The following is a 72,089-nucleotide window of genomic DNA, read 5'->3' as shown; positions in this document are numbered from 1 at the left end:
GTATAGTTTTATACATTTCTTACATATACAAAATATTAGCTATAGCAACATACATTTAAACTGTTATACCACATGGCATACATAAACAAGGAATCTACGGCTACAATATCTATGCAGATATAATATATATATATATATATATATATATATATATATATATATATATATATATATATATTAATATATATATATATATATATATATATAACAACATTTTAAATGAATCACTGTACTTACCCTAGCTAAGTTTATAAGCTGTGTGAACAGCAATACTTTGGCGTAAAGGGAATCCTTTGCTGCATTGGAAACAATGTAATTCAGAGGTTTTCTGTGGGAAAACAAGCTCTGGGCCTGTCTATATTTTTTTTAATGAACTACACAATGAGTTATTATATATATATATATATATATATATATATATATATATATTATTTTTAATGTCACATATTCCATCACTGTGAAAATAGTGTAGATATTTATATAGCATGTTAAACTTTAAAGAGGCTACCAAATCTATATTTCTCTTTGGATCTATCGGATCCATGGTACCCAACCAATTAATCCAGTATGTCTCTCTTTTACGTAAATCCAAAAGTGGGCTGTACTCCTTGCTATCTGTTCTATAGCTTTTACTTTTCGGCATGGAAAATTTGTTTTTAAAAAGAGCAATGATATCTTATTCGGAACTGCTGTTCATTTCTAGATGGAAGAAAGAAAAAGGAAAAAAAAAAAACATTGAACAAGATGTCCCTTTAATCAATCGGAAATAAAGTGTACTGTCTATTTATTGAGATTTGTAACTGACATTACATAAATCTTGTTCTGCATGAGGTATTAAAAAAGCACAGAAAGAGACTTTGCTATAAATCCTTGCTGTAATATGATGATTAGCATAAGACAGTAATAAAAAAATGTGATTTATTACAGCAAAACGCTACATATTGGAAATTCACCATTTCATTCCCCAGACAGAATGTCCTCATGAGAATACGCTTTGTACAATGTAATGTAATATTAAAATGTGTTGTTTTGTTTTCTTTATTTGCCAGGGTAGATTTCCTGTAGCACATCAAGCAAGTTTGCCTATAAATAATCATATACTACAAAAATAAATACCATTTTTTTTTAATCTTATGGTAGGGGAGACATGATCCTGTCTACTCATAGGATATTGGCTATTACTCATAACAATTTTTCCCTGAATATAATTTGGCCACAATGTTAATTACCAGATACTTCTAATTAGGGTGACCATATTGCCGCTTTAAAATGGGACACATATGAAAAAGACATATGTCAGGATTCTTATACAAAACATTTTTTTAAACAGCCCTGAATAAGCACTGACATATGTATTTTTCATATGTGTCCCTTTTAAAAGCGGCAATATGGTCACCCTACGTCTTATATTAGTTTCAACTCTATGGGGCCGATTTATTCATGCTGTGAATGCAGTTGTTTCTGTGCAAGCTTTCAAGCTCGCTGGAAACATAAATTAAGAAGCAGCGGTCGTAAGATACGATCGGGATGATTGACACCCCCTGCTAGCAGCTGATTGGCTGCAAATGTTCAGGGGAAGGCATTGCACAAGCATTTCACTACAAATGCTTGTGCAATGTTAAATGCCAACAGTGTATGCTACAGCAGATTATGTCCACCCGACAGTTAATAAATCTACCCCTATAACTCTACCTTTTCATGAAGAAAAAAAAAAATCATGTTTACTCGCTTTTTTATGTATTGGATAAAATTTTTGCTTTTAATATCCATTTAATTACTGAGGGCATGAATGCAGTATTTTTTTAAGATTTTTTATTTTTTTCCCCCTACTATATATGATTAAAGGGACAGTAAAGTCAAAATTAAACTTTCATGATTCAGAAAAAGCATGCAATTTTAAGCAACTTTCCCATTTTCTTGTTATCAAATTTGCTTTGATCTCTTGGTATCTTTTATTGAAGAGTAAGACTAGGTAGGCTCATAACAGCTCAGGAGTGTGCTTGTGTCTTTAGTACTCTATAGCAGCAGTGTTTTGCTAAATTGTATAACAGAGCTATATACTGTTGTATTGTGATGGTTCATACATGTGACTATATGCTAGGGAATGAATAAATAAATACATAAATACATGATTTTAAAAAAACCAGGACAATATCATTAGGAGTCAGCCAACCTTCTACTAAACTGCAGGACTTGCTAAAGATACATGAAATGTTCTCTTACCTCATATGTGGCAACGGATTCAATAAAACCTGTTTGTAAAACTTTCACTGAAAAAATAACAGCAACCTCACAATCACAACTCCAAAACTGCAGAATTTGTACCTTGTCCTTGTCATATTCCTGATTATAATTAATTGAGCAGCATCTATCTTGTAACTGTTCACCTCTTTACACATAGATCGAATCCAACTATGAAGAATACTTGCAACATAAAAAATAAAACCTTCAAAATGGTACAGAGCAAATTAAAATAAAAAATAAAATAAAAACTTCTATAGAATAGTCCATGCTAACATATGCAAAAAAATTGTCAAAAAAAGAGAACTTGAAAACAGGCAAAGAGAAATAAAACAATGATAAAAACTAGATAGCTAGTTCACTTGAAATAATGAGACAAGATTATTCACAAGCGCAATAGACTCTTTATAAAATAAATGACATTTGGGCCTAGGTGTAGGTGAAAAATCCCATCCTTACCTACAGAATGCCCCCCAAACGCTCACCTTTTAAACTATCCAGCAAGACTGTTTTACCTTAAAGGGACACTGAACCCAAATTTTTTCTTTTGTGATTCAAATAGAGCATGAAGTTTTAAGCAACTTTCTAATTTACTCCTATTATCAAATTTTCTTTATTCTCTTGGTATCTTTATTTGAAATGCAAGAAAGTAAGTTTAGATGCCGGTCCATTTTTGGTGAACAACCTGGGTAGTCCTTGCTGATTGGTGGATAAATTCATCCACAAATAAAAAAAGTGCTGTCCTGAGTCCTAAATAAAAAAAAAAGCTTAGATGCCTTCTTTTTCAAATAAAGATAGCAAGAGCACAAAGAAAAATTGATAATAGGAGTAAATTAGAAAGTTGCTTACAATTGCATGCTCTATCTGAATCACGAAAGAAAACATTTGGGTTTAGTGTCCCTTTAAAGCTGTGTTTCCCAAACCCACTCCTCAGGAGTCAGGACCCTTACTTCGGACAGATATTCATTATATCTTAACTAGAGCACAGGTGAAACAATCAGCTCACCCATCAGCTAATTATTTCACCTGTGCTCTAGTTAAGATATAATAAATATCTGCCCTGAGTAAGGGTCCTGAGGACTGGGTTTGGGAAACACTACCTTAAAGGGACATGAAACACAAATTTCTTTCTTTCATGATTCAGATAGAGCATTCAATTTTAACCCCTTAAGGACCAGCGACGTACCCTGTATGTCACTGGCCTTTTTTTGCGACTTGATTGTTTCATAGCACGGTCTTGCCACCAGCGTTGAGACTGCTTTATTCCACAAAGCCTGCTGGAGGGAGGGCATTAATAGTGTGTTCTTGCTAGACTTGTGCTATTATATCCTGAAAAAACCATTAACGACCAGTGACATACAGGGTACATTGTGGTCATTAAGGGGTTAAACCATTTTCTAATTTACTTCTATTATCTCATTTGCTTTATTCTCTTGGTATCTTTTGTTTAAGGAGTATCAATGCACTACTGGGAACTAGCTTAAAGCATTGGATGAGCCAATAACATGAGGCAAATAGGTGCAACCACCAATTGTGAGCTCCTGAGCCTACCTAGGTATCCTTTTCAACAAAGGATACCAAGAGAACAAAAAAAATGAGATAATAGAAGTAAATTGGAACGTTGTTTAAAATCACATGCTCTATCTGAATTATGAAAGTAGTAATTATTGTTTGTTTTTTTACTAGCCAATGATGTGTGAGATATCATGCACATAACTCACATAACTATAAATGTAAATGACAGGACTGTGAGAAATATAGATGAAGAAATGCTGAATACATTTTGAAGAGGAATAGGAACAAAATTAAACTTACATAGATTGGATAGTTTACTTCTTTTATCAGTTTTGCTTAGTTCTCTTGGTATCCTTTGCTAGAAAGTGGAGAATAATCCTAGATGAACTCAGGAGCGTGCATGTGTCTTTAGCCATCTGGCAGTATTCTTTGCAACAATGTTTAAAGGGATATTAAACAGTCTGTTTCATTGTTGTAATAAAAAAAGCACTAAGCTGTGTCTTATAGTTAATAGAAATAATTGCCATATGTATTATTCATCTATTTAAATGGGTTTTACCTTTTATTTATTTTGTGCAGTGTCCTTTCCTTGCGGTCACAGCTTTACTAGTAGGGGGCTCTGCAGGAAGTTTTATCTTAGCCTGATGTCATAAAACTTCTAGGCTGGTTACTATTAAAGGGATAGGAAATTCAAATATAAACTAACACAATTTAGATAGAGCATGTCATTTTAAGACACTTTTAAATTAATTTCTGTTTTCGAAGGTGCGTCATTCTCTTGGTATCCCTTGTTGAAAAAGAATATGCACATATCCTACACTAGTAGGAGTTAGCTGCTGATTGGTGCTTGCACAAATTTGTCTCTTGTGATAGGCTAACTAGATGTGTTCAGCTAGCTGCCAGTAGTGCATTGCTGTTCCTTCAGCAAAGGATAACAAGACAATAAGGCAAATTCGATAATAGAAGTAAATTGGAAAGTTGTTTAAAATTGTATGTTCTATCCAGATTATGAAAGAACATTTGGGGTTTCCTGTCCCTTTAAGTGAATGGACTAGATAACAGGGAGTCAGATTTGCTCATGTCTAGATCTGTCCGAATGTAACCTATGTTACAACACATTATTTGTAGCTTTGTTATACAACGCTGCAAAACACTACTGCCATAGACAACTAAAGACATATGCACACTCCTGAGCTCTTATGAGCCTGCCTAGTTTTACTCTTCAATAAAAGATATCTAGAGAACAAAGCAAATTTGATAACAGAAATAAATTGGAAAGTTGTTTAAAACTGCTTGCTCTATCTGAATTATGAAAGCTTAATTTGGACTACATACTTTTAGTTGTAGTTAAAGAAAGATAAATAAATGTAAAAAAAAATACATTTATTTATCTTTATTTCAAGGCTGGATTGGTCTACCAGGATACCAGGAGATTTCCTGGTGGGCTGCAGCAGCTGGGGCTGGAAAGCTACAATTTAAAGAGGTGATTAATGGATGCTATTGGGTTGTAGGGTTTCTATATAACAACAATCTGGCTTTTTGTAATACAATATTAATATAATGTCATTTTTACCAAAAAAGCCATCCCATTTTTGGTTTAGCACCCTGGGTAGTACTTGCTGATTGGTGGATACATTTAGCCACCAATCAGAAAACACTACCTAGATGCTAAACCAAAAATGGAACGGTCCCTAAGCTTATATTCCTGCTTTTCAAATAAAGATACCAAGAGAACGAAGGAAAATTGATAATAGCAGTAAATTAAAATCGCATGCTCTATCTTAATCATCAAAGAACAAAAATTTGGGTTTCATATTCCTTTTAGCTCTTGAGACAGAGGGGCCCATTTATCAAGCTCCTTACTCGCCAGAAAAAACAGTTATGAAGCAGCAGTCTAAACACCGCTGCTTCATAACCTGCCCCCTGCTCTGAGCAGGTGGACAGAGATTGCGTGAAATCAACCCGATCGAATACGATCAGGTTGATTGACACCCCCTGCTAGCGGCCGATTAGCCGCAAATCTGCAGGGGGTGGCGTTGCACCAGCATTTCACAAGAGCTGCTGGTGCAATGCTGAATACGGAGAGCGTATTGCTCTCCGCATTCAGCGATGTCTGTCGGACATGATCAGCTGATCGGATCATGTCGGACAGACATTTTATAAATAGGCCCCAAAAAGTGATTCCTGAGTATATTTTTTATTTTTAGAGTTTTCAAAAAGTTCTATATGATAGTTAATTTTGTAGAAACCTGTATTGTTATCAGGCTTAAAATGTCTAATTAAACAGTTGGGCGTAAAATGTATAGAGAACCTTCAGGAGTCAGCATAATAAAAGGGAAAACAAATATTTTTCAAGGCTCTTATGCTTAGTTAGCCATAAATAAATACAGTGTCAATTATTTCCTTGTAAAGGCAGGGTCATTGCTGCAAGGACGATCAATCTCAATGTAGGGGTATATTAAAAAAAAAAAAAAAAAACTGTTTCTTTGCCTTAAAGAGCTAAATGCTTACTAATAATGTATAGCAAGCTTGTACTATACCTAAGGCACATTTATCAACACAAAGCAGGAAGGTCTTGATAAAGGTTCCTTAAGGGACCACAATGTTTTGGCATTTAATAATAAACTCCACAGCTTGGAAATTGCCCTGTGAGTACCAACCATTATTTTTGCCTTGCAAAGAAACAAGACAATTGACCCTTGTCAGTATGCATGCAGTACCTCATCAACCTTAAAGTGCCTGACTTCATAAACATGTATGTAGGTGCATACTAGTCTCAGAGGTCTTCTATATGGTAGCAGTGTACACAGCAATTTGCTGTAAAAGTGCTGGCTATGTAAAAAATGCAATAGCAGTCAAATTATTATTATTATTTTTTTAATAAGTGGTAAAGCTTACCTACTTTTTGGCCTAAGTAAGGCCACATCAATATGAACACATGAATATGAACTGAATTTAATGAAGATGTTTTCTTTAATTTGCTGAACTGAGAAAACATGGAAAATTGATTCATGATTTATCCTTGTAATTCCATACACATTTCATAAATTTGTTGCTAAAATATATACAATACAACATTTGTACAAAATGATGTAGTTACGATATAGTCACTGATTTTATTATATATATATATATATATATATATATATATATATATATATATATATATATATATATATATATATACAGTGAGGCCCCGGTTTACGCACGACTCGGTATACGAAATTTCGGTTTACGAAATCGAAATTTGAAGAAAAATTGACTCGGTTTACGAATTTTTTTCGCAATACGAAACAAAATGCCGGTTTGCCCCCCTCGGTTTACGAATATTTTTCGCAATACGAAACCAGTGGCCCCTGTGCCCCCTGCATACTCAAGTATGATTGAATTAATGAAGTTTGGGTACCAGTGTGGAGGTGTTGGAGAGGTTTTGGAGCCATTTTGCAGCAAGTTTTTGAGCCTTTTGGAGTCATTTGCAGCTAGTTGTTAAGCCTTTTGGAGCCATTTGCAGCAAGTTGTGGAGCCTTTTGGAGACATTGGAGCCATTTGCAGCAAGTTGTTAAGCCTTTTGGAGCCTTTTGGAGCATTTTTTGGACACTTTATTTGAATTTTTTCGGACCTCCGGAACGCATTAATTGATTTTCAATGCATTCCTATGGGAAAACGTGTTTCGGTTTACGAATTTTTCGCAATACGAAACGACCCGGAGAACGAATTAAATTCGTAAACCGAGGCCTCACTGTATATATATATATATATATATATATATATATATATATACAGTCCAGACAGGACAGCACAATCTTACCCCATCCGTTTGTAACTGCCAAGGTGCACTGAAATAAAGTGTATAGAATGTCCCAAGAAGAAGCAGGCACTCACTGGGCTTTATCCAATTTCCTTTTATTCCAGTATTAAACAAACATATATATATGCTGGTATTGTAATTTTAGCAAATATCATGACATTTTATTTAAAGGGACACTGAACCCAATTTTTTTCTTTTGTGATTCAGATAGAGCATGAAATTTTAAGCAACTTTCTAATTTACTCCTATTATCAAATTTGATTCATTCTCTTGGTATCTTTATTTGAAATGCAAGAATGTAAGTTTAGATGCCGGCCCATTTTTGGTGAACAACCTGGGTTGTTCTTGCTGATTGGTGGATAAATTCATCTACCAATAAAAAAAAGCTGTCCAGAGTTCTGAACTAATAAAAAAGCTTAGATGCCTTCTATATCAAATAAAGATAGCAAGAGATAACGAAGAAAATGTTATAATAGGAGTAAATTAAAAAGTTGCTTAAAATCGCATGCTCTATCTGAATCACAAAAGAAAAAAATTGGGTTCAGTGTCCCTTTAATATGACCATGACCATTTATATGTAGATTCCCTTTTTACAGTTTAAAGGGACATCAAGTTAAAATTAAACTTTAATGATTTAGTCAGAGCATGCGATTTTAACAGACTTATAATTAATTTACTTCCATTATCATATAGACTTCATCCTCTTGGTATTCGTTGTTTAAAAACATGCTAAGCTCAAGATAACTGTATTCTCCTATTAATAGAAATATGAATATATATTCCACGTTACATTGAATAGCACTATTATGTTGCATTAATATTGTTCCTAATTTCTTGTACAGGCACTTTGTAAAGTTTGACCTAGGCTTACTACATTTGTGCTTAAAGGGAAATTAAGCACTTTAAGATTATAATATAAAATGATAAATTGTATATATAAACAAAACTCTGCAATATACTTTCATTATTTATTTTGTCCCCTTTTCCTGTTATTCCATTCTGAAATTGTGAGCTTTATAGTTCCTGTTAGAAATGGAAGTGCAGAACACTGTTATATTCCACACAGCCATTGGCTGCACACCCTAGTGACCTATTTATAACTGTCTCTAATTGGCCACAGCAGAGAAGGTAACCTAAGTTACAACATGGCAGTTCCCATTGTTTTATAGACACTAAAACTTTACACTTATTTTGTCACTATTTAAACAACTAATGAAACTTTAAAAAATACATCTACATGTTATTCTAAAACTAATCTTTTCTTTGAATGCATTATTATTATTATTCTTTATTTATAAAGCGCCAACAGATTCCGCAGCGCTGTTCATATGTAACAAAGATAAAAGGACAGTACAATATGAGACACCAGACAAAATTTAACAAACAAATACAGGAGGAATTGGGAGCCCTGTCCCCGTGGGAACTTACAATCTAAATGGGTAGGAGGGTGAGAAACAGGAGGTGGGGACTGCAAAGGTGGGAGTGATGTTAGTGTGAAGTTAGATGAGGGCAACTAGATGAGGGCAAATATTAGGCAAGTGGAATTCATTAGTTACTGATTTGGTTATAGGCTTCCCTGAACAAGAAGGTCTTTAGGGAGCGTTTAAAGGAGGAGAGGTTGGGGGAAAGCCTGACAGCATGAGGAAGTGCGTTCCAGAGGGTTGGTGCCGCACGAGAGAAGTCCTGTAGTCTAGCATGAGAGGAGGTGATGGTAGAAGAGGCAAGGAGTAGATCGTTATTGGATCTTAGGGGACGGGCTGGAGTATATTTGTTGATGAGTGAGGACAGGTATGGGGGGGCTGCATTGGTAAGGGCTTTGTAGGTCAAAGTGAGAATTTTGAATTTAATTCTGCTGTGAATGGGGAGCCAGTGAAGGGACTCACAGAGGGGTGCGGCAGATACAGAGCGTCGGGAGAGGTGGATTAGCCTAGCAGAGGAATTTAGGATGGATTGAAGGGGGGAGAGGCGGGAGAGAGGAAGGCCAGTTAGTAGGTTGTTACAGTAGTCAAGCCGGGAAATTACTAGGGAATGGATTAGCTGTTTAGTAGTTTCAGCGCTCAGAAAAGGACGGATTTTGGAGATATTGCGTAGGTGTTTGCGACAGGATGAAGAGAGCGATTGGATGTGGGGTATGAAGGACAGATTGGAGTCGAGTGTAACTCCAAGGCAGTGGACTTGGGGTGATGGGGAGATAGTGGTGTCACCGACAGTGATAGTAAAGTTAGAAACTGGAGTAGAATTAGTTGGGGGGATTAGAAGAAGCTCAGTCTTGGACATGTTGATTTTTAGGTGGTGAGAGGCCATCCAGGAAGAAATGCCAGATAAGCAGCTGCTGATGTGGGAAAGGACAGACGGAGAGAGTGCAGGGGTGGATAGGTAAATCTGAGTATCATCAGCATAGAGGTGATAGTTGAAGCCATAGCTACTAATAAGTTGACCCAGTGAGGAAGTATAAATAGAGAAGAGTAGAGGGCCTAGAACAGAGCCTTGAGGTACTCCAACAGACAAAGGCAGTGGAGAGGATGAGTCACCAGCAAATGAGACATTCTATCTAGCATTTATTTAGTGTTCAATGTCCCTTTAAAGCATTATTATTTTAGCAAATGTAAATGGGCAGCAAAGTTTGAAAAATAGTTATTGGTTTCATGATATCTGCAGCTCATATGTTCACTAAGGAGATAGAAATAGTTTATACCTGGTCTAAAGTTGGTTTACAGAAGGGAACAATACATTTTGCAAGTGTGTCTAACAGGAATAAGTGAATAATTAAAGGGACACTGACCTCAAATTTTTTCTTTTGTGATTCAGATAGAGCATGCAATTTTAAGCAACTTTCTAATTTACTCCTATTATCTATTTTTATTCGTTCTATTGCTATCTTTATTTGAAAAAGAAGGCATCTGAGCTATTTTTTGGGTTCAGTACTCTGGACAGCACTTTTTTATTGGTGGATGAATTTATCCACCAATCAGCAAGGACAACCCAGGTTGCTTACTAAAAATGGGCCGGCATCTAAACTTACAGTCTTGCATTTCAAATAAAGATGCCAAAAGAATGAAGAAAATTTGATAATAGGAGTAAATTAGAAAGTTGCTCAAAATTTCATGCTCTATCTGAATCACGAAAGAAAAAATTTGGGTTCAGTGTCCCTTTAACTGTTTTGTTCTTTGCAATAAAAAAATAAAAAATATATGAGGAAAATATGAGCTAAAACAGGTGAATGGGGGAATTAGGGAAAGTAGCAGGTTTCTCTGTGCCTAGTTCTCTGTGCCTAGGGCTAAATCTAAATATGCCCCTAAATGTAGTGGTTAAGGGGTTAAGGATATTAAAGTATAAATGCATGTTAATCCCTTGCTATCCTTGTTTGACAGTTAAAGGGGTCATTCAAACCTTTACCCTTTACATAAAAAGCCATACAAAATATAGGGTACTGTGATGCTGACAGTATTAAAGGAGTAGAAAATAAGTGCCCTTCTAGACACATGTATATATTCTATGACCCAGTTTAATCAAAGGGTCAAAGTGATGTCAGCTGCAGGTTTGCATGAGCGAACCTTCAGCAGAGATTTAAGAAGCAGCAATCATTAGATCACTGCTTCTTAAAGGGACAGTCTACACCAGAATTTTTATTGTTTTAAAAGATAGATAATCCCTTTAGTACCCATTCCCCAGTTTTGCATAACCAATACAGTTATAATAATATACTTTTAACCTCTGTGATTGTCTTGTAGCTAAGCCTCTGCAAACTGCCCCTTTATTTCAGTTCTTTTGACAGACTTTAGCCAATCAGTGCCTGCTCCCAGATAACTTCACGTGTACAAGCACCGTGTTATCTATATGAAATACGTGAACTAACACCCTCTAGTGGTGAAAAACTGTTAAAATGCATTCTGAAAAGAGGTGGCCTTCAAGGTCTAAGAAATTAGCAGCATATCTCAATCCCCCCTGGAATTTTCTGACCACAAAGATTGACAGCCACTGCTTGCACGAGATTGGCGGAATGCGAGCAGGGGGCGGCATTGCACACTAGTCATAGGGTGCAGTGATAAGTGTGGGCAGCGTATTGCTGTCTGCTAGACACAAGTGAGAAGATATAAACCCCTGTACACCTGATTTTCTTAAATCTGGCCCTATGTGTGTTTATTATTGCACGTGATATGTTCATACAATTGAGGGTTGGAGAATCAGTTTATACGAAAAGTATTTAACACAAAATCTTCTCATGATTTGTAATGATTTCCTATTATAAAGATGTTTAAACTGATATGTTTTATCTGTGAAAATATGTAGCAAGTATTATATCCCTTTAACAAATAAATATAATTAATTCACCTTTGCACTGCGATGGCCTTTTCATGTCGCCATTTTAAAGCTGAGATTTTCCGAGCTGACATTTCATTAAGTTACCATGTTCATTCGTCCTCATTATTGAACAGTCGGTACAAGTATTTTCTAATTCTGTTAAAATTCCCAATTGGCCAATTAATGAGAGAAGATTCTGATTCTTTTCTAGGTATCATCTACTTTACTTCAGATACTTAGCACTAGATAAAAAAAGTGTCTTAGATAATTTGAGCAGGTTTCTTAATTAGTGAATGGAATTGATAGCCAAACTGTCACTTGTAGACTGGAAGGCTTGTTAATGAAGTGTCTCCTTTAAAGTTTTTTTTGTTTTTATTCTTACTTTAAAGAGAGACAGGAAATTAGCTAGGAAGTGAGAGTGGGAGAGATAAATAAAATTAATGAAAGTTTACATTCTGAGCAACCTGTTCTATTGCAACAGACAGTTATTTCATTGTAATTAGTTTTCTTTTTATTATTAAATCAAATTAATGCATGTATGGGTGATGAATGACAATGGTCTTCACTGTAAAATCTATCTAATATATGCATTGTATGTTGAATATTACACTTTTTAATAAAGTTTTCAAATTCCAAAGGAAAAAAGTTATACATTTTAGGAAATTAAAGGGACATGAAAACCAAAAATTTTCTTTCATGATTCAGATAGAGAATACAATTTTAAACAACTTTACAATTCACTTCTATTATTTAATTAGCTTCCGTCTTTTGTTATCCTTTGCTGAAAGGTTTATATAGACAAGCTCATGAGCAGCAGAGAACCTAGGTCCTAGCTGTTGATTGATGGCTGCAAATACATATTGATTGTGATTGGCTAACCCATGTGTTCAGTTAGAAACCAGTAGTGCATAGATGCTCCTTCAACAAATGATACCAAAAGAATGAAACAAATGAGATAATAGAAGTCAATTAGAAAGTTGTTTAAAAATGTATTCTCTATCTGAATCATGAAAGACATTTTTGGGGTTTCATGTCCCTTTAACTGCTCTTATTTCCAGTTGTTTTCCCCATTAAATAAATGTTGTTGTTTTTTTTTAAAATTGAAACATAACATTTATTCTGAAAAAAAAAAAAATATTTTCCAAAAGGTGTACAGTACACAGGTATTCTTCACATTATAAAGCCTGTGCAGTAGGCCAATGCTGGGGGCAAAATTATAGTATCATTAGAGTGGAGAACACCAAAGCACCTACATTTAACCTGTAACTGTAATACCAGGTAACTTTGTGAAAGTTGTTATGCCATTGTTGTGACAATATTGTGGTCCACATCAAAATAAACCTGACAATCTTTAAAGGAATTGGAAAGTCAAAATTAAACTTGTATGATTCAGATAGAGCATGTTATTTTAAAACCCCTTTTAAATGTATTTTTATTTTCAAATGTACTTTGTTCTCTTGGTATCTATTGTTGAAAAATAATATGTACATATCCTACACTAGTGGGTGCTAGCTAGTGATTGGTGCCTGCATACGTTTGTCTCTTGTGATTGGCTGACTAGATGTGTTCAGCTAGCACTCATTAGTGCATTTCTGCTCTTTCAATAAAGTATATCAAGGGAATGAAGCAGATTGGATAAAATAAGTCAATTGGAATGTTGTTTAAAATTGCATTCTCTATCAGTAATCCTGAAATAAAGTAAAATTGTTGGCCATTTATGGAAGCCAACAAACAGTCGATTTTATTTTTAAAGATAGATAGAAAATAGATTTATTTAATTATGCTGTGCTGCAATAATTTGGAAGCAGCTAAGGACATACATACACTGTCAAAATGAGAGTCACTCACCTGACTAATATATAGGGCTTCGTTTATAAAGCTTTGGAGCCCTTGAGGTGGGTGCAACTAGAAGTTATGAAGCAGCAGACATAAGCTGCTTCCTAACCTTTCTGCCAACTCTGAGGTGCTGGGGATCCACATCCCCATGCAATTGGTTACTTTAGATGAGAGGCGGGGCTTGATGAACACTTACTCATGATGAAATGATATATGTTTGCAGCAGATGCCTTCCAAGCCTGTCTGCCTGCATACAAATACATGGGGGCCCAAAGTATTACTATAAATGATATTAATGCTTTTTTTTAAAAAATATATCTTTATTGAGAGAGATACACTTTAGACGTAGCAGACACACATCAAGTATTACATAGTTTAGCATTGATCCTTTCATGGTTAACAATCAGCTCACATTTTGGTATGAAAAAGACAGAATGCTATCATCATTTATACATTGGTATGACAGTTCCATGTTATCACGTTACATGCGTCCGATTGTATGTGTGTTTTATTGCCCGTCCAAATATCTGCACCTCTTCATTTTAAATTATATAAACAACAACTTCAACACTACTTATAAAACTATCTAACATAAACAAATATCTAACATAAACAAATATATCATACAATTCAGTTCAGTTGACTCAGCTCTTCAAACCCACATTAGGAGGGGAGGAGGGTATTAATGCGTTTTATGTATAAAATGCATAAGGGTACAAATTGACAAACAAGGAAATGTTATTTTTGCTAAAGTATTATTGTATTGTTTTTAAACATAAGCTAGTCAGCCAATCAGGAGCTTGCAGCTTTTGAGCAGGAATTGACCTGTGTTTAACACCTTTGTAGTGGTTATACACAATTGCTATTTGAACATGCACGCTTAAAGGGACAGTATACTATAGAATTGTTTTTCCCTTAATGTGTTTCCAATTACTTATTTTACCAGCTGCAGAGTATAAAATGTAAGAGATTTGCTTTTTTAAGGCTTATTTTTGTATATGAAATAGCTGATTTTGTGTTTTGAAGTCACAACCTAATAAAATGGGTTGAGCTTGTAGGTATAATCAGATCTCATTACTTTATCACATTGTGTACATATACATGCTTCTTTATCTTATATCTGTCCATAAACCAATCACCAATACTTGGAGAGAACAATGGAAATTAACATTTTATTATCTTATCTCTTCTATAAACCACTGGGAGTGTAATTTCTTCTACTGGCTGTGTTAACACAACTTGACCTCGAGGCCAACAACTTTCTGGATAGGTGGGGATACCACAGGCTAAATAATCTATTTCAAATGCCAATATAAGTGTAATGGAAATACTTGTAAACAATTTAATTCACTCCAGCAGATAAAGTGGATCATTGGAAACAAATTAAAGGGGAGACAATTTTTGAGTAAACTGTCCCTTTAAACAAGTTTGCAATTTACTTCTGCTATCTAATTTGCTTTGTTCTCTTGGTATCCTTTGCTGAAAAGCATACACAGGTAGGTTCAGGAGCAGCAACGCAGTACTGGAAGCAAGCTGCAGTTTGGTGGTTGTACATATAAGCCTCTTACATTGGCTAACCAGATGTTTCCAGCTCCTTCAACAAAGGATACAAAGAGATTAAAAAAAAATTAATAATAGAAAAATTTCTATGCTCTTTCTGAATCATGAAAGTCAAATTTTGGGTTTCATATCCCTTTAAGAAAAAAATATTAAAATAAAATTGTTCCTTTCTAGTTAAAGGGACACTGAACCCAATTTTTTTCTCTTGTGATTCAGATAGAGCATGATATTTTAAGCAACTTTCTAATTTACTCCTATTATCAAATTTTCTCTTGGTATCTTTATTTGAAATGCAAGAATGTAAGTTTAGATGCCAGCCCATTTTTGGTGAACAGCCTGGGTTGTCCTTGCTGATTAGTGGATACATTCATCCACCAATAAAAAAGTGCTGTCCAGAGTTCTGAACCCAAAAAAAGATGCCTTCTTTTTCAAATAAAGATAGCAAGAGAATGAAGAAAAATTGATAATAGGAGTAAATTTGAAAGTTGCTTAAAATTGCATGCTCTATCTGAATCACGAAAGAAAATATTTGGGTTCAGTGTCCTTTTAATGCATAGCTTCCATGTCCCTTTAATTCTGTAAGGTACTGGTGGTATATATATTTTTCTTTATTGTGTAATCACTGATAGTTTATTAGTAATAGTATATACACATTTGTACACAAAGCTATGTATGAAAATTGCTTTCATATTTTGTAGATTTGTCCTAGTTTTCTATATTCGATTTGGGAATTGACTTTCATCAAATATTTGATTTCTTAATTAACAGGAGCATGTGAATTCTCCATTGTAAATATTAACATATATTTAAAAATCTGCTATCAAGAACAGATTTATTTTACTAATTGTGTACCTGAAATTTTGGCATTGAATACATTTATTTGCATTTCTCACAATTCAAATGAAGATCAAATACTTGGAACACATAATTCAACAGCTTTGTTTTAAAAAAATAAAATAAAATGGTTAAAGCATTCTCATTGCCAATATATAACTCTAATAGGAAAAATAGGGAGAAAACTTGTGTATGTTTGTATTTGGCAGTAAATGTTTCCTTATGTTTTGATTTTTACAGATAAAAGGTATTTTGTTCTTGCAATATTATTACTTTATAATGCCAAATGTTTCATTAGCTTTTAGTAAAAAGAAAGCAAAGTTAAAAACAACAAAATAAAATTTTCTTTATGCATTTTTACTAAAGTTTAAAACAATCCCATAATTATTTGTTATGTTAAAAGTCCATTATCACAAAAGGCATGTGCAAATGCTTTTATCCTTATATATCCTCATATCTTTACTCAATGGAAAATATTGTTTTCTTTCTTTTTTTCCCTTAAAGTAACATCAGCTGGATTTAAAAATGATCCACTTAAATTAATGGTAAACTGTCCCCTTTGTATAAACAGATGTGGAATGTTAGTGATAATTTAGATGGAGTTTAATTAATCAGTTGTAATGAAGATGCGCTTTAACTTACTTTTTAATTCATCGTTGAAATTCAAATAAACCATGCTTTGGCCGCCCACTTCAAAAAAATTTTTGGTATGCTAACGGTTTTAACTGTTTTCCAATCTTCACTATAGCCACACATTTTTTTTGTGTGTGAGTGCCATATGGCTAGAGAGATGATTGGAGAACAGTTCATACTTTTAGCTCACAAAAAAAATAAAGAAATATAGCGCAGAATATTTGAATTTCAGAGCTGCGTTAAAAAGTAAGTTAAAGTACATCTTCATTACAACTGATGAATTAAACTCCATCTAAAATATTGCTAACATTCTGGATCTGTTTATATAAAGGGGACAATTTACCATCACGTTAAAAGCACTGGGGTTTCCCTTATAGGCCAGATTTTAAGGGCATCTGAACTTGAGCACAGGTGAAATAATCAGCTGAATAGTAAACATGTTAATTAACTTGCTCTTCCCCAAGATAATCCTGAAAATCTTGAGAACAGATTTGAAAACCAGTGCTTTACAGAGACATTCACATGGGCAATCACATCTTTTTCAATTACTATATGTTGAATTGCATACGTAAAAACATAGTTAAAAATAGCTCCAGAGCACCAATGCACAACTAGGACCTAGCCAAACACATCTGATGAGCCAATGACAAGAGGCATATGTGCATAAGCACCAATCACCAGCTATCTTCCAGTAACACATTGATGCACCAAAGCCTATTTAGATAGCAAGAGAATTAAAGGGATATGAAACCCAAAAAGTTTATTTTGTGATTCAGACAGAACATACCATTTAAAAAAAGTTTCCAATGTACTTCTTTTATCAAATTGTCTTTGTTCTTATGATATTCTTTGTTGAAGAGATACCTAGGTAGATGTCAAGAGCACTACATGTCAGGAAATAGTGCTGCCATCTAGTGGTCTTGCAAATGGATAGCATTCTTGCAAAACTGCTGCCATATAGTGCTCAAAAAAACGGTCTAGCTCTTAAGCATATGTCCATACTTTTTACAGAAAGACACCAAGAAAATGAAGAAAAAAAAAATAACATTATATGTAAATTGTAAAGTTATTTAAAATTGCCTGCTCTATTTGAATCAAGAAAGAAAATATTTGGGTTTCATATCCCTTTAGGTAAATTTGATATTAGAAGTTAAAGGGACACTGAACCCAAAGTTTTTCTTTTGTGATTCAGATAGAGCATGCAATTTTAAGCAACTTTCTAATTGACTCCTATTATCAAATTGTTTTCATTCTATTGGTATCTTTATTTGAAATGTAAGAATGTTAGTTTAGATGCTGGCCCATTTTTGGTGAACAAACTGGGTTGTTCTTGCTGATTGGTGGATACATTCACCCACCAATAAACAAGTGCTTTCCATGGTTCTGAACAAACAAAATAGCTTAGATGCCTTCTTTTTCAAATAAAGAAAGCAAGAGAACAAAGAAAAATTGATAATAAGTGTAAATTAGAAAGTTGCTTAAAATTGAATGCTCTATCTGAATCACGAAAGAAATTTTTTTGGGTTCAGTGTCCTTTTAATTGTTACCTAGCTTAACATTGTATCCCTTTTTTAAACCATGAACGTTTAATTATACGTTTCATGTCTTTTTAAGTGTATTTTTCTACAGTACTTATCCATATGGGTCAAGCAATGCACATGATTAAATTTTTATTCAAGAATAAATAAAACATAATAACTGTATCTTGTAATTCATGTTTAGGGTCATGTATTGCGCTCTAACAGAAAACATTGTTACATATGGAGTTGCCAACTGTCTTTCGTAAAAATAGCGTGTTAGGTGTAGGTGACTGGGCATTGATTGTAGGCGGAGTCATACAGTAAACTTGGGAACTAATAAGGACTCTAACAAAAAATCTAACTAACCACTAACAAACTGTATTATTCAAGAGGACTCTGTCTGCGATTTATAAGATTGCCCAAAATTTAAATATCAATGCAATCTCTTATGTTCTTGAATGCTGGCAAATAGAGGCTTTATCCAGGACACACTAATCTGTTAATTTAACAGCAATCTTGACATTTTAAAAGTTTTTTTTTTTATTTGATCGATCAATTAGACCAATATCTTTATTAAGAAAGTGCTTTTATTTATGTATCAATTTTAAACTTGCATCTGATTATTATTTTTTTCTATTTGTATCAATTTTCGTTGTATCAATACCATTTAAATTGTAATACATTTGTATATATAATTTATAACATAGACAAATAAATGCATTTCATTATATGTTTTTCTGACACTATCCAGATTATTATTATTTAACGCTGTTTAGAAATCGATTACTTAAGAAAGTGATTTCTATATTAAATTAGATTAACCATTAGTATTGGGGCTAAAAAATCCTTAAATCTAGTATTAACCATTTAGGATATCCTATCTGCTTTTAGCGCCCTCTAATTTGTTTGAAAAATTACGTATCTGCATTCTTATCTTGGAAGGGGACAAAAGTTCAGAGTGGCCGTATAGGAAAAGTTTGCGCTAACCTTTACATTGCACCAAAATGCAATGGCCCCTCGCCAAAGCTCTACCTGACGTTTTGCCCTTGCCCCAGTAATAAACAACTGATAATGTAATCCCTTTGGTTATTAATATCACGCAAATCATTGCCTTCCAGTAATCATAGCAGTGATCTGACTACCTTTCATTTAAAGTGATGGTAAACTCTCCCCTTTTAAAATCAGATCTGGAATGTAAGCGCTATTTTAGATGAAGTTTAATTCATTAGCTGTAATGAAGATGCAGTATAACATGCTTTTTAATATAGATATGAAATTCAAATACCCCACGTTACACCTCCCACTTCAAAAGTCAATTTTCCTGTCAGCTAAATGATTGAATTACTCTCCAATCAATGCTCTATCTACAACAAAAGTGCCATATGGGGAGAGCACTGATTGGACAACAATTCAATCTGTTAGCTCACAGAAAATGTTACTTTTTAAGTGGGCGGAGGAGCATGCAGTATTTGAATTTCATATCTATATTAAAAAGCATGTTATACTGCATCTTCATTACAGCGAATGAATTAAACTCCATCTAAAATAGCGCTTACATTCCAGATCTGATTTTAAAAAGGGGAGAGTTTACCACCACTTTAAAAACAGCACTCATAGTTAGGGATGGGCGAATGGGGTGAAAGTACAGTTCACTTGGTAGAATTGTCCCGTGGACATTTGTTGATAAGAAAAAAAAATCATTAAAATTTGCTAATCAAATGTTATTTCTGTTTTTCAAATGTTACTTTCATTTTTGAATGCTCATAATTAGATCAAATGTCCCCATTCGATATTTCGAAAGTAACCTTCGATTTAACAAATACTATTCAGAAGTTCAACAGTTCAGGTGGTAGGGAAATTAGTACATTGAAACATAATAGATACAAATTAATCAATTCAAAATTTTCTACATCAAATTTTGCATAATTAGAATATTACATTTAAAGAGAGCATTAAAAATACTATTACAAATATGTTAATTCAAATTTTTCCAATTCGAATATTACATAATTCGTTTTAAAATATGCAATATTTGAATTAGAGATATTCAAATTGAGTATTACATTTAAAGACATTATATATAAATGACATTAAAAGCACAGTCTACTCCAGAATGTTTATTGTTTTAAAAAATAGATAAACCCTATATTACCAATTCTCAAATTTTGCATAACCAATATGGATATATTAATATACTTTTTACCTCTGTGATTACTATCTAAGCCTCTGCAGACTGCCCCCTTATATCAGTATTTTTGACAGATTTGCATTTTTGCCAATCAGTGCTGACTCATAAAATTCCTCAGGAGTGAGCACGGTGTTATCTATATGGCACACATTAACTAGTGCTCTCTAGCTGTGAAAAACTGCCAAAATGCACTATGATAAGAGGCGGTCTTTAAGGGCTTAGAAATTAGCATATGAGCCTACCTAGGTTTAGCTTTCAACAAAGCATACCAAGAGAACAAAGCAAATTTAATAATAATAATAATAATAACAAATTGTAAAGTTGTTTAAAATTGCATGCCCTAACTGAATCGTGAGTTTAATTTTGACTAAGCTGTCCCTTTAAATGAATGTAAGAATGTTGTACAAACATTCGAAATTTGAAACAAAAAAATATGTCAACATTTTCAAATGTTGCACAACATTTACCCATCCCTACTCACATTGAAGTGTTTTACAACCTTATGGTTAGCTGGAGAAACTCTTACAAAGTATTGATTTTGTCCCTAGTGGCTACAAATAACACACATAGCAGTATTTTACCACCCCTCATGACTGCCAGGCCCAGTACCACATAACACAGTGATTATCTTGTATCCTTCTTGTCTGCCAGTAACACAGAGAGTTGTGTATGTGAAGTGTAACTTCATTTTAGGCCATATTTGTAGTACAAAAAAGCATAAGAGGCATTTAAAATTTAGCTCAAGGTACACTGAAAAAAATGGACATTTATGTGTCCAGTATTTTTGTACAGATTTTACTGGACAGCCTACTAAAATACTAGACAGTCAAGTTGAATACTGGACACCTGGCAACCCTTGGTACACATGGAAATAGGATTGCCAGGTGTCTGGTATTTAATCAGGCAGTCCCATCTTTCATCCAACTGTCTGTCAAAATTTGTAGAAAATTACTGGACCAGTTTTTAAAATTATCTGCTTTCCTGCAGAGCATCCATGTCCCTTTTACCCTGTGTAAAAATGATACCCCATGCTTACTAGCATTAGGGAATAAAAACTATAGACTGTGCCCCCTCCCGGAAACTTGCTACGCTTCCTGCTGGTTGCTGTGGGGGCAGGGTATCTGCTACAGATGTAGAGAAGGGAGCTTGTGAATTGTCTCTGTTTCCGCTTTGCAGACTTTCTCCCTAGCCTGCACACTGACAGTCAGAAGACACGTAAGTCTGCCTTTTCACCAATATGCCCTACTAATTAAAACCATAACGTTGTCTGTGCTTTCATGTTTTTTTCTTCTGATAAAACAAACTGTTTAACTCCTTGACTGCTTGAGAGGGCTGCTATTCAATATGTAGCGGATGTGCAACACTCACTAATTGGCACCCTTGGAAAATATGAGCAAAGGCGGCTGTGAAAAATTGTCTTTATTGTTTAACCTTTTGATATTTTGTTCAAAAAGTACTCAAAAATACTCTGCTCTCATGGATATCAAACAATTGCAAACACAACACAGGTTTGTCCAAATATATATATATATATATATATATATATATATATATATATATATATATATATATATATATATATATATACAAAACACGGAAGGGGACTGCACTCTCATACCGGACTGGGTACACATCTCATGACCCTGCAACATGCTCAGCAATGGGTGCTCACTGGCACTCACAGGAAGCTGTGCTGTCCCCAGAGTCACAGGTAGATAACCCCAGACAGGTCTGGGTGCAACAACTATAGGGAAAATTACAAAACAAATTAATACAACACACAGAGAAAGTCCAGCACTCACTTACAAGCTCTCTTCTAAGATTTAAAAGCAAAATGGAAAGGTTAGTTACCGCATCAGGCCAAATGGGACAAGCCCAGGTACCTCGTCAAGGTCCTTTCCAATACCTTGGACCCTAAAACAGCCACACAATGCAAGCTCTCAAATCCAAACAAACTGAGAACAAGCGAAGGGTGCACAGACTTATGTAATCACCCTAGACATATACAAAACACGGAAGGGGACTGCACTCTCATACCGGACCGGGTACACATCCCATGACCCTTCAACATGCTCAGCCCTGGGTGCTCACTGGCACTCACAGGAAGCTGTGCTCTCCCCAGAGTCACAGGCAGTTAACCCCAGACAGGTCTGGGTGCAAGAACCATAGGGAAAATTACAAAACAAATTATATATATTATAATTCAAGAGTTAGTAAGTATTGTCTAATGAAAAATCAAAAGACAATACTTCTCTATGGTGAGCTGTGAGACTGGTAATGACAAGACAAAGACAGTGCAATTAAATGCCACAGCGCCCTCTGTGGTGGTATGACCACATTGCACATAAACTTGTTTGCAAAGTGCAACAGAACAGGGAAAAGGATACACATTGTAGCACTCCTAGGTCAAAAGTTGATAAAGTTTGAATCAATATCACTGGCTATTCACTGAGGAATAGATAGATAGAAGACAAGAAAAATTGGACTACTTAAAATATAACTTTTATTGGGTTAAAATAAAATAGGATGAAGCATTAAAAACACACTTGGGTACCGACTGTAGTGCATACGTATATATCCAAAGTGGTAATACTTATTGTATATGTTAGAAACACCGATTCATACTGGAATATTGTGTCCAAGAATCGTTAATGTAGTGGATCCAAATGTATGTATGAGAGGGCAGAAATTGTATAGTATTGAAAATTAATAAAATTATTAATTGTAACAGCTCTAGTATCACTCTAATTAACGCATGAATATTAGTATCTTAGTCCTGAATGTGTGTGATCCAAATTAATAAAACGCTAATAGGACCAGGTAATATTCCTGGATTGGATACATCAATAGTAGTAAAGGGTTAACACCTTATTATATTACAGGATAATGTTACAAAATAAAGTGGCATTAAAAGGAGCGATTAACTAGCAATGAAGTATGCAAAATTGTATACCCGTGTACGTAGTACGCTGATCATTATACATAGGTATAGAGAATAAATAAGCTTAAATGAGACCTGATAGTTAAATGCTTGTGCATAAATGTGTCATTAATGTAAACCTATGCTTAAAAGATTAGCATGCACGGTAACTTGCTCATTCTCAATGTGAGTAGATGCTACTATTTGAATTAATTTAAATGATTTGGAGGCAAGTTAAGGTATTATGATGAAAGTTGAATATGGTGAGAAACGTATAAGTAAGGTATATATTTAATACTGGTAGCTACCATATAAGTGGCTAGATAAGAGTAGCCACATTAAATTCTATATTGAAAAGTATGGATTATACGTTCTAGTAATGTACTGACCAAACCTTAGCACAGTATAAGAGTATTACAGCATGTGTGGGGTTTGTGCTCTATAAAGCGTGTTGGGTTAACAGCTAAATCTCACTACTTGATCACAATGTAGTAGTTCAGTATATAGCCGCCTTTGAAAAAGCTACGTTAAGTGTCGAAACATGTTAGGGACGTTAGGGCAATGGTGAGGAGCCCTAGGAGCTCCTGTGGTTTTAGCAAGTCTTAGGCTACCGACATTTACTGTAGTCCATCAATCTTATAGATTAACTTAATACTATTGAGAATTACTGTTCCAGTACTAAGTACGAATGAACCTTTCTATTAGTCCAGTGTCAATCTGTTCCCAGTATGTGCTTGAATGAAAGGGCAATGTTATGATTGGGAGGTAATTTGTTATAAACCGCAGCTACGGTGGTAACCGTATTACATAGTATCAACATATCCTTATAACTTCAATTGCTATACAAGTATACTATACACACTAAGTACCGTGTGTTACTGTGTATTACGAATGTATAAAGTAACAAATCAATAAACAGAATAAGATAAGGACTGTTGATATAATTTGTTATAACAACCGCTTACCACAACTCAGTTTTGTTACTCACAAGCATTGCAAGCGAAATTCTTTGTCTATACAATCCTGAATTGCAATCTTAGAAAAATAGTAATTTACACACCTGTACAAAACGGAATTGCAATGTAGCAGAAAAATTGTCTATTGAACAGGAGGCACAATAATCCATCTGAAAGTGAATATATAAATTAATAACTAACTGAGTAAAACGGGTATTGTCCAGTTAATCAAATCCAATTACCGCATGTTATCTTAAAATATCGGCATATATAAGACGTGTAAAATAATCATACCTACACGTCCTAGCCTCATTGTGGAGGGTTTGTTTAAACAACAATTATTGCATTTCTCTGAAGCTACTTTAATCTGGTAATTCAGCCCGGCAACTATTACAGTAAAACATTGGGTGTATTTATATTTTACAATAAATTACTGCGGCCTGCTATATACTGAACTACTACATTGTGATCAAGTAGTGAGATTTAGCTGTTAACCCAACACGCTTTATAGAGCACAAACCCCACACATGCTGTAATACTCTTATACTGTGCTAGGGTTTGGTCAGTACATTACTAGAACGTATAATTCATACTTTTCAATATAGAATTTAATGTGGCTAGTGATTCAACAAATGTACACAGTAGAGATCCCTTATATATCTCATAAAACTACACATGAATAATTAGATGAAGTGGTTTTTACTCAGATGTGGGTTGCACCAGTCCAAAGTTAATTTGTTTTGTTAAAATTAATTAGCCAAAAAGCCTTTTTACACATTGTCAAGCGATTCATGTATAAATATATGGGGCTGCGTCTCCAAAAGTTGTAAATCCCATTTTATATTTTACATAATAAAGCTAATTTTGAAAAAAAAAAAAAAAAAAAAGAATTTAATGTGGCTACTCTTATCTAGCCACTTATATGGTAGCTACCAGTATTAAATATATACCTTACTTATACGTTTCTCACCATATTCAACTTTCATCATAATACCTTAACTTGCCTCCAAATCATTTAAATTAATTCAAATAGTATATTCCAATATGGATCGGTGTTTCTAACAAATACAATAAGTATTACCACTTTGGATATATACGTATGCACTACAGTCGGTACCCAAGTGTGTTTTTAATGCTTCATCCTATTTTATTTTAACCCAATAAAAGTTATATTTTAAGTAGTCCAATTTTTCTTGTCTTCTATCTATCTATTCCTCACTGAATAGCCAGTGATATTGATTCAAACTTTATCAACTTTTGACCTAGGAGTGCTACAATGTGTATCCTTTTCCCTGTTCTGTACCAAAGTTAGTTATACACAGCACCCACACCCTGCCAAACCTAGTGGCGAGACATTGGGTATTTAGGTCTATCCTATTTCAGTAGTGCCATTGGTATTCTTCAACTATTTGTGTGCAATGTGGTCATACCACCACAGAGGGCGCTGTGGCATTTGATTGCATTGTCTTGTCATTACCAGTCTCACAGCTCACCTTAGAGAAAGCTTTATGTGATTGTTATTGCAGACATTTTTATGCTGTTCTTTCTATTTGGAGTTTAAGTTTGTAGCCATTTGAAATCAGATTTGGAGAGGTGACGCACATTTTATTTACTGTTGTGCAAGCTGTGGCAATTGCTATTGTCATTGAAATATTTGGAGAGGTGACGCACATTTTATGCAAGCTGTGGCAATTGCAATTTGCAGTGAAAAAATCTTGTCAAAAGGCCTTTTAAAGATATCACCAACCATAAAGTGAAAAACTAATTGGAGATTGGCTTAACCAAGCACACACAAGAGTTGTTTGTTGTCCTAGATTGAACAGATGACGTGAGAGGAACCGTAATCTTTAACAACTCAGGATCAACTAGGGTTAACACAGACAAATTACTTGTACCAACAAAGCCTGTGGAACTCGATTCATTTACAAACTCTTCTGGTGACACGCCTCCCTCTTACCTCATAGGATTGAGGGCACTTAATGTAAGTAGAAACTTCAGCCGACTCCGGAACATTTACTTATTATATATATATATATATATATATATATATATATATATATATATATATATATATATATATATATATATATATATATATATATCACAATTATTGGCATCCTTTTAGTCAATACTTTGTGCTACCTTCTTTTACTGGTGTACTCTCCTCTTCAGTTCACCCCACAGGTTTTATATGGGGTTCAAGTCAGGGGACTGGGATGGCCATGGCAGGAACTTGATTTTTTGGTCAGTAAACAATTTCTGTGTTGATTTTGATGTATGCTTTGGATCATTGTCCTGCTGAAAGATCCAAAAACTGCCCATTTTAAGCTTTCTGGCAGAGGGTATGATGCCTAGTATCCTAACAAAATGTCCAAGTCCTCTGGCAAAAAAACAGCCCTAAAACATTAAAAAACCACCACCATATTTAACTGCGGGCATGAGGCACTTTTCCATTTGGCTACCTCTGTGTGTGCACCAAACTCACCTCTGGTGTTTATTATCATAAAGCTCTATTTTAGTTTCATCTGACCATAGATCCCGATTCCATTTGAAGTTCCAGTAGTATCTGGCAAACTAAAGATGCTTGAATTTGTTTTTGAATGAAAGTAGAGGCTTTTTTCTTGAAACCCTTCCAAACAACTTGTGGTGATGTAGGTGACATTGGATTGTAGTTTTGGAGACTTTTTGACCCCAAGTTGCAGCTAACCTCTGCAATTCTCAAGCTGTGATCCTTGGAGATATTTTGGCCACTTGAACTATCCTCTTCACAGTGGATTGAGATGATATAGACACACATCCTCTTCCAGGTTGATTGATACCATTTCCAGTTGACTGAAACTTCTTAATCATTGCCCGGATGGTGGAAATGAGCATTTTCAATGATTTTGTTATTTTTGTATAGCCATTTCCCTCTTTGTTAAGCTCAACAAACTTTTGCCGCACATCAGAGCTATATTCTTTGGTCTTACCCATTGTGATGAGTGACTAAGGAAATGTGGCCTATGTGCTACCTCATATTTATACCCATGTGAAACAGGAAGTCATGGTTGAACATTTTTCTGTTCCTAGTCACCCAGGTGGACCAAAAAATGTAAAATATAAATGGGAATATACTTCAAATATATGTTTCTCATATGAATTATTAGGGGTGCCAATAACTGTGGCACACAAATATTTAACAAAGATTTGGATAAACCTGTGTTGTGTATGCATGTGTTTGATATCCATGAGAGCAAAGTCATTTTGTGTACTTCTTGAAAAAAAGGAAAAAAGGTTAAACAATAAAGACAATTTTTCACAGCCTTCTTTGCTCATATTTACCAAGGGGTCAATATTAGTGGAGGGCACAATATATATATATATATATATATATATATATATATATATATATATATATATATATATATATATATATATATATATATATATATAGTGTTTTTATTGCTGAGTGTCCGGTATTTTTGTGGAGCCCTACATGGAAATCAAGTAAAGGCTTGTATATATTTGCATAAAAAAACATATTAACACTTGTATTTTGGTATTTTGTTATGGAAAATTCATGAACATTTTTAGTTTGTCACTTATTTATATTTTTTAAGAAAAAAAATATTGTATGTATGTAAAATAAAAAGTGAAATTGCTTCCTTTTATGCTATAACAGCTCTGTCAACACATAGAATGCTAGGGTATGACAGGCGGCTTCCTGCATTTATTTTTGATAGCCTGACAAAAACAGCTCATCACACAGTGTCAGTGCACAAGAGGAACGCATGTCATCTGCTGGGGTCAAATTTTAGATCAGGAAGTTTTGAGGAGGTAAAGCAGTCTGATCTTATAACTTGTTGCTGTCTGAGATGATCCTTAGTAAAGTGAAGGCAGCAGGTTCAGCTTCTTACTTCATTCACCAGGATGTCTGTGTGTGTTGTGGCTCGTTGAATTGCAGCAGACTAGGGGTCCAATGTCTGGAGTAAAATTAAGTGAGTTTGAAGATTTACGTGAAAGACTGTTTCTCTGAATTGCTGAAGACATCAGATTTCTATTATACCAGACCTTTTAAGTTAAAGGGATACTAAACCCAATTCCCCCCCCCCCGTATGAATCAGATAGAGCATGCAATTTTAAGCAACTTTCTAATTTACTTCTATTATCAATTATCTTTGTTCTCTTGGTATCTTTATATGAAAAAGCAGGAATGTAAGGTTAGGAGCCATGCTATTTTTGGTTCAGAACCTGGGTAGCACTTGCTGATTGGTGCCTACATCTTTTAACTATGCCTATAGAATGCCACTGTTCAATCCACTAACAGAATAATATATTTATTAGAATATCACCAAAAATATAACAACATTTCGGTCTATGTGACCTTAATCATGCTGCACCATATAGACCAAAACGTTGTTGTTATATTTTTTGTAATGTTCTAACAAATATAATATTCTATTTCTTGGACTATATATACAGTTTTATGGGTTTATGTAGGACCCTATAGCGTGCACCCATTAACCTGCTGGACACCTGATTTTTCAATCCACTAACAAAGGCAAGAAAACCCAATGAGTAAAATAAGACGCTTTAAATTATGTATTATGAATTCAAATTTCAAGGTATTTTTTACATCTGCAGTATTGTTTTATTACAATTTTTTCTGTGTATATTAAATGTATGCATAATTTCAATACTATTTATATTTTTCCATAAATGCAATTTTTACTACTTTTTTTGTGTAATTTATTTGTTTCATGCAATGTTTAAATTACATTTTTTTCTGAGCTCTATTGTAATGTATGCATTTCATTCACATACATAAAATGCAGGCAACGCCCCTTTGTGAGAAACACTGTTTTCCAGGAAAAATTTGCCTAGAATTCACTGGCTCATAGAACTGTCAAGAATTCTTACAGAATCTCCTAAACCCAGAGACCTTTAGATAACTGGATAGTAGGGCTCACTGTCTTGTGGTTTATCTTGGCATATGTACTTTTTGGACTACAGAAGCAGTTCCAGATTTTAATTGGCTGTATTTGAATATATCCCTACGAGTTCATAATTAAAGGGACACTGTACTCAAAAATTTTCTTTCGTGATTCACATAGAGCATGCATTTTTAAGCAACTTTCTAATTTACTCATATTATCAAATTTTCTTCATTCCCATGGTATGTTTATTTGAAAAGCAAGAATGTAAGTTTAGATGCCGGCCCATTTTTGGTGAACAACCTGGGTTGTCCTTGCTGATTGGTCAGCACCAATAAACAAGTGCTGTCCATGGTCCTGAAGCAAACATTTGCTGGCTCCTTAGATGAGGTGCCTTCTTTTTCAAATAAAGATAGCAAGAGAACGAATTAAAATTGATAATAGAAGTAAACTAGAAAGTTGCTTAAAATTGCATGCTCTATCTGAATCATGAAAGAAAAAAATTGGGTTCAGTGTCCCTTTAAAGGGACACAAGCAAGCGCTACCCAGGTGCAGAACCAAAAATGCTTACATTCCTGCTTTTTCAAATAAAGATAGCAAGAACATTTTATAATAAACGTAAATTAAAAAGTTGCTTAACATTGCATGCTCTATCTGAATTATAAAAGAAAAAAATTGGGGTTTGTGTCCCTTTAAGATAATTTTGAGAAAGAAAAATGTGCTTTTTAAACAACTATATGGAAAAAAAAAGTCTAAAACAAACAGCTCTTAAAATTACAACACCAAAGACGATGAATCATAATATTCATTCTTTACCAAGTCTAAATTAGATATCTGATTTTTATTTATAAAGCACTGGTTCTGAAAACAGTTCTTTCAAATGCAATTTTTTGTTCTAGAAATGTTGAAGGAACATATTCTTTTTCATCTCTGATGACAGAACAAAACTTCAGGCTGTATTTTCAACTCATTAACATGAACGGTTCTCCAGACATTACTGTGCATTCAATATTTTGTTGCCTTTGTCGCTTTCAGGTTTATCAGAACAATCATTACACCCACTAGACAATCAAAGACATTATAGAAAATGTATGCCGCTACACCAACAGAAAACTGATACTAGCATTCTTCAGACACAAAATCCATGATGGAGAAAGGACAAATGAACAGGGTCTGATAGACAGTTTGTTAAAGAAAATAAAAACAGTACATGAAACTGAAAAAGAAAATCATTTACAAATACAATTTCCATCTTTTTTATTAGTTTTATGTCACTGTATCTTTAGAATATGGACCTTACAGTACCGCTTATATACTAATTTGCCTCTTTAAAGGGGTACTAAACCCAAATGTTTATCTTTCATGATTCAGATAGAGCATGCAATTTTAAGCAACTTTCTAATTCACTCCTATTATCAATTTTTCTTCATTGTCTTGCTATTTTTTTTTTTTTAAAAAGCAGGAATCTAAGCTTAGGAGCTGGACCATTTTTAGTTTAGCACCCTGGATAGCGTTTGCTGATTTGTGGCTACATTTAGCCACTAATCAGCAAACGCAACCCAGGTGCTGAATCAAAAATGGGCCGGATCGTAAGCTTACATTCCTGCTTTTTCAAATAAATATACCAAGAGAACGAAGAAAAATTTATATTAGGAGTGAATTAGAAAGTTGCTTAAAATTGCATGATCTATCTGAATCATTAAAGAAAAAAAAAATGGGTTTCGTATCCCTTTAAAGGGACATTAATCTCATATATATATCTCCCATAAAATCATTCATAGTAAAAAAAATAAAAAAAATATGCAATTTACTTAAATTCATTTTGCCTCTTTTTTTTTTATTAAATATGCCCAGGGGCAAATCTACAGGGGGTGCAGAGGTCGCAACTGCGACTGGGCCCCTGAGTGTGGGGGCCTAGCTTAAAAAAACGTTGACCTGACACTGCCTGCACTGATATCATGTGAGTGGCTCATGATGCTTCACTAGTGTCTCTAACTACAGGGGTTTGTGTTTCTGTTTTACCCATTGGTGTTTATGTGTGTGTTTGTGTGTATGTCTGTATGTGACTGTTTGTGTATTTATGCATGTATGTGTGTGTGTGTATGTTTGTGAAACCAGCAAATTACAGACCTTGTTATTACAGCATGGGGGGCAGGGGTGAACAGTGTCACTATTCACTACCACTATATACAGTTAGGGTTGCCACCTCAGCCGTGTTTTCCTGGACACTTATGAGTTACACATGCTGCAGGGTGTGCAGGGAGGAACATGTATTGTGTTTCTTAGATTCTTACACCTGGGCCCTGTGGTTTCTAGTTACGCCTCTGAATATGAATCAGAAAAGTTAGATGGTATACTGCAGGATTCAGAACCTTTACCCTAGTAATTGCTTAGTCAGGACAGGAGCAAAATTAGATCTGTCCCTAACTGGTCACAACAGATGTTACAAGAAAAATATAAGAGGCGTTTCAAGGATTATATCCATGAACTGCAAAAATAAAGTTTAAATGCTTATAAAAGAATTATATGTGGATATATACTTGTACATACAGCTCTGGAAAAAATTAAGAGATCACTGCAAAATTATTAGTTTCGCTAGTTTTATTATCTATAGGTATGTGTTTAAAAGATACAAAAAAAATCAAATCAGTTTTATTCATTCTATAAACTACTGACAACATTTCTCCCAAATAAAATTATTATCATTTAGATAATTTATTTCCAAGAAATGACAAATGGTCAAAATAACAAAAAAAGATGCAGTGTTTTCAGACCTCAAATAATGCAAAGACAAGAAATTCATAATCATTTTTAAACAACACAATACTAATATTTTAACTTAGCAAGAGTTCAAAAATCAATATTTGGTGGAATAACCCTGATTTTCAATAACAGCTTCTATGCGCCTTGTCATGCTCTCCACCAGTCTTTTACATTGCTGTTGGGTGAATTTATGCCACTCCTAACGCAAAAATGTAAGCAGATCGGCTTTGCTTGATGACTTGTGACCATCCATCTTCCTGTTGATCACATTCCAGAGGTTCAGATGATCATCTAATCAGTACCTCATTTAGTAGAATGAGGTGTGCCTGTGTTTGAATCCAACAGACACTAGAATGGAATTGCTACCATACATGTAGTGATGCTGATTTGAAATAAATCTGGAGTGGTCTCTTAATTTTTTTCTTGAGATGTCCATAAATGTAAACAAGTGTAAGAAGACCTTGTAGAGTGACAAATCATGAATCATGCTACCTACTCTTTTATTTAAATGGACATATTTGGGTATGGTGTTTGCTAAGAAAACACACACAGCAAAGTCCAGCAGCACCAAATGTTTCAATCATAAAAGACCTTTTTTCTTCACCTTAGGGTCATGCCATATACAATGTTTTGGGCTACAAGACCATAATTATGTTTGCTTTTTCACATTGAATCTCCATTTAAATAACTCTCCTAGCTCCTCCCAATTAGTAGAGCTTCACATTTCTTATCACCACCTAGTGGTCACAATAAATGTATACACTTGTACACATGAATTAACCCTGTATACCAAATTGTTATATAAGATTCAAAATCAATCCTTAAAGGGCCATTATACACTCATTTTTTCTTTGCATAAATGTTTTGTAGATGATCTATTTATAAAGCCCATAAAGTTTTTTTTTTTTTTTTAAATGTCTAATTTTGCTTATTTTTAAAGAATTTTGCTCTGATATTCAGATTCCTAACCAAGCCCCAAAGTTTTATTTGAATACCGTCAGCTACCTTCTCCAGATTGCTCCTGTTTGTGTAAAGGGTCTTTTCATATGCAAAAGAAGGGGGGGGGGAGTGTCTTATTTCCCACTTGCAGTGGGCTTTCCAACTGCCTTTACAACAGAGCTAAACTGAAAGCTTCTAAGTACATTTTTAAACCATTTTATACTGGATTTTTATATCAGTATCTGTGCATCTTATTCTTTATAGTAGTGTCTATTACATGCAGTTATATGAAAATTAGTGTATACTGTCCCTTTAACACTGAAATCCCACTCGTTGGGAGGAGCTAAGAGAGCTATTTAAATGGAGAGTCAATGTGAAAAAGCAGACATGATTAAGGGCTTGTGGCCTGAAATGTTGTATATGGCATGACCCTAAGATGAAGAATAAAGGTCTTTCATGATTGAAACATTCGGTGCTGCTGGAATTTGCTTTGTGTGAGAGATTGTGGAGGGGTTTGGCAGTAGCCCCTGTAAGCCTGCACAGGAGAGAGGCGCTGCAGTTAATTTTTATATCTGCTAAGGTAACGCTGTCAAGTAGAATGCAATGTTCCTACACAATTTTAAAGGTCATGGTGTGGGCCTTTTTCTGCTATGATGAATTTGGTCCTTTGCATGTGGTGATTTCTGCTAGAAAGAATTTGGTCCTTTGAATGTGGTGATTTCTGCTAGGATCAATTTGGGCCTTGTAGGGAATTGTGGAGAACTCCAGTCTAATAGGAAAGGTACTAAAATATTCTGGACTGTTCCATACTATTTAAGCTTTGACATTATTCCAAATGGTCAAAGGTAAGCAACCTATACTAGTTATTTATTGTTTTTTGGTTAATATTTGCTTTGTTTCCAATCTAACTAGATGTCTGAATACTTTATCTACATAGTCTCATATTCTATAAGTTATGAAAACCTAACCTGAATTTCCACTATTGGAATAAATATGTCTAAGCCTTTACCCCAGGTCAGTATGTTTATTTTTAATTTGTACAATTAAAAAATGGTGTACAATGTTGGTGTGACATAGTACAGTTAAAATCGCAGATAGACGTCACTTGCTTTGTATCTCAACCATGAAAATATATTGTCCTCAATTTTGTCTTAGCACAGCCAATTTTCTTTTGTCAGTTACAGTTTAGCAGGTAATTTTATAGTTATTATAAACACTTATGTATAGGTTTGTTTTAATAATGTTTTACTATATCTCTATAGACTCTTCCTTTTAAGCCTACACACACATTCCTCTCTTTATCTGTCACTCACTCACTCATGCTCTCACTGACTCTATCTTAAGCTCCCGCTCTCTCACTCACTCATGCTCTCTCACTCACTCATGCTCTTGCTCTCTCACTCACACGTGCTCTCTCACTCACTCATGCTCTTGCTCTCTCACTCACACGTGCTCTCTCACTCACTCATGCTCTTGCTCTCTCACTCACACATTATCTCTCACTCACTCACACATGCTCTCTCACTCACTCACACATGCTCTTGCTCTCTCACTCACACATGCTCTCTCACTCACTCATGCTCTCTCACTCACACGTGCTCTCTCACTCACTCATGCTCTTGCTCTCTCACTCACACATGCTCTCTCACTCACTCATGCTCTTGCTCTCTCACTCACACGTGCTCTCTCACTCACTCATGCTCTTGCTCTCTCACTCACACGTGCTCTCTCACTCACTCATGCTCTTGCTCTCTCACTCACACATTATCTCTCACTCACTCACACATGCTCTCTCACTCACTCACACATGCTCTTGCTCTCTCACTCACACATGCTCTCTCACTCACTCATGCTCTCTCACTCACACGTGCTCTCTCACTCACTCATGCTCTTGCTCTCTCACTCACACATGCTCTCTCACTCACTCACTCACACATGCTCTCTCACTCACTCATGCTCTTGCTCTCTCACTCACAAATGCTCTCTCACTCACTCATTTTCTTGCTCTCTCACTCACTCATGCTCTTGCTTACTCACTCATGCTCTCTCACTAAAGCTCCAGATCTCTCACTCACTCATGCTCTTGCTCTCTCACTCACACATGCTCTCTCACTCACTCACTCACACATGCTCTCTCACTCACTCATGCTCTTGCTCTCTCACTCACAAATGCTCTCTCACTCACTCATTTTCTTGCTCTCTCACTCACTCATGCTCTTGCTTACTCACTCATGCTCTCTCACTAAAGCTCCAGATCTCTCACTTACTCATGCTCTTACTCTCTCACTCATATATGCTCTCGCTCTCTCACTCACTCATGCTCTCTCACTCACTAATGCTCTCCCTCTCTCTCACTCCGTCATACTCTGGCTCTCACTCATTCATGCTCTCGCTCTCTCACTCTCTAATGCTCTTGCTCTCTCTCTCACTCACGCTCTTACTCTCTCACTCACACATGCTCTCGCTCACTCACTCACACATGCTCTCCCTCTATCTCACTCATGCTCTCACTCTCTCACTCACTCATGCTCTCACTCTCTCACTCACTCATGCTCTCACTCTCTCACTCACTCATGCTCTTGCTCATTTACTCACTCATGCTCTTGCTCTACCACACACTCATGCTCTCCCTCTCTCTCAAACATGCTCTTGTTTTCTCACTCATTCATGTCCTCTAGCTCTCTCAATTACTCATGCTCTTGCTCTCTCACTCACTCATGCACCTGCTCTCTCTCTCTCACCCATGCTCTCACTCTCTCTCTCACTCATGCTCTCGCTCTCTCACTCATGTTCTTGCTCTCTCACTCACTCATGCTCTCTCTCTCACTCATGCTCTCGCTCTCTCTCTCACTCACTCATGTTCTTGCTCTCTCACTCACTCATGCTCTCACTCTCTCACTCACTCATGCTCTTGCTCTCTCTCTCTCACCCATGCTCCCACTCTCTCTCTCACTCATGCTCTCACTCTCTCTCTCACTCATGCTCTCGCTCTCTCTCTCACTCATTCTCTCGCTCTCTCACTCATGCTCTCACTCTCTCTCTCACTCATGCTCTCACTCTCTCTCTCTCTCACTCATGCTCTCTCTCTCACTCATGCTCTCTCACTCACTCATGCTCTCACTTTCATTCACTTACTCATGCTCTTGATCTCTCTCTCACTCATGCTCTCTCTCTCACTCATTCTCTCGCTCTCACTCATGCTCTCACTCTCACTCACACATGCTCTCACTCTTTTACTTATGCTCTTACTCACACATGCTCTCGCTCTCTCACTCACACATGCTCTTGTTCTCTCACTCACACATGCTCTTGCTCTCTCACTCACTTATGCTCTCACTCTCTCACTCACACATGCTCTTGCTCTCTCTCTCACTCACTCATGCTCTTGCTCTCTCACTCACTCATGCTCTCACTCACTCATGCTCTCACTCTCTCACTCACTCATGCTCTTGCTCTCTCATTCACTCATGCTCTCAATCTCTCACTCACACATGCTCTTGCTCTCTCACTCACTCATGCTCTTGCTCTCTCACTCATTCATGCTCTCACTCACACATGCTCTCACTCTCTCACTCACTCATGCTCTTGCTCTCTCACTCACTCATGCTCTCACTCTCTCACTCACTCATGCTCTCACTCTCTCACTCACACATGCTCTCACTCTCTTACTTATGCTCTTACTCACACATGCTCTCGCTCTCTCACTCACTCATGCTCTCACTCAATCTCTCACTCATGCTCTTGCACTTTCTCAATATTTCTCTCACAAAGACAAACAGCATTTTGAAGCTTCTGTTTGTCTTGTTCTGAGTTCTATTTTTTTTTTTTTTACAGAAAAATAAAATAGGACCCTAAAACTGATAATTGAGATGAGCTGACCTACAAAAAAATATGTTAAAATGTTTTACAACTTTCAGGTTTTACTATCTAAATAGAATTCAATTATCTACTGGCCTGACCAGTCACACTTATATTATTAACATTTTGATTCATTTGGTTCTCTTCCATACAACAACCTACAGCTAATTACCTGAATGAAAATAGAAACTAATATATTTTTATGAATAAGTCTTTCAGACATAGGCCATCAATTTAATTTATTCATAGAAATCAGTTGTTTAATAAAATAAATAGCACCTTTTGTCACAGGAAACAAAGCACTCAGTCCATTGTCGTAAAGCAATCTGAAGCCCAGTCATTTTATTACATTGCAGACTTGGTATGAACAATCCTGTAGTCAGATATTTATTTTCTATTGCTAATATAAACATGCATTTTTTTTTGTTTTGTTTTTATATTTACTGTTTCAGTAAACACCTTTATTGTCTGCATAATTTATTATGATTATTAAAAAAAAATTATTATAAAAAAATACCTTAAAGGGACAGTCAACACCAGAATTGTTATTCCCCATTCCCCAGTTTTGCTTAACCAACACAGTTATAATAATATTCTTTCAACCTCTGCGATTATCTTGTATCTGAGTTTCTGCGGACTGCCCCCTTATTTTAGTTCTTTTGACAGACTTGCATTTTAGCCAATCAGTGCTCACTCCTAGGTCACTTCACGTGCATGAGCTCAATGTTATCTATATGAAACACAATAACTAATGCCCTCTAGTGGTCAAAATGCATTCAGATTTGAGGCAGTCTTCAAGGTCTAATAAATTAGCATATGAACCTCCTAGGTTTAGCTTTCAACTAAGAATACCAACAGAACAAAGCAAAATTTGTGATAAAAGTAAATTGGGACGTCATTTAAAATTACATGCCCTATTTAAATCATGAAAGTTTTTTTGGACTTGACTGTCCCTTTAAAGGTACATAGGTTCATTCTATTTTCCATTCATGAAACTTTCAAAATGTATTGCATTTTTATTTAAAAGCATATGTCCCTATGCTGGAAAAAAAAAAAAAAAAACATTATCTTTTTAGAATTGTTAAGGCATATATCCTCCCCTATTATGATAGGGAATTGTCTCTGAAAATCAGTAAGCATGCATACTTAGGTACACAAAAAATATTCCATTCTAGTTTCAATTTAAATTTAAACAGCTATTGCTTAAACATTATACTTGAATAAAAATATATTTGACATAATCAGTTTACTGCTCTTCAATATGAATGATACAGTATATATATATATATTAATCTTACTTCCTTTGCTGAAATAAACAAGCTACTGCACAAAATAACCAATCATTATGCAGCATGTAGACATGTAAGGGTTCTGCATTTCACAAAATCCACTCCAGCCTCTCCGGTGGTTATAGTGGGTTGTAAAAACTACAATTTCAGAGTTAAATTACAGTTAGAGCAGGCAAAATAAATAATTAACTTAAATTGCAATTATTCATACTTAAAGGGACACAAAAGCCAAATTGTTGCCTTCATGATTCAGATAGAGCTTGCAATTGTAAACAATTTTAAACTTCTGATATCTAATTTGCTTAGTTCTCTTGGTATCATTTGTGGAAAAGCATACCTAGGTAGGCTCAGGATCTGGGAGCTAGCTGATGATTGGCGGCATTTGTCATTGGCTTAGCAATGTGTTTAGCTAGCTCCCAGTAGTGCATTGTTCCTCCTCCTATTAAAGGGACAGTCAACACCAGAATTTTTGTTGTTTAAAAAGAAAGATAATCCCTTTATTACCCATTCCCCAGTTTTGCACAACCAACACAGTTATATTAATATACTTTTTACCTCTGTAATTATCTTGTATCTAAGCTTCTGCTGACTGCCCCTTATTTCAGTTCTTTTGACAGACATGCAGTTAAGCCAATCAGTGCTCAGTCCTAGGTCACTTTACGTGCATGAGCTCAATGTTATCTATATGAAACATGTGAACTAATGCCCTCTAGTGGTCAACATGTATTCAGATTAGAGGCAGTCTTCAAGGTCTAAGAAATTAGCATATGAACCTCCTAGTTTTAGCTTTCAACTAAGAATACCAAGAGAACAAAGCAAAATTGGTGATAAAAGTAAATTGGGAAGTTGTTTAAACTTGCATGCCCTATTTAAATCATGAAAGTTTTTTTTGGAGTTGACTGTCCCTTTAAGGATAACAAGAGAAGTAAGCAAAACTGATAATGGAAGTAAAATAGAAAGTTGTTTTACAATTTATGCTCTATTTGAATAATGAAAAGTGGATCACTAAATTATCACTCGTCTGCAAACGGCACTGAAAAGTTTGTTTACATTGCGGTCTATGGGAACTGTGTGATTACATATATATATATATATATATATATATATATATATATATATATATATATATATATATATATATATATATATATATATATATATATATATATATATATATATATCTATGTGTTAATATGTGTATATACACATATTAACACATACATATAAGCATATACATATATACATTTACAAATTGCTCCCATCGCTGCGCTACTTACCTGCCCTGCGCGAGTTCTCATGCCGTGTCTCACAACATGAGAATGAGACTCCCATTTGAGCCTATGGAAGCGCACTCTATTGAGTGCAATGCTTCCCAGCAATGTGAACACGAGCTCCCATTCATATTGCTTTCAACTTGTAATACCAGTCTCATTAGCATGTGCTGGTATAACTAAGCGGTCAATTTATCAACCCCTTCACCTGCCTATGACTGCAGTCTATCTAAGCAGGGAGATTGACAGCTCCTGACTGCGCGTGATTGGCTGTGCGCAGGCAGGAGGCGGGATTGCATGCAAGCACAAAATATCACTCATGTGCAATGCTGAATTCCGGCAGTGGAATTCAGTGTGCCAGAGGCGAGCTGCGGCAAACGGGAGCGCGTATGTGTGCCCCTGTGCGCCGCAGCTTGTTTAATCAACCCCTAAGTGGAGCGCTAATATTGCTTTCAAGAAAGCAATATTTAGTGCCCCATTTGTAATCTGGCCATGATTGGCCGATTACAATGCTTAAGAAAAATTTCTACAGAAAATTACCATTTTTGTAGCTAAATCATTAAGTTATTCTTAAACTTAAAGTCTACACCAGAATTTTTATTGTTTTAAAAGATAGATAATCCCTTTATTACCCATTTCCCAGTTTTTCATAACCAACACAGTTATAATAATATACTTTTAACCTCTGTGATTATCTTGTATCTAAGCCTCTGCAAACTGCCCCTTTTTTTCACTTCTTTTGACAGACTTGCAGTCTAGCCAATCAGTGCCTGCTCCCAGATAACTTCTCGTGCATGAGCACAGTGTTATCTATATGAAATACATGAACTAACACCCTCTAGTGGTGAAAAACTGTTAAAATGCAATCTGAAAGAGGTGGGCTTCAAGGTCTAAGAAATTAGCATATGAACCTCCCAGGTTAAGCTTTCAACTAAGAATACCAAGAGAACAAAGCAAAATTGGTGATAAAAGTAAAATGGAAAATTGTTTAACATTGCATGCTCTATCTGAATCATGAAAGTTTATTTTGGCCTAGACTGTCCCTTTAAGGATTGTGGTTAAACACAAAAAGTAATTTCCCATAAAGGGGTTAATGTTCCTTTAAAATTTTAAATAAATTGATTTTACATTTTATTTTTGTGAATATTTTATTTTATACCTTATACCCTAATGTAAACTATTCATATTCTGTTCGACAAATGACAGATTTATGACTCTTCATTGTTGTTCTAAAATAAAACATTTTTAAAACTGAATGACTTTGACAGTAAATTTCATATTCTTTCTCTTTCTTTTGTGTAAAAATGTTACTGAAAGATTTCAGCTAGTGTTGCACTTAATTAGGGAGTACATCACAAAGGAAACTGAATTTCTTTACCACAAAAGAACAGCAGGTATTGACAATTACATTTGGGGTATCAGTGTCATGATATGACTGCTGTGCCTAAATAAGTGTTGTGACTGTCATACATATGGAATATATTTTCTCATCAGACATTTGCAAAAACTCAGAACAAAAGAAAAAAAAACTAAAAAGTAATACTCATACATCATAGAGAAAAATGGAATTAGACATTAATCAGAAATTAAGCTTAAAGTGACCGTCTAGTCAAAATATAATTTTCGGGATTCAGATAGAGATGCAATTTTAAGCAACTTTCTAATATACTCAGTCCTATTATCAAATTTCCTTTGTTCTCTTGGTATCTTTATTTGGAAAAGCAAGAATGTAAGCTTATGAGCAGGCCGATTTTTTGGTTCAGCACCTGGGTAGTGCTTGCTGATTGGTGGCTACATTTAGACACCGAACCCAAAATGGTCCGGTTCCTAAGCTTATATTCTTTATTTTCAAATAAAGATACCAAGAGAATGAAGAAAAATTGAGAATAGGAATAAATTAGAAAGTTGCTTAAATTTGCATGCTCTATCTGAATCATGAAAGTTTAATTTTGACTAGACTATTCCTTTAAATACAAAAAATAAAAGCAAGATATTAAACTTAAAATGTAGTTCTTGATAAAATGTTTAAATATATACAAAGCAAAAAAAAAAAAAATCTTTTGTGATTTAGCTTCATTATATATTTTGTTCATTATCCTTTTATTTAATTGTGGTCTCTATATTTGCAATATACAGGTATTGGCAAAAATGTTTCAAGTAAAAGTTATCCCTGTTTTAGTGTTAACAGTTTTCTCTGCATGTGCATAGTTGGATAGTATCAGTGCACCAGCATTTTAAATACTGCAGCTGCTCAGATCACCAAAGGGGCAAGAAACTTAGGCTCTCTAATGATGTTTCACGGTGCATACTTAAAGGGACAGTCTACACTAGAATTTGTATTGTTTATAAAGATAGATGATCTCTTTATTACCCATGCCTCTGTTTTGTATAACCAACACTGTTATAGTAATATATGTTTTACCTTTGTGATTACCTTGTTTCTAAGCCTCTGCAGACTGCCCCTTATCTCAATGCTTTTGGCAGACATGCAGTTTAGCCAATCAGTGCAGACTCCTAAATAACTCCACGGGAGTGAGCACAATGTTAACTATATGACACACATGAACTAGTACTGTCTAACTGTGAAAAACTTTAAAAATGCTCTGAGTTAAGAGGTGGTTTTCAATGGTTTAGAAATCAGTTTGAGACTAACTAGGTTTAGCTTTTCAAAAATACCACCAAGGGAACAAAGCAAATCTAATGATAAAAGTCAATTGGAAAGTTATTTAAAATTGCATGTCCTTTCTGAATCATGAAAGTTTAATTTTGACTAGACTGTCCCTTTAAATACACCTTTGAAACACCTATAGCTTTTATAAGGAGTATTTTTTCTAATGCATGTATATTACAAAGATGTTTTTATTCCAAACTGAAATGCATTCATGGGGATTCCAATGTTGGCTCCTTTAAATGGATTGGGTAGAGCATGCAGTTCTAAACAACTTTCCAATTTAAAGAGTGATCCTAGATGAGCTCAGGAGCGTGCGTGTGTTTTTAGCGATTTGGCAGCAGTTTTTGCAACAGTGTTTATAGCAATGTTATACATAGTTGCAAACACTGCTGCCAAAGATTGTTAAAGACAGGTGCATGTTCCTAAGCTTCTATCAGCCTACTTAAGGTTTATAGCGAGGTAATACATAGTTGCAAACACAGCTGCCATTGATTGTTAAATTGATTGTAAACTCGAGTACCTAACTTTAGTTTATTGCACACAATGACAAGGAGGGAGCCAAGCTGGAGGCCACGCAGGCCGCACACAGAGGCGAGGGGGGGGGGGGTCAGATGCTGTGCTGCCAGCATTTGTGTGTGTATTATAATTAATGTTGCCAACCGTCCCTTAAAATACAGAACACTTATAAGTTACACATGCTGCAGGGTGTGCAGGGAGGAATATGAATAGTGCTGTCCACAAACACAATACATATTCCTCCCTGCACACCCTGCAGCATGTGTAACTCATAAGTGTCCAGGAAAACATGACTCAGGTGGCAACCCTAATTATAATTATATGTGCGCTTATACCAGGGATCAGGCTTGGCTGGACAGGGGTCTGAGATGAGCTTTCTATACAAATTTACTTGTCTGGCCCTGTACTGTATGTTTGGACCACTATAATGATTGAATGCACCACATTACCAAGGAGTTTATATTTTATTAACAAAAGGTTCAGCATTTTTGGGGAGTGGCTCAGAGCTAAAATTTCAACATTTCATTAAAATAGTAGTTAGTTACCTATGAAAACTATATAAATATTTTAAAGTAGACAACCCAAGGTATCGATCTAGGCCCATTTTGGTATATGTGATGGCACTATTTGGCTGCCAAACACAATCATACACAAAAATTGTTAACTTTTTTGCAAACTTTGTGTTTTTTAATGAAATTGTTCACGCAACTACTGCAGTCATAAGACAAATGGTTGTAAAAGCTTCTCTGCAGTCCCCTTTGTTCAGAAGCAACATACATACATACATGGCTTTGCCATTGTTTTTTTTAACAATTAGAAGGACGTTAACAGCAGCTGTGCACCAATTCTTGGCAGTGAAGGGGTTATTATGTAAGGTTAATATTTGCTTTAGTGTAGGGATTCCCATCCCACCTGACACCTCTTACCCCCTGATCCCTACCTCATCTCTCCCAAACAGCTCTCTTACCCTCACACTGGTCATGACAATTTTTTTTTAAATTTCTATAGTGTAGGGATCCCTCCTTCCTCTCCATACTCCCTGATCTTTAACCCTCCCACTGCTCATTTCCATGTTTGTTACCTAGTCTGCCAGTAACAAGTTATTCTTATTTTTTAGTTATTTTTTTAAATTATATTTAATATATATTTTTTTCTGTAGTGTAGGGAACCCCTCTCCTTCCAAGATCACCTTTTTTCTGTAGTATAGGATACCTTTTAACTTTAGTCAATATTTTTCCCATAATGTATGGCCCTATCCCTCCCTTCAAAACTATTTTTTGTAATGCAGGGAGCCCAACCCTCTTCCTCTGCTGGGCTGGCCTCCTGCCTCCCTCCTTCCCTCACACACCGCTCCCACCCTCACCAACAGATGATCAGTACAAAGAGTGACACAGATATTGTCACTCTGTAACGATCAGCGATCTGGCTTCATATGGTAAGGAAGCACGATTAGTCCTCCCCTACCATATGATGGCATAAGCCTTATTGTGGCTCCCACTGTCTAAGCTGACAGTGAGGACCGCTGCATGTGCCTCTGTGCTGGATGTAGTTAACACGCCAACACAGTACGCTGTGCAAGGGGTTAAAGGGAAATGAAATTCTTTCATGATTTGGATAGAACATACAATGTCAAACAACTTTCCAATTTTCTTCTATAATCAAATTTGCTTCATTCTCTTGTTATTCTTTGCTGCTGAAGAAACATCATTGCACTACTGGCAGCTAGCTAAACACATCTAGTTAGCCAATCACAAGAGACAAATGTGTGCAGGCATCAATCAACAGCTAGCTCCCACTAGTGTAGGATATGTGTGTATTCTTTTTAACAAGAGAATGAAGCACATTTGAAAATTAAAGTGAATTTAAAAGTGTCTTGAAATTGCATACTTTATCTGAATCACGCAAGTTTAATGTTGACTTCCCTATCCCTTTCATATTCATGAAATAACATTGCTTACTCTGTTGTAACAAAACAAAGTATGTATGCAAATATTAATGTTACATCTCTTTTGTCTGTTAAAGTAAATGTCAACTTTCAGGAATGAGTGCCTGGTTTTTAAAAATACTATTAAAAACAGAGGCACTTTGATTCATGAAAGTTTACATTTCACCTGTTTTGTTAAAATACTTACCTTTTCTTCTTGAAGCCGGAGAAGCGATTCCCCCTCCTGACGATCGTCACTTCATACATCAGCAATGATGAATACGGCATCCTCCAATCACAGCTCCCCCCCAGGGGAATCATTGCCTGAGACAACGCCGTGATTGGAGGAAGTCAGATTCGTCATTGCTGACGTATGAAGTGACGAGCGGCAGGAGGGGGAATCGCTTCTCCCGCTTCAAGAAGAAAAGGTAAGTATTTTAACAAAACCAGTGAAATGTAAACTTTCATGAATGAAAGTGCCCCTGTTTTTAATAGTATTTTTAAAAACCGGACACTCATTCTTGGAAGTTGACATTCACTTTAATTTCAAGGTGTAGTCAAATGCTAAATTCAGATTTTTTTGCAACTACAAACCCAATTTGGAATATGCATTACAATTCAGTCTGTATTATGCCTGGGTTTAGTTGGTGCAGCTGTTTGCACTGTGTATGCCTGATGTTGTTTTTGTCTGTCTGGAAACAGACATGTCAGACAAACTGTATGAGGCTAGAATTAGATTCTCTGACAGAAAAAGCTTATCTACAAAGTTGGGAGGAGGGTGATTGTTAGAAATGGCTATGTAGTCACTGAAGCATATAATGCATCTTTTTAGTTATTTATTTATTTATTTTGCTGTGCTGTCACTTGTAATTGTAGATAAAAATATGTTGCTTAAAATATAATTGTGCATGCCTAACATAGCTGATTTAATAAGCATTTTGTGAAGAAATAACTCTAATCGTGAAAGTTTGTATATTTTTTGTTTTGTTTTAATATATCAAAATTACTTGGAAATGTTCTCACACACAATAAAAGCCATAGACCTAGATTTGGAGTTTGGCGTTAGCCGTGAAAACCAGCGTTAGAGGCTCCTAACGCTGGTTTTAGGCTACCGCCGGTATTTGGAGTCACTCAAAATAGGGTCTAACGCTCACTTTTCATCCGCAACTTTTCCATACCGCAGATCCCCTTACGTCAATTGCGTATCCTATCTTTTCAATGGGATCTTTCTAACTCCGATATTTAGAGTCGTTTCTGAAGTGAGCGTTAGACATCTAACGACAAAACTCCAGCCGCAGGAAAAAAGTCAGTAGTTAAGAGCTTTCTGGGCTAACGCCGGTTTATAAAGCTCTTAACTACTGTACTCTAAAGTACACTAACACCCATAAACTACCTATGTACCCCTAAACCGAGGTCCCCCCACATCGCAGACACTCGAATAATTTTTTTTAACCCCTAATCTGCCGACCGCCACCTACGTTATCCTTATGTACCCCTAATCTGCTGCCCCTAACACCGCCGACCCCTGTATTATATTTATTAACCCCTAACCTGCCCCCCACAACATCGCCTCCACCTACCTACACTTATTAACCCCTAATCTGCCGACCGCAAAGCGCCGCCACCTACGTTATCCTTATGTACCCCTAATCTGCTGCCCCTAACACCGCCGACCCCTATATTATATTTATTAACCCCTAATCTGCCCCCCTCAACGTCGCCTCCACCTGCCTACACTTATTAACCCCTAATCTGCCGACCGGACCTGAGCGCTACTATAATAAAGTTATTAACCCCTAATCCGCCTCACTAACCCTATAATAAATAGTATTAACCCCTAATCTGTCCTCCCTAACATCGCCGACACCTAACTTCAATTATTAACCCCTAATCTGCCGACCGGAGCTCAACGCTATTCTAATAAATGTATTAACCCCTAAAGCTAAGTCTAACCCTAACACTAACACCCACCTAAGTAAAATATAATTTAAATCTAACAAAATTAATTAACTCTTATTAAATAAATTATTCCTATTTAAAGCTAAATACTTACCTGTAAAATAAATCCTAATATAGCTACAATATAAATTATAATTATATTATAGCTATTTTAGGATTTATATTTATTTTACAGGTAACTTTGTATTTATTTTAACCAGGTACAATAGCTATTAAATAATTAAGAACTATTTAATAGCTAAAATAGTTAAAATAATTACAAATTTACCTGTAAAAGAAATCCTAACCTAAGTTACAATTAAACCTAACACTAGACTATCAATAAATTAATTAAATAAACTACCTACAATTATCTACAATTAACACTACCCTATCAATAAATTAATTAAATACAATTGCTACAAATAAATACAATAAAATAAACTAGCTAAAGTACAAAAAATAAAAAAGAACTAAGTTACAAAAAATAAAAAAAATATTTACAAACATAAGAAAAATATTACAACAATTTTAAACTAATTACACCTACACTAAGCCCCCTAATAAAATAACAAAGCCCCCCAAAATAAAAAAATGCCCTACCCTATTATTACTAAAGTTCAAAGCTCTTTTACCTTACCAGCCCTGAACAGGGCCCTTTGCGGGGCATGCCCCAAGAAATACAGCTCTTTTGCCTGTAAAAAAAAAACATACAATATCCAAGCCCCCCAACATTACAACCCACCACCCACATACCCCTAATCTAACCCAAACCCCCCTTAAATAAACCTAACACTAAGCCCCTGAAGATCATCCTACCTTGTCTTCACCTCACCGGGAATCACACCGATCCGTCCAGAAGAGCTCCTCCGATGTCCTGATCCAAGCCCAAGCCGGGGGCTGAAGAGGTCCATGATCCAGCTGAAGTCTTCATCCAAGCGGGGCAGAAGAGGTCTTCCATCCGATTGAAGTCTTCATCCAAGCGGCATCCATCCGGAGCGAAGCGGCAGCATCCTGAGGACCTCCACCGCGGAACATCCATCCTGGCCGACGACTGAACGACGAATGACGGTTCCTTTAAATGACGTCATCCAATATGGCGTCCCTCGAATTCCGATTGGCTGATAGGATTCTATCAGCCAATCGGAATTAAGGTAGGAATATTCTGATTGGCTGATGGAATCAGCCAATCAGAATTAGGGATGGGCGAATGTGCAAATTTTCGAATTTCGAATGTAGAACGAATGTTATTACCGAAATTCGAATTCTAAATTCGAATGTCGATAAGAACGAATATTCTTAAAAATTCGAAAATCGAATGTTATTTACAGTTTTTGAATGTCACTTTCGAATTCGAATGTTTCTAATTATATCGAATGTCTACATTCGAAATTCGAATTTTTCGAATTTGAATATAAATTCGAATTTTTCGAATTCGAATATAAATTCGAATTTTTCGAATTCGAATATAAATTCGAATTTTTCGAATTCGAATATAAATTCGAATTTTTCGAATTCGAATATAAATTCAAATTTTTCGAATTCGAATATAAATTCGAATTTTTCAAATTCGAATATTGCATAATTCGAATATTACATTTAAAAGCATTAGAAATACTATTACAATCTAAATTCAAATTTTTCGAATTCGAATACACGTATTGCATAATTCGAATATTATATTTAAAGAAAAAGCATTCGAAATACTATTACAATCTAAATTCTAATTTTTCGAATTCGAATACACGTATTGCATAATTCGAATATTACATTTAAAGAAAAAACATTAGAAATACTATTACAATCTATATTCGAATTTTTCGAATTCGAATATTGCATAATTCGAATATTACATTTAAAGAAAAAGTATTAGAAATACTATTACAATCTAAATTCGAATTTTTCGAATTCGAATACACGTATTGCATAATTCGAATATTACATTTAAAGAAAAAGTATTAGAAATACTATTACAATCTAAATTCGAATTTTTCGAATTCGAATACACGTATTGCATAATTCAAATATTACATTTAAAGAAAAAGCATTAGAAATACTATTACAATCTAAATTCGAATTTTTCGAATTCGAATATTGCATAATTCGAATATTACATTTAAAGAAAAAGCATTAGAAATACTATTACAATCTAAATTCGAATTTTTCGAATTCGAATATTGCATAATTCGAATATTACATTTAAAGAAAAAGCATTAGAAATACTATTACAATCTAAATTCGAATTTTTCGAATTCGAATATTGCATAATTCGAATATTACATTTAAAGAAAAAGCGTTAGAAATACTATTACAATCTAAATTCGAATTTTTCGAAATCGAATTTTTTCGAATGTAATCGTAAAATTCGAAACCGAATATTCGAAAATCGAATGTTAGAATGTTATGTTAACATTCGAAATTCGATTCGAACGAACGAATGTGTTAAAATTCGTGCCGTTTTTCGAATGTTGCGAAACATTCGCCCATCCCTAATCAGAATCAAGTTCAATCCGATTGGCTGATCCGATCAGCCAATCAGATTGAGCTCGCATTCTATTGGCTGTTCCGATCAGCCAATAGAATGCAAGCTCAATCAGATTGAGCTCGCATTCTATTGGCTGTTCCGATCAGCCAATAGAATGCAAGCTCAATCTGATTGGCTGATTGGATCAGCCAATCGGATTGAACTTGATTCTGATTGGCTGATTCCATCGGCCAATCAGAATATTCCTACCTTAATTCCGATTGGCTGATAGAATCCTATCAGCCAATCGGAATTCGAGGGACGCCATCTTGGATGACGTCATTTAAAGGAACCGTCATTCGTCGTTCAGTCGTCGGCCAGGATGGATGTTCCGCGGTGGAGGTCTTCAGGATGCTGCCGCTTCGCTCCGGATGGATGCCGCTTGGATGAAGACTTCAATCGGATGGAAGACCTCTTCTGCCCCGCTTGGATGAAGACTTCAGCCGGATCATGGACCTCTTCAGCCCCCCGCTTGGGCTTGGATCAGGACATCGGAGGAGCTCTTCTGGACGGATCGGTGTGATACCCGGTGAGGTGAAGACAAGGTAGGATGATCTTCAGGGGCTTAGTGTTAGGTTTATTTAAGGGGGGTTTGGGTTAGATTAGGGGTATGTGGGTGGTGGGTTGTAATGTTGGGGGGCTTGGGTATTGTATGTTTTTTTTTACAGGCAAAAGAGCTGTATTTCTTGGGGCATGCCCCGCAAAGGGCCCTGTTCAGGGCTGGTAAGGTAAAAGAGCTTTGAACTTTAGTAATTTAGAATAGGATAGGGCATTTTTTTATTTTGGGGGGCTTTGTTATTTTATTAGGGGGCTTAGAGTAGGTGTAATTAGTTTAAAATTGGTGTAATATTTTTCTTATGTTTGTAAATATTTTTTTATTTTTTGTAACTTAGTTCTTTTTTATTTTTTGTACTTTAGCTAGTTTATTTAATTGTATTTATTTGTAGCAATTGTATTTAATTAATTTATTGATAGTGTAGTGTTAGGTTAATTGTAGGGAATTGTAGGTAGTTTATTTAATTAATTTATTGATAGTCTAGTGTTAGGTTTAATTGTAACTTAGGTTAGGATTTCTTTTACAAGTAAATTTGTAATTATTTTAACTATTTTAGCTATTAAATAGTTCTTAACTATTTAATAGCTATTGTACCTGGTTAAAATAAATACAAAGTTACCTGTAAAATAAATATAAATCCTAAAATAGCTATAATATAATTATAATTTATATTGTAGCTATATTAGGATTTATTTTACAGGTAAGTATTTAGCTTTAAATAGGAATAATTTATTTAATAAGAGTTAATTAATTTTGTTAGATTTAAATTATATTTAACTTAGGGGGGTGTTAGTGTTAGGGTTAGACTTAGCTTTAGGGGTTAATACATTTATTAGAATAGCGGTGAGCTCCAGTCGGCAGATTAGGGGTTAATGTTTGAAGTTAGGTGTCGGCGATGTTAGGGAGGGCAGATTAGGGGTTAATACTATTTATGATAGGGTTAGTGAGGCGGATTAGGGGTTAATAACTTTATTATAGTAGCGCTCAGGTCCGGTCGGCAGATTAGGGATTAATAAATGTAGGCAGGTGGAGGCGACGTTGTGGGGGGCAGATTAGGGGTTAATAAATATAATATAGGGGTCGGCGATGTTAGGGCAGCAGATTAGGGGTACATAAGGATAATGTAAGTAGCGGCGGTTTACGAAGCGGCAGATTAGGGGTTAATAATAATATGCAGGGGTCAGCGATAGCGGGGGCGGCAGATTAGGGGTTAATAAGTGTAAGGTTAGGGGTGTTTAGACTCGGGGTACATGTTAGAGTGTTAAGTGCAGACGTAGGAAGGGTTACCGCATAGCAAACAATGGGGCTGCGTTAGGAGCTGAACGCGGCTTTTTTGCAGGTGTTTGTTTTTTTTTCAGCTCAAACAGCCCCATTGTTTCCTATGGGGGAATCGTGCACGAGCACGTTTTTGAGGCTGGCCGCGTCCGTAAGCAACTCTGGTATCGAGAGTTGAAGCTGCGTTAAAAATGCTCTACGCTCCTTTTTTGGAGCCTAACGCAGCCTTTATGTGGTCTCTCAATACCAGAGTTATTTTTATGGTGCGGCCAGAAAAAAGCCGGCGTTAGTTTTTCGGGTCGTTACCGACAAAACTCCAAATCTAGCCGATAGAGTTTTATCTAATAAGAAATACACCAAAGATTGTGTTAGTGTTTAAAGGGACATTAAAAATGATTTTGATTCAGATAAAGGGCGAGATTACATATGCGGCGCAGGCTTCAGCGCAACTGCTGAAACCTGCGTCGCCCGTAATTTCCCCTCACACATCGGGGAATCACATATACAGCGCCGGCAGTTCATGAAGTGCCGTAAGTCGAATAAACTAGTAATCTCCAGAAATGTGCATAAATACAAATTTCTGGAGTCCCAGTGACTTTCGGCATGTTAGAAACTGCAGGCACCTAAGAAAAAAAAAAAGTTAAATCTCCCATAAAAGTCTAACACACCTCCCAAAAATAAACCCGACATTTCAAAAATGTATTAACCCCTAAATCCACCAACCCCAACATTGCAAACTACCTAATAAATGTATTAACCCCTAATCCACCTGTCATGAGATGCAGGACACAGCAAAGAGGGTACAACACTATTTTATTGCAGAGCATGGAAATATATATCTGGTAGCGCATTGATCTCACTTAGTAACTGCGACATAGACAAACAGACCTAAGCCCCGCCCCCATCCAGGGACATCACTTCCCACTCTCATCACATCTTCCCCCTTTTCAAAGGACAAGGCATACATTTTTTTTTTCATTTGAATACAGCAAATAACAAAGTATACAAGAAGCATACAACAGTTTTGAATAGTATATAACAAATAACAAGTTAAAGAGAATATCTGTATAAACAACATGAATTACATCCTGACTTGAACGTCGGGGTAGACTACCCTAGTCCACAGTGACCATGGGATTATTCTGCCCATACTTCTGGTCACTGCTCTAACTAATGTTAATCCCGATATTGGGCCGGAAGTTTCACCACTCTTCCGCTTGATGTAACTCTACATGAACTGTCCTCTGATATAGAAGACGGTGATTGAGATTCTGCTGGAGGCAAAGACATATCCCCTCTGTAATCTTGCTGAGGGGAAGGCAACCCTCTTAAAACAGGGGATCCCACCGGCGGTGGTACTGAGGCATCCAGTTCTAAGCTCTCAGGTACAGGCTGAAGATGTTTTCGATTTCAACGTGTGACTGTCCCTCCATCAGTAAGGACTACATAAGACCTTGGTTCTGGAGAGCGGCCAATTACCGTAGCAGGCGTCTTCCATTTCTTCTCATCATCCAGTTTAATTCTGACACTTTGCCCCGACTTGTGATTTCATTCAAAGGTTCAATTTCCAAATACCTGGAATAGTAGTTGATCACGACTAGGTACTTTTTCCTGTGCAGTTTGCACAAATCAGCAGCTATTTTCTACCATGGGCCTGCAAGCAGCAGAGTAGAAATCAAGGGCTCCCTTCTCTGAGTAGGCCGGCATTCCCGGCAAAAGGCACATTTTGAAACATGGCTTGCAATGTCGGAAATGATCCCAGGCCACCATACTGCCATAGCTGCCCTTTTTCTGCACTTTGTAATGCCTACGTGGCCATCATGAATCCTGTTTAACATCTCCTGTCGCATGCTAACAGGAATAACAAATCTGTCCTGGAACAGCACCAACCCATCCAGCTCCGTGAGCTGCAACCTTTCTGACTGGTAAGAACTTAAAGACATCCAGGCTGCCCGACTCTCGGGCCAACCTTCTTTTATGTACTTTATAACTTCTTGAAGGTCTGTATCTAAATATGTCTCTTTCTTTATTTGTGCTAGCTTCCCTGAAGAAATGGATTTGGAGGCCAGAACTGAATCTACATACACTTTCACATCTGATTCAGTTGAAGACTCTTCAGCAGCAGCCAGCGGGAGCCTGGAAAATGTATCTGCCATAACCAGTTGTTTCCCCGGCACATGCACTGCCTGAACAAGGGCCAGGTACGGCTCAGATTGCTTCAAAATGAACTTTGTTGTTTGAACTGCCCTTTCAGCCATTCCATTGGCCTACGGGTAATGTGGACTTGACGTGGAATGTACAAAATCATATTCTCTGCTGAAAGAACTGAACTCTGTGGAAGCGAACTGCATTCCGTTATCACTCACCAACTCCATTGGTATGCCCCACCGGGCGAACAAGCTCATGAGACGAGTGATAACTGCTTGACTTGTGATTTCATTCAAAGGTGCAATTTCCAAATACCTGGAATAGTAGTCGATCACGACTAGGTACTTTTTCCTGTGCAGTTTGCACAAATCAGCAGCTATTTTCTACCACGGGCCTGTAGGCAGCAGATTAGAAATCAAGGGTTCCCTTCTCTGAGTAGGCCGGCATTCCCGGCAAATGCACATTTTGAAACATGGCTTGCAATGTCGGAAATTATCCCAGGCCACCATATTGCCATAGCTGCCCTTTCTCTGCACTTTGTAATGCCTACGTGGCCATCATGAATCCTGTTTAACATCTCCTGTTGCATGTTAACAGGAATAACAAATCGGTCCTGGAACAGCACCAACCCATCCAGCTCCGTGAGCTGCGACCTTTCTGACTGGTAAGAACTTAAAGACATCCAGGCTGCCCAACTCTCGGGCCAACCTTCTTTTATGTACTTTATAACTTCTTGAAGGTCTGTATCTAAATATGTCTCTTTCTTTATTTGTTCTAGCTTCCCTGAAGAAATGGATTTGGAGGCCAGAACTGAATCTACATACACTTTCACATCTGATTCAGTTGAAGACTCTTCAGCAGCAGCCAGCGGGAGCCTGGAAAATGTATCTGCCATAACCAGTTGTTTCCCCGGCACATGCACTGCCTGAACAAGGGCCAGGTACGGCTCAGATTGCTTCAAAATGAACTTTGTTGTTTGAACTGCCCTTTCAGCCATTCCATTGGCCTACGGGTAATGTGGACTTGACGTGGAATGTACAAAATCATATTCTCTGCTGAAAGAACTGAACTCTGTGGAAGCGAACTGCATTCCGTTATCACTCACCAACTCCATTGGTATGCCCCACCGGGCGAACAAGCTCATGAGACGAGTGATAACTGCTTGACTTGTGATTTCATTCAAAGGTGCAATTTCCAAATACCTGGAATAGTAGTCGATCACGACTAGGTACTTTTTCCTGTGCAGTTTGCACAAATCAGCAGCTATTTTCTACCACGGGCCTGTAGGCAGCAGATTAGAAATCAAGGGTTCCCTTCTCTGAGTAGGCCGGCATTCCCGGCAAATGCACATTTTGAAACATGGCTTGCAATGTCGGAAATTATCCCAGGCCACCATATTGCCATAGCTGCCCTTTCTCTGCACTTTGTAATGCCTACGTGGCCATCATGAATCCTGTTTAACATCTCCTGTTGCATGCTAACAGGAATAACAAATCGGTCCTGGAACAGCACCAACCCATCCAGCTCCGTGAGCTGCGACCTTTCTGACTGGTAAGAACTTAAAGACATCCAGGCTGCCCAACTCTCGGGCCAACCTTCTTTTATGTACTTTATAACTTCTTGAAGGTCTGTATCTAAATATGTCTCTTTCTTTATTTGTTCTAGCTTCCCTGAAGAAATGGATTTGGAGGCCAGAACTGAATCTACATACACTTTCACATCTGATTCAGTTGAAGACTCTTCAGCAGCAGCCAGCGGGAGCCTGGAAAATGTATCTGCCACAACCAGTTGTTTCCCCGGCACATGCACTGCCTGAACGTTGAACCTGAGCAGCCTCATTAGAAGTCTCTGACATCTTAGGGGTGTTTTGTCAATATCATAGGAGTTGATTAGAGGGACTAGCAGTTTATGGTCAGTCTCCAGACTAAATTTCTCTAAACCCACTAGGTAACGCTGAAAGTGCTCACAGGCCCAAACTGCAGCCAGACACTCTTTCTCAATTTGGGCGTATTTCGACTCGGCAGCCGTCAGTGTATGGGAACAGTAGGCGATAGGCTGTAGTTTGTTCTCATTCAACTGCAGAAGGGCGGCCCCAAACCCATAACTGCTCGCATCAGCACTAACCACAGTCTTTTTGAAAGGGTCGTAGAACCACAACACTGGGGCAGACCCCAGTAGGGACTTGACCTGTGATTCTTCCAGTGAAGGTCCCCAGACCCAGGCAACATCTTTCTTTAGCAACTCGGTGATAGGGTGTAGTATAGTGGATAAATCTGGGAGGAACCTGCCCACATAATTTACAAGGCCCAATATTTGTCTCAGCTCATGTACATCAGAAGGACTTTTTATCTGTTCAATAGCACAAATTTTCTCGGGGTCTGGCTTGATGCCATCCACATTGATGATATGCCCAAAGTAACATAACTCAGCTTTCCTAAAATGGCATTTCTCTTTATTTAACTCCAGCCCGGACTCTCTAATAGTCTGCAGCACACAGCTCAGTCGCTGATCATGTTCCTCCAATGTAGACCCATACACCAAGATGTCATCCATGACGACTGCTGTGCCCACGTGGTCTCTTAGGAGAGAACTCATTTCTCTTTGAAAGATTTCAGGAGCAGAGGATATCCCGAAGGGGAGTCTGCAGAAGCAAAACCGACCTACCGGTGTAATGAAGGTAGTCAGTTTGCGGCACTTTGGATCTAGAGGTATCTGCCAGAAGCCGTTAGAAGCATCCAATGTAGAGAAGAACTTTGCCCCAGCCAATTTCCAAGCTATGTCTTCAAGTGCCGGCAGCACATATATCTCTCTCTTTACCGCCTCATTCAGCCTTTTCAAGTCTACGCAGATGCGTACCTTCCCGTTTTTCTTCGCAACAGGCACAATGGGGGCACACCAGTCAGTTGCTTCAACAACCTCTTCAATAACCCCCATATTCTTCATACGCAGAAGCTCATTCTCCACTTGAGGCTTGAGTGGGAACGGAATTCTACGGGGAGTGGTAATGCTGTATGGGACTGCATCAACTTTTAGTGATATACGGAGAGACATTACAGTGATGTCTGCTCCTGTGTCAATCTTAAAGGCAACTTTGGCTCCCATTACAGTAAGAGTAACCCTCCAATCTTCTTCTGAACCCGGCCGTTCAACAACAGACCCTACAAAGAACACTTCTTGACCCTCCTGGTCTCTTCCACCTGCATCTCCTTAATATATTCAGTTTTACACATCACTTCAAAATGGCCCATTCTGTTACATTTTCTACATCTTTTGTCTTTAGCAGGGCATATGACACTCTGATCATGGGCACGGTTGCACTGTGTGCATCGGTCATGCTGCGCCCATCCACTTCTGGGCCTATCTGTTGCCCTAGGTCTACCGCTCACACTGTGCCTTTCACTAGAAGCTCTCCTGAACTGCTGCACTTCATCCACAATACTCTCAGACCTCAGATGTGGATTAATGGCGGATTGGGGGTTAATATATTTTATTTGTTATTGCGGTGGGGGTTGGCAGTTGACAGGTAGATAGATATTGCGCATGCGTTAGGTGTTTGTTAATATTTTCAGGCATTTACGGATGTTACGGTGCTCACATTTTCAACGTAAAGCTTGCTGCATCTGCCTATGTGTGGCGAGGTGAAAATTAAGTAAAATTTCTCCATTTTTGCTGCATAAGTCCTTGCGCTGAATATGTAATACCGATTTGCGACGCGGTTCTATGTTAGCTTATGGGAGTAAAAATTACGGGCAATAGGTGAAATATACGTGCAGCATTTATATGCGGCACCGTATATGTGATAGCAAAACCGCATAAAAACCGGCGTCGCCGGCTTTTGCGGGTGACACCGCATATGTAATCTTTCCAAGAGCATGCAATTTTAAACAACTTTCTAATTTACTTCTATTATCAAATGTTCTTGGTTCTTTTGGCATCCTTTTTTGAAAGGCAGGAATGTAAGCTCAAAAGTATACACTTGTCTGGAGCACTGTATGGAAGCAGTTTTGCAAGACTGTTATCCATTTGCAAGAGCACTAGATGGCAGCACTGTTATCTGCCAAGTAGTGTTCCAGACACCTAGTTATCTCTTCAACAAAGAATACCATGGGACTAAAGCAAATTTGATAATAGAAATAAATTGTAAACTCTTTTTTTTAAATTGTATACTCTGTCTGAATCCCCAAAGACAATTTTTCATATCCCTTTACTGTAATATTTTTAGCTCAGCTGGTTAATCGGCTAACTGCAATACCTGCTCAAACCTCAGGGCATACACTGTAATCTTGAAAGGGAACAATCAGGAATAGATTTTAGGCAGTTTAGGCAAATTAGTTATCAGCCCCAGCTACTGTAGCAGTGGTATCTGTAGTCCATATAACCAAGCAATAAAGCCCATAAACTCAAATTATGACCTGAAGTCCACCTCAAGTAATGCTGGTCTAATCCCCACACCAATATTATTCCTAACCATATCTTCCCCAATGCAAATGACCTTAGATGGACACTGAACCCAAATTTGTATTTCACGATTCAGACAGAGCAGGCAATTTTAAGCAACTTTCTAATTTACTCCTAGTATCAATTTCCTTTGTTCTTTTGCTATCTTTATTTAAAAAAAGCAGAAATCTAAACGTACGAGGCGGCCCATTTTTAGTTCAGCACCCTAGGTAGCGCTTGCTGATTGGTGGCTACATTTATCAACCAATCAGCAAGCACTACCCAGGTGTGCTTACATTCTTGCTTTTTCAAATAAAGATACCAAGAGAATTTAGAAAAACAAATAATAGGAGTAAATTAGAAAGTTGCTTCAAATTGCATGCTCTGTCTGAATTATAAAAGAAAAATGTTGGGTTCAGTATCCCAAAAATTAGAGCACGCAATTTTAAGCAACTTTCTTTTACTCCTATTATCAATTTTTCTTTGTTCTCTTGCTATCTTTATTTGAAAAAGAAGGTATCTAAGCTAAGGAGACAGACATTTTTTTTGGTTCAGGCCCTGGACAGCACTTGTTTATTGGTGGGTGAATGTATCTACCAATAAGCAAGAACAACCCAGGTTGTTCACCAAAAATGGGCGGGCATCTAAACTCACATTCTTGCTTTTCAAATAAAGATACCAAGAGAATTAAGAACATTTCATAATAGGAGTAAATTAGAAAGTTTCTTAAAATTGCATGCTCTATCTGAATCACAAAAGAACAAATTTGGGTTCAGTGTCCCTTTAACTGAGCAGATCCTATTCCCCTAGAGAGGATTAATTAGTCTAACCACAACCTCTACTACCGTAAATAACAGTAACTTTATGGACCTAATCTCTTTAACTGTTTTTAACCTACACAACTAATTTTAGGAGTTGCTGTCCAAAATGAGCCAACAGGAGCACTGCAGGCTGCCTCAATTTATAACATAATGTACTGGTGTCTCCCATTGAAAATAATATAGGACAAAAAAACACTATTACTTTCTGCAGTGTGTGAGCTCTGTCTTGAGTTTGATGACTGAGCCACCACTATTGCTATCAACAGGGCTGTTATTATACTGTATACAGAAGGCTGGATCATACATATGGGGTTATCCATGTATTTCCCATGGAGGATTGCCTGATATTTTGAGGTTGTACTGTTTTTATTTGGATGTAAGGCTAGACTGACATACTGCAGCAGAGTTCTTCTCTGGGAAAGGGTGCTCCTTGGGTGGTGCCTACTCACAGAATAAGTATTATGTCTAATTAATTCCCTGGTTAAAGGGACAGTCTTCAAAATTACATTGTATGATTCCAATAGGGCATGCAATTTTAAACAACTTTCCAATTTACTTTTAACATCAAATTTGCTTTGCTCTCTTGGTATTCTTTGTGGAAAGTTAAACCTAGGTAGACTCATATGCTAATTTCTAAGCCCTTGGACTGCCTCTTATCTCAGTGCATTTTGACAGTTAGACACTGTCATAGAGATAACATTGTGCTCACTCCGTAGTGTTATATAAAGGGACAGTCAACACCAGAATTGTTGTTGTTTTAAAAGATAGATAATCCCTTAAGTACCCATTCCCCAGTTTTGCATAACCAGCACAGTTATAATAATACATTTTCTACCTCTGCAATTACCTTGTAGCTAAGCCTCTGCAGACTGCCCCCTTATTTCAGTTCTTTTGACAGACTTGCATTTTAGCCAATCAGTGCTCACTCCTCGGTAAATTCATGTGCATGAGCTCAATGTTATCTATATGAAACGCATGAACTAACGCCCTCTAGTGGTGAAAAACTGTCAAAATGCATTTAGAGTAGAGGCGACCTTGAAGGTCTAAGAAATTAGCATATGAACTTCCTAGGTTTTGCTTTCAACTAAGAATACCAAGAGAACAAAGCAAAATTGGTGATAAAAGTAAATTGGAAAGTTGTTTAAAATTACATGCTCTATTTGAATCATGAAATATTTTTTGAATTGACTGTCCCTTTAAGAGGCAGCACTGATTGGCTAAAATGCATATCTGTCAAAATAACTGAGATAAAGGGGCAGTCTACAGAGGCTTAGCTACAAGGTAATCACGGAGGTAAAACGTGTAATATTATAACTGTGTTGGTTATGCAAAACTGGGGAATGGGTAATAAAGAGATTATCTATCTTTTCAAACAATAAAAATTCTGGAGTAGACTGTCCCTTTAACTGTTTATCAACCACTGTCCTCAAGTACCCCCAACAGGCAAGGTTTTCATTCTAGCTGAGAGCAGGTTAATTACCATGGTTACTGGTCAGCTGATTATTTCACCTCTGCACTGCTTCAGCTATAATGAAAAACTGGCCTGCTGGGGGTATTTGAGGACTAAGGTTGAGAAACACTGATGTAGAGCAGGGATGTCCATCTGGCGGCCCAAGGGCAACGTAAGGCCCTCTGCACTTGTTTTGAGGCCCAGGGAAAGGTGTGTGTTTTGGGGACTTTTGTTTAAAAGGATATCAAACCCAAAACTTTTATTTTGTGATTCAAAGCATACAATTTAAAAAAATAAATTCCAGTTATCTTCTATTAACAAATTTGCTTTGTTTCCATGTTGAAACAATGCTGTACATGATTCATGAATTTTTTTAATAGATTGTGATGCTTTAGAATATTAAACGCTTCCAATAGAAAATTCTGATTGAAACTGGGGCCAGTAAGATTTATTTAAAAATAAGAGGCTAGGCAGGCCAATACATTTTAATGAATCAAATGCTGGTAATGCATAATATGTATAAAACATAATTGCTGGACATTGAACCCTTTATTGAAAAATGCAGAGGATGTCTATAGTCAAATAAAGTATTAATAAGAGGAAATGCATAAAGATTTTGAAGGTTACCTGGTAATAAAAATAAATTGAATTTAAATGGTGCACTTGTCATTTTGCAGCTACTGATAGCAATTGAGAAGCTATATTCAGCTAATGTTTATGAGCAGCCATACAGCGCTGGGTTTCTATGCAACAGTTCAGAGTTTTAATGTTTTATGCTACAGCCAATAGTTTGAATACTTAATGAACAATGAAAAAAAAAACTTTAAATGAGTTTCTGCACTATGATTATTATATTGACAAATATATTAGTATTTCCCTTTGCATTTTGTTTCTGCATAGTCATGATATTGCTAATGCAAATTAGATGCTGCATGAGAACTGAATGGATAATATGGGGCGAGATTACATATGCGCCGTCGCCGTCTTTTGCTTTAGTCCGGTTTTGCTATCACATATATGGCGCCGCATATAAATGCATCCTGTATATTTCACATCGGCAGGCACAGCAAGCCTTACGCTGAAAATATGAGCACTGTAACTCCCGTAACTCCCTGAAAATATAAACTAACACCTAACGCATGCGCAATATCTACCTGTCAACCGCAATCCCCCACTGCAATAATAGTAATAAAGTATATTAACCCCTAATCTTCCGAACACCCACATCTCAATATGCCTCATTAAACTATTAACCCCCTAATCCGCCATTCACCCACATCACAAACTACCTAATAAAGTATATTAACCCCTAATCTGCCGAACCTCCACATCGCAATATGCCTAATTAAACTAGTAACCCCTAATCCTCCATTCACCCACATCGCAAACTACCTAATAAAATATATTAACCCCTAAATTGCCAACCTCTGAAAACGCAATTAACCTAATTAAGCTATTAACTCCTAAACTGCCAACCCCCCACAACGCAAATAAATAATTAAAGTACTAAGTCCCCTAACCTAACACCCCCTAAATTAACCCCAGTTACCTAAAATTAAAAAAATACTAAATTACAACTAAAATAAAAAAACTAACATTACTTTAAAAATCAAAAACTAAATTTAAATTAATCTAAAATTACAAAAAATAAAAAAGTCTAACATTACAGAAAATAATAAACCAAATTATCAAAAATAAAAAAAATTAAACCTAATAACTATGAAAATAAAAAAGCCCCCCAAAATAAAAACACCCCCTAATATATATATATAAGAAAAATGGAAGATAGGCTTGAATACCAGAGGCGCAGCCTGTATTCAGCAAAAAAGCACATACACAATTACCAACTAAATAATTATTTAGTTGTTAATTGTTAAGTGTTTATGAGTTTTTTGCTGAATACAGGCTGTGCCTCTGGTATTCAAGCTTATCTTCCATTTTTCTCACATTTGTTTTCTATCAGGGATTAGGTGTTTAGGGACTCCTAATCTCCTGATAGGTATACCTGGGCAGCAATTGGCTGTATAAGTGCTGTAGAATGCCTCTTGTGCTCCTATATATATATATATATATTGACAAGTATGAATTATTTGTATTTGGTTTTGGTCCCATATGACAGGTGAGATGAAACACTACCTCACCTACATCCCTGACTGCATGTGACTGATATAGATCAGTGATATTGTTGTCTTCTTAAGCTATATTGGGAGTTGTACATTCAAACAATGGCAGTATTTCTCTATATCAGTGTTTTTCAACCAGTGTGCCGTGGCACACTAGTGTGCCGTGAGAGATCTTCAGGTGTGCCATGGCAGACTGACAACAGTGTGACATATTTTTTAAACTTTGCTTGTTTTTTACTCCCAGTGCAGGGGTAGTTTGTAGGAGGCATGGCATAACAGCACAATACATACAGTATGTGTGTGTTTGTGTGTATGTGTATATATATATATGCTGTATTAGGCTACAATGTGTGATTTTTTTTTTAAATTTTGGGATGGTGGTGTGCCACAGGATTTTTTAATGTAAAAAAGTGCGCCACAGCAAAAAAAAGTTTAAAAATCACTGCTCTATATAATTCCTGAGGGCTTTTTATAATTTTTATGTCATTTTAAATTGAAACAAACTGCAACAATGTAACTCTTCTTTTTTTCTATTGTGTGAGTAGTAACCATTATACTGTAGTTGTTTTCAGCAGTTTATTGCCCCTTTAAACTTAGACACAAATTTATTTTTTGGGAAAATGCCCCCTTAAAATCTAGATATAGTGCAGGATTTAGACGCATTTTCCAGAAAATTGGTATATTGGTATATAATAATTGCTTGATCAGGGTAGGAGCAAATTTATATCTGCCTCTAATTGGTGGCCACAACAGAAGTGACAAGATAAACATACTCAAAGTTTTTTTTTTTAAAGGATTGCATCCATGAACTGCTGAACTGCAGTTAAATGCTTATGTAAGAAATAGAATAGAAATAATATATACTTACATACAGTATGTGTATATATAAAAACACATCTATCTCTTTATCTATCTATCTATCTATCTATCTATCTATCTATCAATCAATCAATCATCTGTCTGTCTATCGATCAAATCAACTGTCTATTTCTCTATCTATCTATATCTATCTATCTATCTATCTATATTCTATTTATCTATCTATTATACTCAAGGGCCGGGCATTCCTCTCATCTTGTATATCTCAATTATTGCTCCTACAACTGTATTGTACCCCTACTGTACTTGTTTGTTTGTGTATGTTATGCATCCCTGTAATGTTTTATAATGACTTGTATAGCGCTGCGTAATTTGTTGGCGCTTTATAAATACCTGATAATAATAATAATAATAATAATAAATATTATTATCTATCTATTATCTATCTATCTATCTATTCTATCTATCTATCTATTCTATCTATCTGTCTACCTATCTAGTGTATCGGATCGATCACAATATGTCTCTGTCTCTAACAGTGACTCCATCCCTCTCCCAGTCACGTGTGGTGTTCCCCAAGGTTCCATTCTCGGCCCCCTACTATTCACATTATTTATAAATGATTTGCCTAATGTCTGCAAATCCTCAACTGTACACATGTACGCAGACGACACGGTAAACTATGCAAACAAACCTGATCTGCTGCAGCTTGAAGCAGTGCTCCAAGACCAGTTCACAGAAGTAGAGAAGTGGATCTCGAAAAACAAACTCTTCCTAAACACTGACAAAACGGTCACAATGATCTTTGGAACGGGACCTAAAATACAAAAATTACAAAATTCCCATCTTCGCATCAAAACAAAATCCAATTGCACGCTGACCGCAGTCCACTCTTTTAAATACTTGGGTATGTTGTTAGACCCTAATCTATCTTTTGGCCTCCACATAGAAAAACTTGCATCTAAACTTTATCCAAAACTAGGTGCCCTGTACAGAAACAAATATTGCCTCAGCCCTACAGTAAAGGAAAAGATTGTACAGCAAATGCTGATGCCTATCTTGGATTATGGGGACATAGTATATGCACCTGCTCCACAAACTCACCTTAATAAACTAAATACGTTATATAACTCGTTCTGCCGCTTTGTGCTACAATGTAACTACAGGACCCACCATTGTGACATGCTAAAAGAACTAAACTGGCTGTCGCTGGAATCCAGACGCACCCTCCATCTTTCCTGCCTTGTCTTTAAGAGCTTTTCTGGGAAGCTCCCACCCTACCTGAGCAGAATGCTCTCCCCTGCTATTCCCACCTCCTATAACCTCCGATCCAATAACAGCACATTATTTAGCTTGCCTCAATACAAAAAGAAAGCAGCTCGATCCTCCTTTTCCTACAGAGCGCCACAGTTATGGAATGACCTCCCTCACACTTTAAAAACTTCCCCAAGCCTAAAATCCTTTAAGAGATCCCTCTCTATATATCTCAAAACAGAATGCACCTGTAATGGTTGATTAAATATTTCATACCTGTTCTATGTTAAATGTTTGCATATAATGTGTATTTTTATTATTGTTTCTGTATTTTATTGTACCCTATTGTATAAATAAATGTGTCTATCTATCCATGGCACTCCCCCCCTACTATCTTGCTAGTTCTCTCACTCTCATATTTACTTTTTCCCTCTGTTCCTTCATCTCTCATTGATCTTGTTTGCGTCTTCACTTTCTTTCTTATATTCTATTTTGAATTCTCTCATTTCTTGATCACAACACTTTCTTGCCTTCTCTCACCATCTCCCCTATCTTCCTCAGGTACATGAAATTTAATCTTTATCCCTGCAAGTGCAAAATGCATCTAGAAAGGAGTTACTTCCTGATTTTTAACAAAGCCATATCTATATACAAAACTGTGATATTTGAATATACAGTGCAACAGAGATCTTACAGGGACATATACGTGAAAAAAGAGAAATATGTTAGAGCATTTCATTATTGTGTTATTGCATGTGAAGGAATTAGATACACAATTAAAGTCAGCTTTAGAGCAGCAATCTACACATCTGAACAAATCTGGTGAGCTAATGACAAGACACAAATATGTGTAGCCACCAATCATCAGCTAGCTCCCAGAAGTGCATTGCTGCTGCTGAGCTTATGTCCATATGCTTGGTCAACAAAGAATTCTAAGAAAACACAGGACATTCTGATAACAAAAAATAATTTTAAAATGTCTTTAAAGGACCACTAAAGTAAAAAATGAACGTTCATGATTCAGATAGAGCACACAATTTTTTTTTTTAAATTTCTCTTTTTATTCAATATCCAACATAATAACATAAGACATTATTTCATTTACATTGTCTCATTATACTTTACGGGTAATTTAACGAGGAGAAAGAAACAAAAACAAAAAATCAAAAACATATTTCAGAGAATTACATTACATCTTCAACCCATCTTTCATAATACAAATTCAATTCTATTTTGTTAGATTTTCCTTAACCTTCTTAAGTAATCAGGATGGCTTATTTAGAGTTTATTTGGTCAAAAAAAAAAAAAAAAAAAAAGAAACGAATACATTTTCCCATCTCTCCCCCTCCTCCCCCCTCCTTTATTGTTCAATTTTTACCATGTTCCTAAAATAACTAATTCTGAGGATCTAAATGGGTAAATTAAATAATCAATTTCTTTTTTAGGGAAAGTTTTTATAAAGGAGGACCATTTTTGAAAAAAATTACATACATCTCTTGTATCATAAAATTTTGTATTATATTGTTCAAGGATACATTGTTTTTTTATGGAGTTTCTAATTTCCGAAAATGTAGGAGCTGATGTATCTTTCCATTTTTTGAAAATCATATATCTAGATGCTAGTATGGCAACATTGACAATTTTTTTCTGATCAGGTGGAATTCCTGGATCCAGTCTGAGTAATATTATATTTATGAATGAAAAATCCAGGTGGGAGACCCCCACCCTTTTACTTAACCAATATTCCATTTTTTTCCAGATTGCTTTTATTTTAGGACATTCCCACAACATATGCTTAAAATTAGCCGCTATTAATGAGCATTTTGGGCATTTATTAAATTGGGAATTCCCCCATCTATGACCCTTTTCCGGGGTGAAATATGTCATATGAAGAAGTTTTATATGAGATTCTTGCCATGTAGCAGAGAGAGTTGTTCGCCTGACTTCTAATATCGATGTTTGGATATTCCCTACTTCAACCTGTTCTGGTGCTAAATTAACTGCCCATTTTGATTGAATTCTTGTTATATTGTTTAAACCTTTGTCTGAGTTCAGTATTTGATAGCAATATGTAATGGATAACCGTCCCTTTTTAGCCTGCATTAGCCAATTCTCCAGAAGCCCCATTGACCAATTCCAGCCTGAATAATTTAATAATTTCCAAATATAGTGTCTTGCTTGTAGGTAAACATAAAAATCTTTTTGGGAAAGATCAAACTCCGCTCTTAAATCAGCAAATGTTTTGATATGCTTTCCTGCAGTGTCTACTAATTGTATCACTTTATCCAAGCCCATCTCTTGCCATTTTTGTAATGGAGCTAAGTGTAGGCCTACTGCAAAGTGAGGATTCCCTTTTAAAGGTAAATATTTAGAAATTTTTTTATCAACTTTTAATAGGGTGCAGATCTTTGACCAGGCCTTGATTGGAGTATATATAGTTTTGGAGCTTTTTATTACCTTTGGTATATCTCTTAATTCATTGTGTATTAATGCTATTGGGAGATAGGGAAAGGTTATATTATTTTCTAGATCATTATCTGTTATATAGTCTTTGGAACAGATCCAATCCACTACAATTCGGGCCAATCCTGCTAAATTATATAGACGAAGATCTGGCAGGGCACAGCCGCCAAATTTTTGAGGTAGGCTAAGTTTCTCTAATGCTATTCTAGGCTTTTTCCCTTGCCAAATAAACTTTCTAAGGGCCATATTTAGGATCTTAATATCTTTATCCTTCAGAAGAATTGGGACATTTTGAATAATATATAAAATTTTTGGCAGTAATATCATTTTATACAGAGCAATACGTCCTGACAGTGAAATGGGAAGATTTTGCCAGTTCTTCATTGTATATACCATAGTTTTTAAGATTGGGGGTATGTTAAGACTATACCATTTCTCTGGTGTGGAAGAGACTAAAATACCCAAATATCTAAAAGCTTCTTCAACTATTTTAAAGGGTATATTTTCTTTTAGTTGGGAAGGTCGTTTTAACCATAATAATTCGGTTTTAGATGTATTCATTTTGTAACCTGAGAACAAAGTAAATTGATTTATAATTGATAATAATTTGGGTAAATTTGTCTGAATCTCTCTCATATATAATAAGATATCGTCAGCATATAATGCTATCTTAAGTTCTCTATTTCTTATTTTTATCCCTTCACCATCTTGTCTAATCCTTATTGCAAGAGGTTCTATTGCGACATTAAAGAGCAGGGGTGAAAGAGGGCATCCCTGCCTTGTGCCCCTAGCTAAACATATATCTAATGACTGTCTAGTATTCACTATTATCTTTGTTGAGGCTTTATTGTAAAGATTTTCAATGAATTTAGAGAATTGGCCCTTAAAACCAAACTGAGCTAGCGTATGAAGAAGATGATCATGATGGACCGAGTCAAATGCTTTCTCAGCATCTATTTTAATGACTGCCTTATCACTTTTATCCTGTTTTCCTTCTTGTCCTCCATTCATCTCTGATTTGAAATAATCAATAGTGAGAAACAGCTCTCGAATCTTAGCTGAAGAATTTCTATTTATTAAAAATCCAGCTTGATCTTTGTGTATTATAGTTGGAAGGAGAGTTTGCATTCTTTGGGCAAGAATAGAGGTCATTAGTTTATAGTCCACATTTAACAAGGCTATTGGCCTATATGACTCTTTCTGGGTTAAATCTTTCTCAGGTTTTGGTATAAGCGTTGTATAGGAGGCTGCAAAACTAGAAGAGGGAGAATTGCCCTCAATATACATATTATTAAATAACCTTGTCAAATGCGGAACTATCAGTGGCGATAATATTTTATAAAACTCACTAGGCAGGCCATCAGGGCCTGATGCTTTATTGGTAGACATATCTTTAATACTCTTTTTGACCTCTTCTTCAGTGATAGGGGAGTTTATCATTTCATTTAATTCATCTGTTATTTTTGGAAAAGAAATCTTTTCCCAAAAATTTGCGCGCTGTTTCTTATCTGATGCCCTTTGAGAATAAAGGTCTTTATAGTAGTTCGTCATTATTTTTAAAATCTCCTCTGGGTTTGTGATTAATTTATCTCCTTCCTTGACAGACTCAATTAAGGGAGATCCTTTGTCTTGTTTAATTAAATTGGCAAGTAATTTGCCTGCTTTGTTTCCATATTTAAATAGTTGTGCTTGTAATTTTAGTTCTCTTTGTGTAGTTTTGTGTAATAGAAAGGTGTCTCTTTCCTTTTTAGCTTGCGTGTATCTATTCCATGATTCAGGGGTTTTATTCAGTATATAGGTGTTATAAGTATTTGATAGTGTTCTTAAAACCTCTTCCTCTTTCTTTTTATATTTTTTTGTTCTATTAATATTGAATGCTAAAATCTCTCCCCTCATAACTGCCTTTGCAGTCTCCCAAAAGATGATTGGTCGGTTAGTGTAATCACTATTTAATTGGGCATACTCTTGAAATTTCAAGCTCACCATATTTTTAAATTCTGGATCTGCAGCCAAATACTGAGGAAAATGAAATCGTAAATTTTTATTCTTGGGATCCTGTGCAAGTATTTCAAAAGTTATTGGGGCATGATCCGAGACTGTAATAGGAAGAATGTTAGACTCTATATTTAAGTTTAAAAATTTCTCATCTACCAAAAATAAGTCTATTCTTGAAAGCGTCTTATGAGCTTTAGAAAGACATGTATAACTTTTAGTATCTTGGTTATATAGTCTCCAAATATCCTTGACTTTTAAATTAGTATATATTTTAGTAAAAACTTTTGTTTCTAGGTTATCTTTCTTTGTTCTTAAAATTCGAGCATCTTGTCTTAGTCTGTCTAATGCATAGTGTGGGGACATGTTAAAATCTCCTCCAATTATTAATAAGCCCTCTTTTTTGGAATGTATTTTAGTTTGCAGGGTATCCCAGAAAACATAATCAATAGTGTTTGGTGCATATATATTGCAGAGTGTATATATGTTTTTAGCAATCTTAACCTTCAATAGTAGGAATCTCCCACCTGGATCTATTTCTAAAACCGTAGATGCAGCCTTTATTTTTTTCCCAAGTAGGATTGCCACTCCCCCTCTCCTACCCAGAGCCGGAGCTGCAATAACTTCCTGTACCCATGATTTTTTGAGTTTAATTATTTCATCAATGTTCATATGTGTTTCCTGGAGGAGGGCAACATCTGTATTTATCTTTCTCAAATAGGATATGATTGTTTTCCTTTTGATAGGAGATGTTAATCCTCCTATATTCCAGGATACTATTTTACAAGTAGTGTCTGTATCCATTATTTAATACCAGAGGGAAGAAGGAGAGAGAGGGAAGAAAAAAAAAAAAAAAAAAAAAAAATATAAAAAAAAAAAACTTTGTCTCCAATTCCTCCCCAACCCCTTCAATTATGTATTCCTGGTTGTCCCATTTTATCCCCCCTATCGTGGTGTCCCGATCAACCCTTGCCGGGCATTAACCCTAGGTATGAGCTGGCTATTTCTTAAACAAAAAAAAAAGAAAATTTCTATTAAGATTAACATTAAGAATGATATATAATATCCTCGATTCAATGACTCTCTTTCTTCTCCCATCCCTTCTCTCATTAAATTCATGACTTTCAATCAGAGTAGTACCCATTTTGTTCTTGTGTCTCATTATCCTTATCTTCCTTTCTGTTTTAACAATTCTGCCTTCTGATCCTATAATTACTCATTATTTGGGAGATATTGCCTGTGCTATAAACTTTTCAGCTTCTTTAGATGATTCAAAAACCTGAGTCCTATTATTTATTGTTATTTTTAATTTAGCTGGGTAGATTAATGTGGCCTGATACCCTTGACTTATCAGTCTAGTGCAGATTGGGGATAATTCTCTTCTCTTGGCTGATGTCTCAGCCGAGAAGTCCTGAAAAAGTAATATTTTGGAGTTTCCTAAAAAAATGGGTTGTTTTTTTCTGAAATATTGTAGTAATGTAATTTTATCTTGGTAATTAAATATTTTGGCAATGATTGGCCTTGGTCTGTCTTTCCCTTTTTCTATACTCCGCCACCCTAGTCTGTGTATTCTTTCAATTATAATTCTTGGCTGTGTTTGAGGTATCTGTAATAGGTGTGGGATTGTTGTCGTGAGTAGCTTATTTAAATCCTCGTATTGTTTCTCTTCCGGCACTCCTATTAACCTAATGTTGTTCCTTCTCGCCCGATTTTCGAGGTCTTCTAATTTCAATTCAGTTTTAATTAGCTTAGAATTTATATCAGCTAAAATAGTGTTGTGATTTTGTATAGTGTCTTCTAAGTCAGATATTCTCTGCTCTGCTTCAGAGATCCTATTTGAAAATTGGCGTACCTCAGTAGTTATTGTATTTAGGTCTTGTTTAATTTCACTTCGCAGCTCTTCAAACTTAGGGAACAATGCTTCAGTTATTTTAGCAACTAAAGCCTGTATATCTAATGGCTCATTTACCTGAGATCCACTATTACTGGAATTAATCTCAGTTGATAATTCTTGTGCATTTTTATTTTTTTTGTCTCTTTGCCTCGCCGCCATGACCGAAGGAGGAGTCTTGGTTTGTGCAGTGATGTATTTATCCATATATTCGTGAGTAGCGTGCTATATATTGTGTGGTGAGTAGCGTGCAATAAATAGTATGGAGGGGGAGGGAAGAGGTTTAGGCCTCCCTAGGTGCCAAAAAAAAAAAAAAAAAAAAAAAAAGGGGTGAGAGGGGAGAAGGTGAGTGAAAAGTGATATTAAAACGTGAGTGAGAGTAACTAAAAATAAGTGAACGGTGAATAAGGAGTGAGTGAAAGTGTTAAAAAAAAAAAAAAAAAAATAGTGGAGAAGAGCTCCACCTACTGTGTTAAATCTTCGGTCACAGGAGCTTGGCACAATATTATTTCTTATGGATATATTTATTATATCCAAATTAATGTGTACTTTTCAAACAAATGCAACCTACATGCTTGTTCTATACGTAGCGAGCTATAGTTAATTACTTAACAGACCATGGGTTCCTAATCTGCTATACTAAGGAGAGAAAAGAATAGAAGAAAAAAAAAAAAAAAAAAAAAAGAAAAAAAGAAAAAAAAAGAAGAACTTTCTACCCCTTAAGAGTTAATACTGGGAAAAAACAAAAATCTTCTGCAATATTCCTGTTCACAATTAATCTACTTGTTAGTCAGTGTAGTTTACCCCACCTTTCTTTATAGGAGTGTATTTAGCCATTTAGTAATACTTTCTCCAAAGTTTTAAAATATACTCTGATCAGTTAAATTTTTTGTTTGGTTTGCATTATCTATAGGGGCTTTCTAAGACATTTCCTCTTTCACTCTCAAAAATTGTTTAGATAAACATAGCAACATAATCACAATGCATTTGCAACAGTTTGTCTTAACTTTTCAAAGATAAAAAGCAATTCTTAGTCAGAATATTTAACTTAGGTCATTTCTATAGCAGAGGAAAATACCTGAAACAATCTTTACCCTCCAAATGTCTATGTCTTAATCAGTTTTCCTTTTAACTTAACTTTAGTATAGCATATCTATATTGACCCAGTAAACAATCAAATATTAGCTTTAACTCAGGCTACAGACTTTGACAAAAAAAACTCTGTTCAGCTAGTCTTGTAACAGCGTTATAAATGAGTTATCTATAAGACCTTTAAACTCTTTTCTCTTTTTCTTTCCCCTTTCCCCTCCCTAAGAAAAAGAGATAATTAACATGACCCACTTAGTATTTAGTAAATAGGCAGTTCTTGCAGTGCTTTTTAACAGCACTATTATATTACCGTCCACTTCCCTTTTAGATCCAGTACCTTAGGGAGAGTTCATCTCAAGATATAATCAAGCTTAATTGGGGGCCCAAATCTCCTCTATTATGTGAAAGAGTCAATTTGAGGGCCTTTGACTCACAAAAGTACCTGTCTCCCCTCCTGAGGGCTCCAGAGACGGATCTCTCACTGCTACCAAGGGGTGATACCAAGCAAATCGATTCTTCTTCTCCCCCACGCAACATCGGTGGGGGGGAGAAACACTGGAAACAAGTCTCCTTTCCGGTCGATACCACGCCGAACACTCACAGCGTAGGAAGCACCCTCTAACCGACCATCCGTGACGTCACCCTCTTTGCTGTCGGATCTGCCTCTCCCCGCGAGTGGGACCGCCCTGACTCCAGCTCCTCGCCTGTCCTTCCGCGGCAGACCGCCGGAACCTCCTTCACACCCCAAGAGCGGCACCAGTCAGAACACAAAACCCTTGCCTAGGTCATGAGCACTTATTGTCTTATATTGTAGAAATCGCCCGTTCTGTTTAGAGCTTGCAGCATTATTCA

The sequence above is a fragment of the Bombina bombina genome, chromosome 9 (assembly GCF_027579735.1).
Source record: "Bombina bombina isolate aBomBom1 chromosome 9, aBomBom1.pri, whole genome shotgun sequence".
NCBI lineage: Eukaryota > Metazoa > Chordata > Amphibia > Anura > Bombinatoridae > Bombina > Bombina bombina.
The sequence above is the reverse complement of the archived record's forward strand: the minus strand, read 5'-3'. Positions refer to the sequence as shown.